Here is a 72,089-nt window from a genome sequence, read left to right as displayed (position 1 = left end):
TGTCAGAAAAGTGATATCCGAAGAAGGCAATGTGATGCTGTAAGAACGCACACTTTTCTCTATGCAGCGTTAAGCCATGCTCTTGGAGTCGCTTGAATGTGGCCCGAAGTCTTTCCAGGTGTCCCTCGACGGTAGGGGTATGTACCAATATGTCATAACTCATGTTGATGACACCTTCCAGCCCAGCTAGTACCCCTTGTATCATGTCCTGAAATACCTCTGCGGCACTGGAGATTCCAAAGCTGAGGCGAGTATGCCTCTGGAGCCCTATGTGGGTGGAGAAAGTAGTGATGGCTCTTGATTCAGGACCGAGCATGAGTTGGTGGTAGCCTGACCTGAGGTCCATTTTTGAGAACCACCTCGACCCACTCACTTCAGCCACTATATTTACAATGGTTGGGGTTAGGTGGTGCTCACGACGAATAGCAGCATTGGGCAACCTCATATCTGCACAAATCCGCACCTCACCAGGTTGTTGAGGCTTCCGCTTGACTGCAATTGGCGAGACCCAAGGAGTGGGCCCCTCCACTCTCTCAATAATGCCAGCTGCTTCTAGTTTTCCCCATTCCTCTTCTACCTTGGGGCACAGTTGGAATGCGACCCTGTGATGTTTTAAGGCCACTGGCTGTATGGATTAGTTGCTATGAAGGTGTACCAGTCTGTCTTTCAAACATCCAAATCCCTGGAACAGTTGGGAGTGTTCTGCTATTAGCCCCTCAACACTTTCTTGGTGTACACTGAACACAAAGGACACCAGACCCAGCATCTTGGCGGTCCAGCAACCCAGTAACATGCCTGCGCCAGTTTTGGTGACATAGACATTAGTGCTAATGGTCTGATCCTCATGGGTAATGTTCGTCTTGAACACTCCCACCAGTGGAAGTGGAGCAGATGACCCAAATGCAAACACTCTTGTGGTGGTGGTACGAAGCATCAGTTTCAGTTGTAGTGTCTTCATTACTTGGAGAGTCATGATGTTGATGGAGGCTCCTGTGTCTATGGGAGCAAAAACAGGCTTGCCTCCAACATGAATATTGCATTTGGTGATGCATTTCCTGAGGCTGCCACTCGGTTGCATAGCATGAATTACGTGTACGGTGTCTTCTGACTCATCGTCATCCATATCTCCTTCACAATCCTCCGATGTGTGGATCTGTGCAGCCTGCACGGTCTTGGGTTGATTTGACTTCTTGGAGGAGGTGGACCTTCAGACCTTATCAAAATGGTTTGGTTTATTGCAGTTCGTGCACCGTTTCCCCTGGGTATTGTCCTTGGTGGGGATAGGATCCTCCACACATGTAGCATGTCTGGTTTGCTGTGTTTGTCGTCTGTCATGACTTACTTCTGTCCACTTGTGCAGTAGTAATCGTGTTCACTGGTTCAGTCTTTACCGGTTTTTGCAGGGCTGCCTCCATAGGAGCTGCACGCACCTTCAATAGCTCCTTGGATCTCCCCAGTGTGAGCATATTTGCCATAGACATTCCCAGTACTTGTAGAATATTCTCCCTCAGCTTTACCGAGTGACACCCTTGGATACTCCACATCCGGCAGGATTCAGGTGCTTGCCAGTCCCCGGAGTCTTGTGTAAAAGGTGTCCACCGACTCCTCAGGGAGCTGTCAAGCCTGACGCAGGAGGAATCTTTCGTAGTCCGGGTTGGCTAATGGTTCAAAATAAGCAGTAAGGGCCCTCTTTAAGGACTGGTATGTGGAAGGTGGTCCTTCCTCAGTGATGGACTTATTGATTTTATGAATGGCCCCCCCTCCCAGATCTCAGAGCATGGGTCAGCGGAGATCATTGTCCAAGGCGATGGCCCCAAAGTATGTCTCTAATCTGTCGACCCATTCTTTCCACCTAGCCGCCTGGGCTGATGGTGGTCCGTCAATTAAGAAAGGTTCCTGTGCCGGTATGGCCGACATTGCGCTACGCAAGCAATCTTAGCGTCCGTCCCCTAGATCTGTCCAATAATATGCACGCGCCGGGCACTGTACAGAGGCCTCCGTACTTTGATTGTGATGCACAAGCTCTGTAGAGGTTGGACTACCTCCAGGTAACTTGCAGGTGGAATTGGCTGAGGGAGTGCTCCGAGCCGATGGATGGGCCTCACGCCGTCCTCCAGGGTTGTCACCACCCTTTTTCCAGGGCAATTCTTCAGGCTGCCCAGGACCTAGAGTGCTTCATGCCCTAACTGGGAGAATCAGGGGCAGCAGTAGCCTGGGAGATATCTGGCTGTCAGCAGGCCCAAAGAGCAGAGAGAGCACATTCCCCTCAGTCTTGCCAGCAGGACCACTGGGGTGGGGAAGGGGTGGGGCCACTGATCCGCTCCGCTGTTGGGATAGTCACCACCACGGCCCAGGCCACCAGCCACCACGTTGAGGTACACGCGTGCATTGCGTGACCGACCTGCAGGTACCAAACTCAACCAGCGCATCGGCGATCGTGCAAATGCACGCCCACTCTGAAAGGATGCCTTGCGACGCAGCTGGGAGCACCCATCTCATCGCCAATTTGTTGCATTGCCGAGCGCTGCATTGAAATAATGACCGGACACTTAGTTAGTGGTTTCAACTGCAAAACCCACACGGCCTCCTTTTATTATCTCACCCCTTACGTCAGGGGCGCACTATATTGCTCTTGAAGGGAGGGGGGATACCCCTCCATAGTGGAGCGTCCCACTTCCAAACATAACATTCCTCCTCTACCCCAAAGAAAGAGATGAATAACACAAAACTAACAAAACAATAAACAAGAACCCACATGTTGGTACCAATACATCTCAGCATTGTGCTACATTACGTCAATAAGACGTCTTTCAGCTTACTGGACGGCACTGGCCAAGGTCTGAGGTGGTACCTCTCAGTTCCAAAGGAGGAGGAGGAACATTCATCATTGAGTGGATACCCCTCCATAGTGGAGCGTCCCACATCACAGACACGTTCCAGTCGGGTTTCAAAGCAGGTGACAGCACTGAAACAACAGTTCAATACATTACGGATGATGCACTCAAAATACTGGAGCAGAAAGATTCATGCCTACTGATCTCCTCGACTTGTCTTCAGCTTTCAACACAGACAGTCACAACAGTCTCTTGCAGGTACTAGAACACAGAATGGGAAATATTGTGAATGAAGCTAAATTGGTTTGCCTCTTTTCTCCATTATTGATTGGAGCAAATCAAAACGTGAGGTACACTTTCTAATCTATCCTGAGTTGCACTTAGGTTGCCACCATATTCACACTCTGTTCAACCTCTATATAAATAGAAACAAAATCCTCCATCAACATTTTCCTTACTTTATTCCAAATTTGAACTCTCACATACAGACACCAGTGTACGACCCAGAGGGTTATAATTTTTTTCCATTTATCATTTTAATATATCTACAAATTAATCAACTACTTTTCAGAACCGTCTCATCAGTTTCACATGAACATTATAACCCTCTGGGCCATACATTGGTGTCTGTATGTGAGACTTAAGAGCTGGAAAAAAGGGAAGGAAAATGTTGTTGAAGGATTTTGTTTCTATTTATAGTTTTGCCCTGCCCTAGGAACCTTATTGAAGCAGGGGTTCCTATGTTTCTGAATTATATACCAACCTCTATATGAAGCCACTAACATATGTACTCAAGCATGCAAAACGTTTGTACTTCATGAATGCTCGTGATACTCAGATTTACCTAAAGATCTTCCCCCCGGAGGATATCATTAGACTCAATAACACACATATGAAAACCCAATTCTGGCTGTCACTAAAGCATCTCAAACTGAGTGCCATGATACCAAACTCCGTACTCTTATCCCCATTCCACAGCTTATCATCAGTTGAAGAATGGAATAAACACTGAGGTGCCCTCAATTGCAAACCAGTCACCATCGAGTCAGCAAAATCCCTTGGCTAAAAACAAGCATGCACACCTCTGTGCCACCACACGAAGGGCCTTTATCCAAATGAACCTCCTCAAGAAGGTGAAACCATACATATCCCCTCCAGACTACAAGATAGTATTACAGTCCTTAGCCAGCTCTAGACTGGATTAAGAGAGTGTGACTTTAATATGTCTGCCCAAAGTCAGAATGGTTTGAAGCAAGGTGACCATCAACACTGCAGCAAGACTGATTACGGGAACAAGATGTTTTGAGCATATCATCCCTGCTCACAAATTTCACCCCTGGCTAGCACTTGAAGCAAAGATTCAGATAAAGATAGCCGGCATAAATCTCTTCAAAGCATATCACCCTTGTACATTGCACAGAAGGTCAAGATCTCAGGATGCAGCTGCTCACTTCAGAGTGCTATTTCCCTTCAGCTAGAATATCCAAGGTAAAGAAAAGAAAAGTCCAATGGCCGCACCTTCTCTGGGTTAGCCAAAGGAATTTGGAACTCTCCCCCATCAGCAATATGGGCAAACCCTTCAACCTTCACCTTCAATAAAGAAATCAAACTGATCTTACTGAACCTCCTGCCCTTGTTTGCCATAATATAAATAATAATAGTTGTCAACTCCTTGCATAGAGCAGCCATGGACAGTATACCCATATGTTTCTTTTAATTAATTATGTCATCCATTGTGATACATGTGGATTCTCTTGGGTCATGCTTGCACTCTATAAAACTATGTAAAAAAATAAAATAATGTCGTGGTCAGTTCATTATTTGTGTGTATATAGATGCATACTATTAGTAAATGAGGCTTGTTATACTCACTATAAAGAAAATGTGCACCCTAAACGAGGTAAAGATCGAATTCAACAAGATTTAAATTAGCGTATGAAATGTAATCTTAAGATTGGCTTACTCCTTCAACTAGGTCATAATGCAGGATTTAACTGCTATTTGTCTACAATATTATTTCTTATGTGAACCAGAATTAATACAGTGACCTGCTAAGAGCAAAGGGGGCACCAAAGAGTGAGAGAGAAAGAGCAGGATAAACAACATAGTAGAGGTGTAGAGAGTTAGTGAGGCATCTCCCAAAAGCTGGTGGATGTCAAAGATGAGTGGGAGAAGTTGGAAGAGCTTGGAAGATGGAGCATTGTTGGGAATAAATCCAGATGGCACAGTGGAGGAAGAAAGCAAGATGGATAATGGTCTGAACGGAAAAGAAGCCCCTGTGAACAAAGATAGATGGTGAAACGAAATACAGAAGAATGAGAAATAATAAATGACAGTAGAAATAAACGAGAGGCGTGGAAAGAGAACGATAGCCAAATAGCTGGTGTGACAATATCAAATAAAGAAAAGTCATCAGGAATGTCAGATAAGTAGTCACAAAGGTAAAGTGGCTTGGGAAAGAGCACCTTAGAGGAAAATTGAGAATGGAGTGGTCTGGCTGTTGTTAGTAGTTTAAAACCTTACTGGCCACATGGAATGAACTTTCATGTTTGTTGACTATCTGTACAAACAACCTCAAACCTTGTTTATGGCAATACAATTGGACAATAACAGTTAATAAAATCTCTCCAAAATGAAATGTGCATGTTTAATTACATTGACTAATTTGAACCAATCAATCAATCAATCAGTGTATTTGTAGAGAGCACTACCACCCGTGAGGATCTCAAGGCACTGAGGGGGGGAGGGTGCTGCCACTGCTCAAATAGCCAGGTTTTGAGCCACTTCATGAAAGTCAGCAGGTCTTCGGTCTATTGTAGGGGCAAGGGAAGGGAGTTCCAGGTCTTGGCGGTGAGGTGGGAGAAGGATCTGCCTCCCGTAGTCTCTCTTCGGATGCAGGGGACGGTGGCGAGGTCGACTGAGCGGAGTTGGCGGGACGGGGTGTAGAAGGTAAGTCGTCTGTTGAGGTAGGCTGGACCAGTGTTGTGGAACGCCTTGTGTGTGTGGGTGAGAAGCTTGAAGGTTATCCTTTTGTTGACGGGGAGCCAGTGTTGGTCTCTCAGAAGGGGGGAGATGTGGCTGTGGCGGTGGGCATCAAGGATCAGGAGGTGTTCTGTATGCGTTGCAGTCGTTTGAGGAGTTTGTCCTGGGCTCCTGCGTAGAGGGTGTTTCCGTAGTCAAGTTTGCTGCTGACGAGGGCTTGGGTGACTGTTCTTCTTGCATCTGTGGGGATCCATCTTTGGATCTTGCAGAGCATGCGGAGAGTGTTGAAGCAGGTTGAGGAGACAACGCTGACTTGCTTGGTCAGGGAGAGTGTTGAGTCGAGGACGATGCCCAGGTTGCGTGTGTGGTTGGTGGGTGTTGGGGCTGCTCCCAGAGCGGTCGGCCACCAGGAGTCGCCCCAGGCTGAGTAGTTGGTGCCGAAGATGAGGACCTCCGTCTCATCTGAGTTCAAGTTCAGTTTGCTGTTCCTCACCCATTCGGCGACTGCCTTCATTCGTTCGTGGAGGTTGGATTTGGCGGTGAGGGGGTCCTTGGTGAGGAAGAGGATCAGTTGGGTGTCGTCAGCATAGGAGATGATGTTGAGGTTGTGCAGCCGGGAGACGCGGGTGAGCGGAACCATGTAGATGTTGTAGATGTTGAAAAGTGTAGGGCTGAGGGACGAACCTTGGGGAACGCCGCAGATAATCTTGGAGGCTTCAAAGCGGAAAGGGGGGAGGCGGACTCTCTGGGTTCTGCCGGAGAGGAAGGAGGTGGTCCACTTCAGAGCCTTGTCCCGGATCTCTGCGTTGTGAAGGCGTGTGCGTAGGATGCGGTGGCAGACGGTGTCGAAGGCGGCCGAGAGGTCCAGGAGGATGAGGGCCGCGGTTTCGCCGTTGTCAAGCAAGGCCCTGATGTCGTCGGTGGTGGCGATGAGGGTGGTTTCCATACTGTGGTTGCTGCGGAACCCTGACTGGGATAGGTCCAGGATGTTGTTTTCTTCGAGGTAGTGGGTCAGTTGTCTGTTGACGATCTTCTCGATGACCTTGGCCGGGAATGGAAGCAGGGAGATGGGGCGGAAGTTCTTGAGGTCTCTTGGGTCCACCTTGGGTTTCTTGAGTAGGGGTTTGATCTCATCATGCTTCCAGCTTTCGGGGTAGGTCATCGTCTCGAAGGAGATGTTGATGACATTGCAGAGGTGGGGTGCGATGGTGGCGCTTGCTTTGTTAAATATGTGGTGCGGGCATGGGTCTGACGGAGATCCAGAGTGGATGGAGCCCATCGTTTTGATTGTGTCGTCTTCATTCACGTTGGCCTAGATGAGCAGGGGGTCGTAGTTGAAAGTAGGAGGAGAGTCTGAGGAGTCAGTGATTGGCGGGGTGGTCTGGCTGTTGAAGCTGTCATGGATGTCTGTGATCTTGTGGTGGACGAAGGAGGCGAGGGAGTTGCACAGGTCTTGTGAAGGTGGGATGTCGTTTGTGCTGGAGCTGGGGTTGGGGAGTTCATTCATGATGTCGAAGAGCTCCCTGCTGTTGTGTGCGTTGTTGTCCAGGCGGTCTTTGAAGGAGGTTTTCTTGGCAGATCTGATGAGGTGATGGTGATTGCGGATGGCGTTCTTGAAGGCGGCATGGTTGTCCGGAGTCTGTTCGAGGAACCACTTTCTCTCCAGTTTCCAACATGTTTGCTTGGAGACTTGAAGGTCCGAGGTGCACCAGCTGGCTCTCTTGTTGGCACCTCTGTTGGAAGGTTTATTGAGCGGGGCGAGGGTGTTGGCACAGTCGTCGATCCAGTGCCAGAGGTTGCAGGCTGCGAGGTCGGCGTTGGTGGGTTCCGTGGGTGGTTTTCAGGTGAGGCTGGTGTTCGACTGGTCTTGACTGATTTTGCTCCAGTTGCGGCGGGGGATCTGTTGGGTGCGGTGGTGCATGGTGGGTTTCTGGAAGGTGAAATGGATGCAGCGGTGGTCGGTCCATGGGAGTTGGGTGGTGTGGCTGAAGGTGACGTGGGGGCTAGCGGAGCAGACGTGGTCCAGCGTGTGGCCAGTGGAGTGTGTTGGGGTAGTGACAAGTTGTCTGAGTTCGAGGGTGGCGAGGTTGTCGATTAGGGTGGTGGTGTTGGGATAGTTGTTATTCTCCAGGTAAAAGTTCAGGTCGCCGAGGAGGACGTAGTTGGCGGAGCCTAGGGCGTGCCTGCTGACAAGGTCGGCGATGGCGTCGCAGAACTGAGGCCGAGGTCCGGGGGGTCTGTAGATGAGGGTTCCTCTGAGGGCGGTGTTGGAGTTGGTGTGGATCTGGAAGTGCAGGTGTTCGGCGGCGCTGAGGGTGTCGTCGGTATAGGTCGTGACCCTGATGGTGTTCTTGTGGACGATGGCAATTCCGCCTCCGACTCCGTTGGTGCGATCCCTGCTGGTGATCTTGTAGCCATCCGGAATGGCTATGGCGATGTCTGGGGCCGAGGAGGCGTTCATCCAGGTCTCCGTCAGGAAGGCGACGTCTGGGGTGGAGGTGTGATCAGGTCCCAGAGTTCGACGGTGTGTTTGCATGCAGAGCGGGTGTTAAGTAGGATGCATCGGAGGTAGTTGCGTTCAGGCTCGGCAGGAGGTTTGGTGAATTGGAGGCTGGTGAGGCTGCAGTTCCAGCAGGTGAAGGGTCCCAGGGTGTGCTTAGGGGAGGCCAGGAAGCAGGCGTGTGCTCGTCCGGTGTTGAGTGCGCGGAGGGTGCTGGCGGTGTAACGGTGTTGCTTGCCGCGCTGGTCTTGGGGACCAGGGGTCCTGGCGCTGGGTGCGGTCTGGGCATGGACGGGCGCAGACGGGCTTGCCTTAGGCGCGCCACCAGCGGCGCGTACGTGCAGTGGCTGCCATATGAGGGGACGTGGAAGGGAGTGGCAGCAGGGAGGATGGAGGGGAACAACGAATGGGAGAGCAGGGGGCGGGGCCGTGGGGACGCAGTGGTGGGAAAAGGGAAACTGAAGTGGAGGGAGGGGGGTGGGGCCGCCAGGATGCAGCGGCAGGGGTCGAGGGGAAAGGAAAAACAATAAACAAAGCACGGGCACCTGGAACAGAGGCAGCACCGGCACGCAGTGCAGGGGAGTGACCTGCCTGAAGCAGGGTCAAGGACCAGATACATATTCACATATATAAAAAAGAACATGTTATCTGCCCAATAGGTAACGTCACCAAATAAGAACCATACTGTGACAGTTTGGACTGACCTTGGTTGTTGGGAGTAAATTTAAATGAAATATGAGTCTGGGGTTTTGCTACTCTCCATCCACAAGTGGGGGTTCATTGCTGCATCCTAAAGTGCCTCACAGTTTATGTGTGAGACCTGGTTTATGACAACAGTGTATATATATGAAAAGCTTCAAGCGAAGCAGGGAGAATTTTCATGAACAGCCAAAACACATCAATCCTAGTTTCAAATTCTATGTAACTCTGGCACTTAACAGGTGACACTGAATCAGAGTACATTCAATACTCTGACCATATTGGACTGGAGATGAATGGGCATGTGTATTTAAGAAAACTACAAGAGAACATGTTGCCGTTGCCATCTCCTCCACATCCTTCATTCTCAAACCCACTGATACTTGCTGAGAGGACAGTGGTGCAACCTGCCTTCGCATATTTGTAAACACATATTTGCTCTCATTAGTTATCTTGCATTTGAGTCCTTTGATATGTTGATTTGTATAGTGCACAAATCACCCAGGATGGTTTCCAGGCTTTTGGGCTGGTGTGCAGATGTGTGGTTCACAAGGTGCTTATATGAAGAGCCAGGTCTTCAGCTTCTTGCGAAACTCAAGAAGTGAGGAAGAGGTTTTGATGTGTTGAGAGAGGTGGTTCCATCTCTTCGGTGTGATGTAGGAGAATGATCGACCTCCAGTTTTGCTTTTGCAGATTTGGCGAGTTTATGCCAGTGAGAGTGAGGCTGGGGATAGGTGTCTGGTGGGTTGATGAAGGGGTATGCAGCTGCTCAGGTATTCTGGTCCTTTGTTGTGAAGGACTTTATATGTATGCATGAGAAGTTTGAATTGGCTGTGCTTCGGAATAGGGAGCTAGTGAAGCTTCTTGAGTTATTGTGTGATTTGGATGTAGTGTGGGAGGTCAAGTATGTGTCTTTCAATAGTATTTTGGATGGTCTGGAGTGTGTAGCTGTATTCCAGCCTACTGATGATCAGTACTTGTGTGACGGTTTGTCTTATGCTCTGAAGCAACCATTTGAAGATCTTTCGCTCCATGCCTACTATGTAGAAGCAGAAGGTGCTCACTGCATTGGCTTGAGCCATCATGATTAGCCTGTAGTCTAGGATGATCCCTATTTCTTGTGTGGTCTGTGGGCGGTGGTCCTAGCTCTTCGCCCACCAGGAGAAATCCCAAGAGGGGGTCTTGTTGCAGAAGATAAGTAACTCCGTCTTTTCGGAGTTGAGCTTCAGGCTGATGATTTGCATCCAGTCTGCCTCCATGGTCATGCAGTTGGTGAAGTTAGTTCTGGTGGTGGTTGTCTTGCCTGCCAGGGAGAGAATGTGTTGGGTGTCATCTGTGTAGGAGGTGACAGTGATGTCTTGTGATTGGTTGATGTTGGTGAGCGCTCTCAAGTATATAATGAAAAGGGTTTAGCTGAGTTATGATCTCTGTGGGACACTGTGTAGCTGTTTCTAGGTCTCTGTTGTGAAGGGTGGCAGCCTGACCCTTTGGGTTCTTCCCGTGAGGAAGGTTCAGATCCATTTGGATTTGGATGTGCATTCCAGAGAGAAGGAGCCAGGCACAAAAGGACCGGCCCCCTGCTCTGGGTCTGCTCACTTAGGGTACTATAGCCAAGCTTAGGTTGACAGAACCTGGGGAACGAGCAGGGCAGAATGGTGGAATGAGATGACTCAAAATGGGTACTACCTGAGAGTTAAGAATCTCATGAGCAATGAAGAGAGTTTTAAACTGGATGCACGTCTCCACCAGAAGCCAGGGTGGCCTGCGCAAAAGACCAGATGCAGAGCATGATTTGGGGAGGGAAAAGAGCAGCCTTGCAGACACATTTTGAGCGAGGTGTAATTTTGTTCTGACAATTTTATTGCCCCCCAAGTAAAGAATATTACAATAGTCCAGACGCTACCGTGTGACAGCCTGGATGTAATCCAGTCAAGGATACCCTCCCTCTCTAGGGGCACTATGGCTACAGGTTTGGAGGTGACCTCCCCTGTGGCTATCCTGACTTTCTTTGTCTTCCTGGGACATACATGTCTGGGGTCACTAACCGGTCACTCACTATAGTGTGACTGGCACAGGTGTCTCTCAGGCCAGTGGTAGGGATCCCATTCACTTGAATGTGGTGGAAGTGCCTACTCCCACCCTCAGGGATCACCAGCTTACCATCTGGTCCTGTCTCCCAGCTCAATGCTAGGAGGACTTCATCATCTGAGGAATCCTCCTCTATGGCTACACTGGACAGCCCAGTGCTAACCACCTTCTTTGGACAGGCTGCATCTCCTCTGAAGTGACCTGTCTGCTGACAGTCAAAGCAAGCCCTACTGTCCAAGAGCTTTTTTAACCCTGGGTCTAACTGTCTCTGCTGGTCAGAGTGGGATTTACTCTCCTCCTTCTTAGGGTTCTGGGGTACAGAGGGAGTCTCTGTGGAGGGCTTACCACCTCCCTCCTTAGGTTTTTGGGGACCTGTCCCCCCCTTCTTGGAGTCTCCCCCCTGGGACTTGACAACCACCCTGGTTCTCAACCACTCATCAGCTACCTCCCCTAGCTCTCTAGGGTTGGTCTGCTTAGAGTCCACTAGATGCTGGCGTAACCTTTCTTGGGTACAATTGGTCAAGATGTGCTCTCTCATGATCAGATTGTATAACCCCTCATAAGTATCTACTTTGTTACCAATAATCCAGCCCTCTAGTGCCTTTAGTGAAATGTCCACAAAGTCAACTCAAGACTGGGTACTGACCTTCTGGGTGTCACTGAACTTCATTCTATATTGCTCTGGGGTCAGACCAAACTTCTTGGCTAAGCACCTCTTCATACTAGGGTATGAATCTGCCTCCTCCCCCCTTTAGGTCAGAAGCCTATCCCTCCCTGAGTTGGGGACCAACTCCCACAAAAGGGAACCCCAGTATTGAGGCCTAACCCTTCTCATTTGGAGTGCGCTCTCAAAGGCCCCCAGCCACTTATCTATGTCATCCCCCTCTACATAAGCAGGAACTACCCCCTTGGGTAATCTGGGGCAAACTCCCCCACCCATGGACACCTCAGCTTCTTTATCGCTGCTTCCATCTCTTTTCTCTTTGTATGCCCACTTTTTCTTTTCTAGGGCCAGCTTCTCTGCTTCCAAAGCTATGTATGCTAGCTGGGCCTCCAGCTCTCTTTCTCTGATGGATGGGTTATCTCCTCCTGAAAGGACCCCCTTCCCACCACTAGCTTTGGATCTGCCCCTAGTGACTGTATTTACTGAGGACCGCTCTTCCTCATCCTCACTTGGGCTCAGATGCCTTCCCTTCCCTGAGTGTCTAGAGCTTGCATCCTCCCTTCTTTCTCCCTCCTCTGAAGCTTCTTCTGACTCTACCTCTTGGGCCTCAGCCCATGCTGTCAGGGATGTGATCAGGATTTGCTTCCTGAGATCAGTGGTTGCAGGCAACCCTCTTTCAATACACAACCCCCTAAGCTGGACTACTGTCAGTGTGGGTAGGCTAGCCAGATCAAGCTCCATGGTTCCCTAGTTTTGTGTCAACAAAAACTTTTTGCAAAAATTGGAAACAAGAATTTAGAAAAATTACAAAAATTCAATAATTGAAATTAATCCAAATTAAAAATTAAAAACAATTTTTGCACTAGGACAATTTAAAGGATTTTTAATTTGTTTTACCTAAAACTGTAACGTGATATTGAACACAAGTACAGGATCCCGTCGCTGCTTCCAATTATGTTGGAAAATGGGTTATTGGTAAGGCAGGTAGGTACCTACACCTAGCAACAAGCCACTAACCTCCACATAGGTACAGTTAGGTCTCAGTAAATTAATCCCAGCTCAACCCTTGGTAGCTTGGCAACGAGCGTCAAGGCTTAACTTAGGAGACAAAGTGTAAAGCATTCAAATATCACAAAACAGTAATTAAATAAAACACAGGAAACAGTTTAAAAATCCAAAACCAATTTATAAAAATAGTTTATATTTTTATCTTTAAAATGACACAAAAACGATTAAAATCGGTTCAGGGGAACCGGAGATATGAATTTTTAAAGAATTATTACTTTTCTAGCGCTTAGAAACAAAAAGCGCCAATGGGTCATCTGGTTGCACCTCGACCGGGGCAAAGTCAAACTTTCAGGCCGACCGCGATGGAGCCCTGCTCGGCTACAGGTCGCGGGAGGCCTCGGTTAAAAAGTTACCTTCTGACTTAGTCTTTATTTTGAAGTTTTTCTTCACCGGGACGAACCTGCCAGTTGAATCCGACCTCCTGGAGCCCTTGTCCGGATACGCGATGTGGGTTTCCTCGGTGGAGACTTTTACCTTCGGACTTAGTCGTTTTTTCGAGATGAAAATCCTTCGACCGGGGTAAACCTGGATCTTGATCCGACGTCCATGGAGCCCTTCTCGGATACGATGGCTGGGAGGTCCCGGTCAACTTTTTACGTTCGGACTTAGTCTCTTTTTTGGATGTTTTTCTTTACCGGGACGAACCACGAAGTCAGGCCGGGTCGCGGTTGAGGCAAGCCGGCTAGAATTTCCGCGGCGGGTCGGTCCCTCTCTGGAGCTTTTTTCCAAAAATTCTCAAATCTTTTCCAAACTTCTGGGGCTTCACCCAGATGTTCTTTTAAGGTTCTTTTGGGGTCCACAGCTCACCCCAAGGGTCCAGAAGTTCTGTGATGGTCCTTGGGGGGTGCGGACTTCAACTCCCAGAATGCACCTGGCGCAAACTCCTTTTTGGCCACTGGACAGTGGTCAGCTGGTCGCTTTCTTCAGGAGTTGGTGCAGGGGACTCTGGTTTAGCAATTTTTCACCTGTAGCAAACAGGGAGTCCCTCTTTGAACCAGTTGAAGCCAGGCAAAGTCCTTCTTGTGGTGAAGCCCAAGTGTGCAGCTGGTGCAGTCCTTCTGAGTGCAGGGTCCAGGTGCAGGCCAGGGGTCCAGCAGGGCAGTCCTTCTTCTTCTTTAGTTCCTTTCTTGTTGAATTCTGGAGGGGATCTGAGGTGTGGGTGCAGGTCTGCCAGTTTTATCCTTGCTCCTGGGTGAAAAGCAGGGGGTTCCTGGTCCTCCAATCAGGTACAGGGTCGTCCCCCTGTGATGACCACTTCCTGGGAAGTGTGGCAAAAATCCATCCCAAAAGGCAACAGTCTCCAAAAATCCAACATGGCTGAATCTGATTTTTGGAGGTTACATCTGGCTGAGCCCACCCACTGGTGTGGCTAAAAATCATAAACACACCCCTCTCCTGCCCTCTCCTAATCTAATCAAGGGGGCACCTAGTTGTCTGGGGTTGCAGGATGTGGGGGTGTTGCTGGGTGCTCCAGATGTCCTTCTCTGCCTTTGAAGACCAGTTTGGCAGCCCTCCCCCTTCCTGCCTCACCATCTGCTGAGGGGAGATTCTCTCCCCCAAGCACATTCCTTTGTGTGAAGCCAGGCCACTTCACACCTAATCAAGGCAGCCTGGCAGAAGCAGCTGCAGGCTGGCCAATCAGAGCACAGCAGCAAAAACAATGCAGAGCTGAAATTGGCAACTTTTTAGGTAAAGTCTAAACTTTTTACCTGAACAAGTTATATTAAATCCAACAACTGGAAGTTGTGTGATTTATTACAACAATTAATTTGATACCAAATTCTTGGTATGTAACATTTAAGGAGACTTTAAAATTTAAAATAAAGTCTGCCCATTCTAGCCTATGAAGGCCATTTACTTCAATGAGGGAAAAACAAATTTGGCTGTTTTTACCTCACCAGGGCTTATAAATCTATTTTTATAAAGTCCCTGCTTATAGTTACATGGCACCCAGCCCTAGGGGCACATAGGGCACACCTTAGGGGTGACTTATATGTAAAAATAAGGTAGTTTAAGACTTTGGAAGTACCTTTAATTCCAAAGTCGAATTTGCATATAACTTTAATTTAAAGGCAGCCAGCAAGGCAGGCCTGCCTTTAAAATGACACTGGGCACCTCAGCAGTGCACCTAGGTGTGCACCACCTATGCTGTGGTCCCTAAACCTACATGCCCTACCATATACTAGGGACTTATAGGTAGGTTGACTTAGCCAATTATAATTAGCCTAATTTGCATATCCATTTTACACAGAGCACAGGCCCTGGGACTGGTTAGCAGTACCCAGGGCACCATCAGAGTCAGGAAAACACCAGCATAAAGTGGAAAATGGGGGCAAAAAGTTAGGGGGCCTCTGCAATCAGCCCTGTTTCCCCACATTGTGTAATATGGCACAAGTGAGTATGATCTTACAGACCATCTCTGGGGAGTATAGTAGGCTTCCGCCAGTGATGTCAAGGCAGCGGAACCTTGACTTTAGGATCCCAAAGGTCCGCTCCACAATGCTGCGTGTCCTCTTGTGGGAGTCATTGTATGCCCGCTCAGCAGCAGTATTTGGGTTCCCATATGGTGTCATTATCCAAGGCTGGATGCCATACCCCTGATCAGCTGAAAGAGAAACACAGAATGGTATCAATTAGATGTAGGAGGCACTGTTGTACGTATCTTTGATGGAAGTAGTTGTGTTGTGTTGTCTGTGACTATTTTGTGTACTAATGTGACAACCTATGGTTGTTGGTGGAAACTTTGGCATTGTTTTTTTTCCTTGGCTGAGCAAGTGTTTGTTTGCTAACTGTTTGTCAGCAGGATGTATCGGTTTCTCAAGTACAGTGTGCCCTCCCTTGCATTGTGACTTGTGACACAGGTGTCCGTGTGTCCTCACTGGGGGTGTGATGATAGTTCCATGCAGAGTTGAAACATGAAAGTGTATTAGAAACGTTCAATTGAACATACCCAGGCAATCCCATCCCTTAAAACTTATGCATTGTATTAGTGTACAGGTTATTCTGAGACTTCCAATTTGCAAGGTGACATTTAGGCAACCACAGTCATGAATGTCTTCACACTAAGCTGTAGAGTAAATTCCAATGTGTGAGAGGTTCCATGGTGACTTGTGAAACATGGCTAGTGATGTGAGTACCTCAGTGTGTTCCTGTCTAGGTGTTGCTATTGTGGTGTATGGGTTGTTTATCCTAGAGGGTTTCTGTGCAGTGAGTATATGAGTAGATTTTTGTCCTTACCAACAAGAAGTCCATTGCCATACCGTCCATCCTGGAAGTGTTGGTTGATGGTGCTGTGACGGAAGATGAATGCGTCATGTACACTCCCAGGATATTTAGCCACAATGTTGCTGATCAGTCCTTGGTGATCGACTATGGCCTGCACGTTGATGGAATGTGTGTGCTTCCTGTTGCGGTAGAGGTGTTCACTCGCAGCAGGTGGCACAAGGCGTACGTGTGTTCAGTCGATTGCACCAAGGACGTGCGGAAAGCCACTGATGGCGTAGAACCCCTGTTTAGTTTCCTGCTGCTTCTGCACTGTGTTAGGGAAGCAGATGTGGTGGGGTGTCAGTCCAATGATGGCATCCAGTACTTTCGGCAGGAATGCGGAGAAAGATGGTTGTGAGATTCCACCAACCAGGGCACCAGTTGTCTGAAAGGAGCCACTTGCCAGCATGTGAAGTACGGCAAGCAGCTTTGTTTCTGTTGGGATAGTGCGTGGAGTCACTAAAGTGGGGGCCAATTGCTGTTCAATATTTGTCAGCAGCTGCTGAATGGCCTGCCAGTTCAACCGGTACCTCTGGATGATGTCTCGTTCCCTGAGGCCATGCAGGGTTGTTCTTGGGCGGAATATCCTCTCCTGCCTTCTACGCTGTCTTTGGGGTCCCTGCTGTTGTTGTTGTGGCTGCTGTTGTTGCTGCAGGGCTCTGCGTCTACGTGCACGCTGAAGAAAAAGCACCTCCATGTCTCCCTGTTGCTGCTCTGCTGCTCTGCTGCTCTGTTGTTTGTTCTGTGTGTTCTGATTAAGTACAGGTGTGTTTGCCCCATTTTAACGCCTGCCCTGACCCAGGCGTTAAAATTTCACGATATTCGTGCTTTGCATGATTTTTTTGCGCCGCCTGCTGCGCGGGAGTGATTTTTGCCCGGAAGCATAAATATGACGCACCGCTATGTACGTCTGTTTTTGGACGGGAACGCCTACCCTGCATGTCATTAACGCAGGGCGGGGTGCCGCTTCCAAAAACTGGCGCACATAGCGCCATTTTCCTGGTGCGCCGGATCGGGCGTCAGGGTTTAAATATGGGGCAACGTTTGCACTGAAAGTGCGTCAAAATGTTTGACGCACATTCGGCGCAAACGGAGTATAAATATGCCCCTCCCTGCTCTTGTCTTCGTGCTCCTCTACGAACACCAGCAACGTAGACGCCGAAGACAACGGTGAGTACTGCACCTACGACATAGGGGAGGGGGAAGGCAAAAGTCACGGACACACACATGCAACACCCCCACCCCCAACCCGACCCTCACCCACTACAACACACACACCAATGCATTTCCAAACTCTACAGTAACAACCCACAACCCCCCCGGATGAATGCAAAGACAAAAGGAAATTAGTTCAAATTTTGTAATGTATCAAAATACAGTAACCAATGATATACAGATATATATCAACATTATAAAAATCATACATCACGATTAGTACTGCAGGTATGCACATATCAATGTCCGTGGACCACTGGGCCCACAATGCATGGGCAAGGCCCACACTAGATACCTGTCCACAAACGGAGAGAACACTGCAGGGGCATCAGATAGAAATACAACAGACACCTCAGGAGGAGGGGGGGGGGCACCTCAGCCGGATGGCTGCACCACGCCAGATCCACGATGGGGCTCCATGCTCATTGATGTATCCTGGGAAGTGCAAAGCCACAGTCTCTCAAGTCTCTACAGTGGGTGGGTTGCCCACTGTACCATCCTGGGGAGTGCAAAGCCACAGTCTCTCAAGTCTTTTCAGTGGGTGGTTTGCCCACTGCTTTATCCTGGGGAGTGCAAAGCCACAGTCTCTCAAGTCTCTACAGTGGGTGGGTTGCCCACTGTACCATCCTGGGGAGTGCAAAGCCACAGTCTCTCAAGTCTTTTCAGTGGGTGGTTTGCCCACTGCTTTATCCTGGGGAGTGCAAAGCCACAGTCTCTCAAGTCTCTACAGTGGGTGGGTTGCCCACTGTACCATCCTGGGGAGTGCAAAGCCACAGTCTCTCAAGTCTTTTCAGTGGGTGGTTTGCCCACTGCTTTATCCTGGGGAGTGCAAAGCCACAGTCTCTCAAGTCTCTACAGTGGGTGGGTTGCCCACTGTACCATCCTGGGGAGTGCAAAGCCACAGTCTCTCAAGTGGATCACAGTCTCCACTGGTTCAGGAGGGTGACTGGTGCCCAGAGTGCTTCATCCTGTGCAGGACAGATGGAGTGGATGCAGGTCTCCACTGGTTCTGGAGGGGGACTGGTGCCCAGAGTGCATCATCCTATGCAGGACAGACGGAGTGGATGCAGGTCTCCACTGGTTCTGGAGGGGGACTGGTGCCCAGAGTGCTTCATCCTGTGCAGGACAGATGGAGTGGATGCAGGTCTCCACTGGTTCTGGAGGGGGACTGGTGCCCAGAGTGCATCATCCTGTGCAGGACAGATGGAGTGGATGCAGGTCTCCACTGGTTCTGGAGAGGGACTGGTGCCCAGAGTGCATCACGCTCCCCGTGACGGTCCCAGTTCCATCACTGTCCCAGCTGCACATGGGCTAACGATGCTTGATTTGGCGGTCATTGCCCTGTTCAGCGGTCTTCACCATGGCAGTCTTTGCCCTGTTCAGCGGTGCTTGCCTTTGATGTCTCTGACCTGTTCAGCGGTGCAGTGCCATGGCGGTCTTTGCCCTGTTCAGCGCTCTTCACCATGGTGGTCTTTGCCCTGTTCAGCGGTATTCACCATGGCGGTCTTTGCCCTGTTCAGCGGTGCTTGCCTTTGCTGTCTGACCTGTTCAGCGGTGCAGTGCCATGGCGGTCTGTGCCCTGTTCAGCAGTCTTCACCATGGCGGTCTTTGCCCTGTTCAGCGGTCTTCACCATGGCGGTCTTTGCCCTGTTCAGCGGTGCTTGCCTTTGCTGTCTCTGACCTGTTCAGCGGTGCATTGGCATGGCAGTCTTTGCCCTGTTCAGCGGTGCTTGACTTAGCTGTCTCTGACCTGTGCAGCGGTGTGTGGCATGACGGTCCCTCAGTGCCCAGTGGGCTGTGGCTGCCGGGGCCCTCCAGGGCACTGACGCTGGCGGTGGTCTCGGGACCAGTGACGATACTGCTGGCGGTGACGTCCCGGCCGGCGGGGAGGATGGCGGCCTTCTCCGCCGTGCTGCTCTTACCAGACCTTAGAGACCTCTTCTGCCCCTTCACCACCTTGGGAGGAGTCACAGCTGACTCGGCACTCCCCCCGGGACCCTTGTGAGCTGTTTTGCCGGCAGGAGTCTTCACCCTCTCCCGTCGGGCACTTTCCAACATAAGGTGCTTTACAGGGGGTGGACTGGCAGTGCTTTGGCTCCGTGTCACACTGGCTGCCCCGGTGGCCGGTGCACTCCACAGACCTTTAACACGCACCACTGGAACCGGACTCTTTTTGGCTGAGGTGCTACTATGGGACCTATGAATTGGAAGGGTGTGGTGGGAAAGAGGTCAACGTTGCTCAGGTAGAGTCTCTGACGAACACTGAGATGGGTAGCTGGAGGGGGTCTGGGAGTGGAGGAAGAGGAGGTGGTTGTAGGAGGTGTAATTTTAGGTGATTTGGGTGCAGGTGCATGTACTGGAGGCTTTCGTGAGGTGGATGGAAGTTGGGTGTGTGGGTGCCCGCGTTTGTGTACTTTGGGAGGGGGCGTCGCAGACACACTGGGAGTGGACACAGGGGACGTGTAAATGGTAGTGGGGGTGGTGAGTGCAGGTGAGCGGGGTGTGGTACTGGGTGTTATGGTGCGAGTCCTAGTGCCTGTAGATGTAGTGCATGCAGGTGAGAGTGTAGACGACACTGGGAGGGAGGAGGGAGACGACGAGGAGGGGGACACAGTGGAGGCAGTGGATGTTGCTGTGTCTGTATGTGGGTGATGCTTGTGTGAGTGCCTGTGGGATGTGTGGTGCCTATGTTTGCCAGAGCCACTTTTGGGTGTTGAGGTGTGTGCATGCTGGTCTGATGGTGTGCTTGGGATAGGCTGGGGTACAGGGGATTGGGTCTGGGTGGAGGAAGTTGGAGGGGGGAGGCTAGACACAGGGACAATGGCTGCCATCAGTGCTGAGGTCAGAGATTGCAGGGTTCGATGAAGGGCAGCCTGACCAGAATGAATGCCCTCCAGGAATGGCATTACTGTGTTGCAACTCCCTTTCTACATCCTGGATGGCATTCACAATGGTAGACTGCCCAACAGTGAGTGACCTGAGGAGGTCAATGGCCTCCTCACTGAGGGCAGCAGGGGTGACTGGGGCAGAGCCTGAGGTGCCTGGGGCGAAGGTGATGCCCACCCTCCTGGGTGAGCGGGCACGGAGCGAAGGCTGAGGGGCTGCTGGGAGGGCGGTGCTGGTAGGGGGGGTGGCGGCTGTACCTGTAGAAGTGGGGGGCACAGATGGTGCCGCCACCACAAGGGAGCTCCCATCGGAGGATGAGTCCGTGTCGCTGTTGCTGATCCGGTGACCGACGTGAAGCTCCCCTCGGCCTCTGTCCCACTGGTGTATTCGGAGTCCGTGGTTTGGCCATCCAACTCAGGGTAGGCCACGGCCAGGATTCGGAACATCAGGGGGGTCATGGTGCGACGGGCACCCCTCCCACGTTGGGAGGCCATCCCCAGCTGAGCCTCCGCCGTCTTCTTGCTCCAGCGGCGAATGTCCTCCCATCTTTTATGGCAGTGGGTGCCCCGTCTCTGGTGGACCCCCAGGGTCCGGACGTCCTTGGCGATGGCATGCCAAATGTCCTTCTTCTGGTGGGCGCTGACCTACATGACATGTACAGGGGAAGAAGAGAAGTCATTACCAACTGCACCGTCAAAGTGACTGGCCCCCATCCCTACCCTTGCCAGGTGGCACATGCATTCACAGTCCTTAATGGTCGCAGTACTCTGCCCCCTTCCTACTGACATCCAGCCCTCTCCACCCAGCATAGCCCATACAACGTGCTCCCTGTGTACTTACCTGTTGGTCTGGAGGACCGTAGAGTAGCGTGTACTGGGGGAGGACCCCGTCCACGAGCTTCTCCAACTCCTGAGCAGTGAAGGCAGGGGCCCTTTCCCCAGACGCAGCAGCCATTGTCTCTTCCAGACCGAGGTCACAGCAGCACTTGCAGTGTAGGTCCTCTCCTGTCGAAGATCAGGTATCGAGTGATTGAACAGATAGAAAATGGCGGTCACGTCCGCGGCGGTGACGTCCGCGGCGGTGCGTATCATCACCGCCGGCGCAATTCATCATTGGCTCCTGGGACCCATAGGGTCCAATGTTAACCAATGCAGCATTGCGCCGCGGTCTAAGACCGCCTACCGCGACAGTGTACAATGCCAGCGCAGTTACCTCACATCCCATTGTCCCAGTTTAGAGGTCAGGCAGCCCCATTTCAGGGGCCCACATGGCTTCATTTTCTGCTGCGTCACACATACCTAGGCCTACACTCAACACACATACAGGAGGAGTTTAGTATTTGGTGTCGTGTTCTGTGTAGCTGTGGGTACATACCTGAGAATTTGTTGACTCTGTGGTCGTTGTTGTCCTTCTTTGGCACCGTCAGCTGGGACATTTGAGGAGATGGCGGAATCCTCCGGTGTACCGACCGCTGGTGGACCTGTTAACAATGGAGGCACGACATTTGATCATCACCTACAGGTTTGACCGTGCCACAATCCAGGAACTATGTACCCAGTTAGAGCCAGACCTGATCTCACCAATCCGCCATCCCACAGGAATACCCCCTGAAGTGCAGGTGCTATCAGTGCTCCATTTCCTTGCAAGTGGCTCATTTCAAACAACTGTGGCCATGGCATCAGGGATGTCCCAGCCTATATTTTCCAACGTGTTGTCCAGAGTGTTGTCTGCCCTGCTGAAACACGTAAGGAGCTACATCGTTTTCCCTCAGGTGGAGTATTTGGCTACCCTGAAAGGAGACTTCTATGCCCTGGGACATATCCCCAACATCATAGGTGCTATTGATGGCACACATGTAGCTCTGGTCCCCCCACGCAGGAGTGAACAGGTGTACAGGAACCGGAAGAGTTATCATTCCATGAATGTACAGATGGTATGTTTGGCAGACCAGTACATCTCGCAGGTAAATGCTATGTTCCCTGGCTCAGTGCATGATGCCTACATCCTGCGGAATAGCAGCATCCTGTATGTGATGGGTCAACTCCAGAGGCACCGTGTGTGGCTATTAGGGGACTCTGGTTACCCCAACATGTCATGGCTATTGACCCCAGTGAGGAATCCCAGGACCAGGGCAGAGGAACGCTACAATAAGGCCCATGGGCGGACTAGGAGAGTGATCGAACGCACCTTCGGCCTCCTGAAGGCCAGGTTCAGGTGCCTCCATATGACAGGTGGTTCCCTATTCCACTCACCAAGGAAGGTGTGCCAGATCATCATCGCCTGCTCGATGCTTCACAATCTTGCTTTGCGACTCCAGGTGCCTTTTTTTGCAGGAGGATGGTCCAGATGACGGTGTCGTGGCAGCTGTGGAGCCTGTGGACAGTGATGAGGAGGAAGCTGAGGAAGAAGACATAGAGAACAGGGAGTCAGTCATACAGCAATATTTCCAGTGACACACAGGTGAGAACAATTTTTCACTATTACATTCACTTTCACACTTCTACCTCTATCCTGTCTGTCGATTTGAACCAGTATATGGTAACTGAGTTGTACATTTCCATTACGGTTTCACAGGTGTGGTTACCAAAGTGTGTCATCTGCTTGCATCCTTCATGGACTTGTGATGTGTGACATAGGTATGTTGGCATTACATTTGAAAACGCATTTTGTCACTGTCATTGCTAATACACATTTTCAAAATCACAGACTGACTCCAGATTGTTTTGTGGTTCAAGGGTGTTTATTGAGGTGCTAATTATTGGAGGGGGTGGCAAAATGGTGATGGGTGATGGTGGAGGAATGTCCATGGCAGAGTCCAGTCTATTAGTCACACAGGTGCACTGCTCATAGGAAGTGGAGCTGGGGCAGTTCCAATCTGGACAGGGTAACAAAGTGAGACAGTGGGAGGACAATCAGGGTGGTCTCATTTCCTGGCGGGGGTCTTGCCATCTTGCTCTGTCCTGTTCCTGGATCTCAGGGACCGCTTGCGGAGTGGTTGTCCGTCTGCAGGGGGTGGGGTGCTGGTGTGGTGGTCCTGTGGCGGGGCGTCCTGTCCACTAGCGCCGGCAGTGGTGGTGGGCAGTTCATCGTCCATGCTAGTGTCAGGGGCCCCTTGGAGCGCCACGCTGTCCCTCATGGTCTTTTGTATGTCCTTCAGCACCCCTACGATGGTGTCCAGGGCGGAGCTGATGGTTATGAGCTCCTCCGTGAACCCCAAATACTGTTCGTCCTGCAGGCGCTGGGACTCCTGAAACTTAGCCAGGACCATAGCCATCGTCTCCTGGGAGTGGTGGTATGCTCCCATGATGGAGGAGAGGGCCTCGTGGAGAGTGGGTTCCCTTGGCCTGTCCGCCCCCTGTCGCACAGCAGCCCTCCCAGTTCCCCTGTGTTCCTGTGCCTCCGTCCACCAGACCGTGTGCCCACTACCACTGCCCCCAGGTCCCTGTTGTTGTTGGGGTGGTGGGTTACCCTGGGTTCCCTCTAGTGGTGGACACACCGCTGATTCACGTGTCCTGGGTACGGAGGTATGGGCCCGCTGGGTGGGTGCTGTGCTGGTGTTACCAGAGGGTGGAAGGTCAGTGTTGGGCTGTGCCTGTGCAAGGGGAACCGACTGTCCCGAGGCCCACGATGGTCCGGGCTGGTCATCTGGATCCAGTTGGCCAGAGCTGCTGTCGTCACTGTGGGCCTCTTCTGTTAGTGGGGTGGAGATGTCTGGACCCTCCTGTGTGGTGACGTTACGTAGTGGTCCCGCAGGGGTATAAGTGCATGATTATTGCATGTGTGTGTGTCATGGTGTGCAATGGGTGGGTGTGTTGTACCCCAGTGCAAGCATTCCTGTGTGGGGGCTTGTATGATGATGGTTGGGGGTTGTTATGGGTATGTGCAGTGAGCATGCTTTAGTGCTGGGTGTCCATGCTTAGTTGTGTCATGCAGGGCTTGGTGTTGGGATGTGTGGTTTGTGTTGTTAGTACATTAGTGAGGAGTTGGAGTGATAGGGGAGGGGGTGAAGGTGGGGGTGTGTGATAGCATGCAGGTAGGGTGGGGGATATGATAGTTAAGATTTGACTTACCAGTGTGCATTCCTCCACCGACTCCTCCGAGGCCCTCTGGACGCAGGATGGTCAAGACCTGCTCCTCCCATGTTGTTAGTTGTGGGGGAGGAGGTGGGGGTCCGTCGCCAGTCCGCTGAATCGCGATGTTGTGCCTGGAGACCACTGAACGCACCTTCCCCCGTAGGTCGTTCCACCTCTTCCTGATATCCTCCCGATTTCTTGGGTGCTGTCCCACAGCGTTGACCCTGTCGACGATTCTTCGCCATAGCTCCATCTTTCTGGCTATGGAGGTGTGCTGCACCTGTGCTCCAAATAGCTGTGGCTCTACCCGTAGGATTTCCTCCACCATGACCCTGAGCTCCTCCTCGGAAAACCTGGGGTGTCTTTGGCATGACATTGGGTGGTGTAGGTGATGTGTGGGGTGGTGTATGTGTTGATGAGTGTGGTGATGTGGGGTGTTTTGTGCGTGGATGTTGTATGGGTGATGGTGTTGTGTGCCTCTGTGTGGTGGGGTTGTCTATTGCTGTGCTATCTCTCTGTCGCCTTCGTCTCAAATTTTTGGTCGTAGTGGTTTGTGGGTGATGTGGGTGTGTGTTTTATATTGTATTGGGTGTGTGGGAGTGGTGTTTGTATGTGTCTCAGGTTTGTGTAATTCGAATTGTCCAATGTGGCGGTGTTTTGGAGATGTGTGTGTATTATGGCTATCGTTCGTGATTTGTGGTCGTAAGGGTTTGTGGGTGATGTGGGTGTGTGTTTTATAGTGTATTGAGTGTGTGGGAGTGGTGTGTGTATTTGTATCAGGTGTGTGTATTTGTAATTGTCCAATGTGGCTGTGTTTTGTATGTGTGTGTGTATTTTGAGTGCGGCGGTGTGTACCGCCAATGGAATACCGCGGTTGAAAGACCGCCGCGTGGATTCGTGGGTCGTGATAGCATGGGCGTGTTTCTGTTGGTGTGACGGTGGAGGTTTTGTTTTTGCCAGTTTATCACTGACCTTTGGTGTGGCGGACTTGTGTGAGTGTCTGAATTTCGGCGGATTCCGAGCTGTGGGTCATAATAGCTGTGGTGGAATTCCGCGGCTGCGGCGGTGTATTGGCGGTCTTCTGCACGGCGGTAAGCGGCTTTTACCGCCAATGTTGTAATGACCCCCTATATTTGATAAATATGGCACATTCTTGCCCTTTTCCTGTGATGCAGAGCAGCACAGCAAGGTGACTTGCTGCGCTGCTCTGTGCCACAAAAAACATAAATCGGGGTCCAGGTTCATAAAGCAGCATGACAACATTTGCTGGCAGCAACGCCATGACCTCCGCTATAACAGGAAGGCAATTATCACCATTACAGAAATTATTAAAAAATAACTGTAAAAATTCCCTTCCCAGTACTGGCCAATAGGAATCATAGAAATTTTGAACAATTATTAAAAATAGTGTTAAATTGTACTAAAATGTTGTTGAAACTCTGTCAGAGATAAGGGAAGAGTGTACTCTAGCCCAGATTTACAACAAAGTGATGCAGCACAGTGCCTCGCCAAAAATAGCAGCACCGTGCTGCGCCACTGTTGAAACGTAGAGATGCACCATATTTACAGGAATACGGTGCACCCCTGCATTTCCCCCTGCACCAGTGCTGAATTAGGCTGACTGCGCCAAGGCAGGCATTCTTGCACTATAGTGCAGGGTGTCTGCGTTGAGGGGATAGATTGATTATGTGCAGGAAGGTGTCCCTTCCTGCACATAAACAATCTACAATGGCAATTTGGCACTTCTATATGTGCTGCAAATGCAGCAAGCATAGAAGTACCAAAGCGTCATTTTGTAATGATTAATTATGTGCAGGAAGGGACACCTTCCCGCACATGCACAATCATTCATGGCCTTTTGCTTTTTCTCTGTGGTTGAGCACAGTGGCATCTCCAGCTGACCACAAACGTAACCGCAGCATCATTCTCAGCTCATCACTGTCCATGGCCAACCAATCAACGCTGACTCATCCAAATGATTCCACACTCTTTGCCTGCTCTGAAAGATCTTCAAGTAGATCCCCATCGATGCACAGTCACTCAGGTACTCGTCAGCAGTAAGATCGACTACAGAAAAGCCCTCTATGCCAGAATCAAAAGACACTCCAATCAAGACTCCAGAGAATACAGAACACTTTAGCCAGATTGATCCTGGACATCCCCAGCTATAGCCACACCTCCGCCACCTGAGAGACCTACACTGGCTCACAGTCAACAAACGCACCACTTTCAAATTCCTGACCCACACGTATAAGGCCCTCCAAACATCAGACCTACCTACCTTAACCACCGCATCTCCTTCTACACTTCCTCAGGCAGTCCCCATCGCTGGCTCAGTTCAAGAAGGACATCAAGACCTGGTTTTTCAACTGATTTGTTGCGCCCAGCTAGCGCCTTGAAACCCCCGGGTGATAAGCTGTGCTATAGAAATTATGATTGATTGATTGATTGTATTTAATCAGAAACCCACATAACTGTTTAAATCAGGTTGGCTTGTAGCAAAGATTTTGTGACAGTGGAAAAGAATCATTCTTCCTTGCCATTTCCTTAAAGGCAAAATGCCTAATCTTTCTCTGTCATATATTCAACGTTTTCTACAATTGGGGTGCAGCCAAAGAGGTGTAATCTTTGTGTGCCCTAGTCCAAGGTATTCCATGAAGCAACAAAAATCATCTCCTGAGAATGGGGCCCATTGCTGCTTTCAGTATTGCTGAAATTCCACAAGCTGGCAAGAAGTCATATAGTACAGGCAGTGGAGTACAAAAGCAGCAGAGATGAATAAGACTTTGAGCACAGGAATCATGAGTATTCATCCACTAGTCTCAAGAGGTACGGACCAGAGTACAACTGTCCATACTAGGAGGTAGGAGCCCCAGGATTGGTTGATGCAGAGAGACAGGTTATAATGCCAACCCCCACTGTGTAAGGATAAAGGTGTGTACAACATGAGTTGTCCACTGCAGGGGTGTTAGTCACTGTGTGGGAGGTTCCGTATGATCCCCTGGAAGTTACGACATTCCAGCTGTTGGGTTGAATATCTCTTTCCAATAGTTTTTTAGAGGTGAAATGTGTTGACATTCTCATCTACTAGGGTGTCCATCCAAGGGAATCAGACCTTCTCTCAGAGTAGTTTTTTGTTGAGCATAATGCCACAGGGACTGTGATGTGCCAGGTTCACCACTTTCTATCAGAGCTACCCGAGAATGACTATCCTGATTCTCTGCCACAGGACCCCATTCATTGACTAATACAACTCTTCTTGTGCATTTTTGAAGGCCATAAAATGTCCTTCTTGAACTCCATCTGGGTGTAAACTGTTGTAGATGGTCTGTTTCCATCTGGGTCCCTGCAATTAGCTTAACCTTGCTTAGTGTTGCATGTTCTGTGGACTCTGTCACACATTCCTCCTTGGAAACCTGTTCAGGAGTGCAAAGAAGTGTCAAAGTGGGGAGGAGAGTTTTCTTATTGACCCGATGCCTAAAGAACATTTTGAGGAGGAATTAGGTGGTCGTGTTTGCCTTTTTCTAGGATGGGCTGTGACTGTGGTAGGGGTGCTGGTGGTTGCTGCAGGTTTTTGGGGTCCTTCAAAAGATGGAATTAGATGGTAATATTCCATGACTCAGAAAAGTTTAAATAGAGGTGTTCTACACTTCCTTTGTGCCAGTCTCCACATGAACATCTTCCTCACTGCCAAGACTTTCCAGAACCTTCCTTTTTGGCTGGTCTTGATCCATGTAATGATCATCAGAGGGCTGGGGGCTTGGAGAAGGTTGGAGATTGGAGAGTGCTCTTTATTTTTCTTACAGGAGATTGCGAAGATGATGGATTAAATGCAAGCATAGTCACAAACTTTTGCTTGTCCGTAATCTTAATTTCGTGTTCTTTTCCTACCCCTGAAAGATCAGGGGCAGTAGATTGTGTTTGTTAGTGAGTTTTTTGTGGCCAAGATTAATTTTGGTGCAGAAATAAATCAATTCCAGGCTACTATTCACAGTGATTTCAGTCACTATAGCACTTGTCTGCTTTTGTATTGGTAATGGCAGAGCCATTGTTAATTCAGCGGTGATCCTCCTCCCAACCTCTTCTTGCCCAGAGGAGAAAAGGAATAAGGGCTGGATGCAGGTGGTGGCAACAACCTTCTTCTTCTCTTAACTATCCACTTTCTAGGCAGGCACCTCCTTCTTTGAAGCCATCTGTTTTACTTCTAATATGGTTTAGCAGCATGAAGCAGCATAAGCAGAAACACTTAGCAGAGAGTTCTCTTGACTCCGATGTTAGCTATTTCACAAGCTTCTTTCTCTCTCAATCAGCATATTCTTGTGCATTTGAGGGCAAAAAATAATAAAATAATAAAAATGCATAGGACTAAGCAATTCGTGTCAGTGCAATACATATCTTAATCATGGTGTAATCACATTCATCATCTTAATAATATTATAAAAAATACTAATAACTTAATATAAAAATACCTGGTCCCTCCAGGGTCCATGGGAAGCAGGGGAGGCAGAAAAAAATAAAATAAATTAATAAGAACATTAATAGGAATCCCTTCAGGGTCCATGGGCATCAATAGGATACAGGGAAAAGCAAAAAGTTAAATAAACAAATACAAATTAACTGGTGTACCACAGGGCCTACGGGGGCTCCTATAGGTGGAAGGGGACAAACAAGCAGAAAAATAAAATACTTTAATATGAAAATACCTTGTGTCCCTCTAGGGCTCATGATGCTAAGATAGGAAACAGAGAGCGGTGGGGAAAAAAACAAATACATTAATTGCAAATAACAACTGTATACTACATACCACTAAAATTAGCCACATCCACCAATAAATATTTCAGGAAGATATGTTTGAAAAAACAAAACAAATGGCATTGGTATCTTAAAATATCAATGCTCCTAGATTAATAATTAATAATCAGAAACTTGCACTGGCTTCACAAAATGGTGGTCAATCAATACATGGCCAGTGAGGAAGGAAGCATGGAGAACAGAGACAGAAGGACCACCAGACACAGGTTCCACACAATTCTGGTTTGGAAAGGATAGCCGAAATAACCACCTACGGTATGTTCACTGGTGCCACAAAATGGCCTTTGCCACATGGTCAATAAAGAAGGAGGCATAAAAAACAAAGTGAAGAAGACTGCCTTACCCTTTTTGGAGCCTCCTTCTCCTTCCACAAACAAAATCTTGCCAAATTGCAGGGATAAGATTGCACAAGTATACAGTCAAAATATGACTGGGCCTATCTATGGACCTTAGTACCAGGGGTCAATAGCTTGTGCCATTTCATGTAGTATTATCATAAAAAATATGCATAATTACACAAAATTCATTTACCTGAACAGACCATTCTTTGAAAAATGTAACTCACAAATGTAATTCTGAGTTGATTTTTGGTTGCTCACTTTAGAAACTTTGCTGCTCGCGTTCAGATTTGAAGTTTTGCACTCAAAAATGATCCAAGCAGTCAGCTTGGGTAAAATAATCTAACTGAATGTTTTTGACTGCCCATGTTTAAGGAACTGCTCCTTAAGTTCAAAATACAGCTGTTCCTGTTCAGATATGTAGTTTCACACTGGAAATTACCCAAACGGTCTGCCAGGGTAAAAAATCTACCTAAAATGCTGACTGTGTTCAACAATTATTCAACCAGTGCATTCTGCTTTGAAACCTCTCCCTGAAACTAGGCAGTGTGGCATAATGGCATAATCTCAGTAACATTGCGTGAATTTCATTACACAAAAGTACCAATTTTGCCCAGGTCTAGGTAGTACATCACCAATAAAGCAGCTACAATAATGTATAAGACCGTTTAACAGCAAAGTAAAATGGTGAGAAAAGATTCAAATGAACTTTTACAATGGCCAAACATAATCATCCCTTCAGAATATTTTTAAAAGTTGAAAATCAACAATTAATTAACCATTCCAAAATAACATGCAAAAGCAAAATAACGGTGGGCATGAAAAAGGGAAGAACTTTGGAAAATGTCTTGCTACATGGGCCTGGACTCATAGAGACACCAAATGCAGAGAAAGATAGCCTAAATTGGATATGAATACAAGGCTATCCATAAACCTCTCCAGTAATAAAAAATGATCTCACTGAAGCAATGAAAATGTGAAAAATACATTAGAAAAATATTCCATGGGGTACAACAAACTAGGCCTCAGAAGGTAAAAGACACCACAGTAAAAATGCAAAACTGGACAAAATTCACAAGAAAACAAGGAAAGAAGGAAATATATTGACACCAGGCCTTCACCATTCATCTAATGTCCATTATTCATTAACATCAAATGGGCTGCTTTGCTCCCTCCCAAAAATCAGTAGCAATCAAAATAAAAAAATATAAAAAAATGTTTTGTAAACAAGTGCAATGAATTTACTTGATTTAAAAAAATAAAGATTTCAAATCATAAAAGTGGATGATGCAGCACAGAAGATTATGGACAAACAAAGAGTGACACTTACCTGCCAAAATCGAAACACAAACTGACCAAGGGCTTGATACAGCGCAGGGAGGAGTCTTCAAAACAGGAAGAGGAAGTGGACACTCTATGTACACTTGCTTCACTCTCTATGGTACTTCCTCTGTGTAAATCAAAAAAGGTAAAACAAATAGCATTCATTTCCCACTCAGAGTTTATGTGAAGAAGTTAAAATGATTAAAGCAAAACAACTTTTTTTGGGTTATTTTATTATTGCCCACCTTAAGGAAATGCCATTCACATTTATGTGAGATGGTATAATGGCATAATATTGTGTGGTACATCTAACTTTAGCAGGTCTACATTCCTGAGTTTATGCCAAATTACACCAGCATAATGAAAAATTTGCCTAGGCCCATCCTTGACACATAGTCAGCTTGTTTTCTTCTGAGCCTGTGGACTATCTTGAAGTCACATTTTGTCAGCCGTATAATTCATCTTTCCAAACTTGGCAGTATTATGGCTCTCGGGTTACCATAGATGGTCAAATGCAAAAAGAACAGTTGATGGATGGAATGTAGACCAAATCAAACATTCACCTCCAGTCACAGATCTTGGTTTAATCAATCAGTTTTTTTGCTCACCATGCCATTACAGTTTTGACCCGGCCATATGCAAATCAGTCTTGACCCTGTTCCCCATGGGAACAGTCCAGCCCGAACTGCCAGGCCAGGTCCTCCCTGGACCAGAAACAAGCATCCTGGGACCGGTTTCGGGGTATCACCCCTCTTCAGCCAGGCTCGCTTGAATCTGGTGGCATAGTGAGCACGGGACCCACATCTGGGTATACCCTTCCCACTTGGGGTGACAAATGCAAAAAAGAACAGTTGATGGACGGAATGTAGACTAAATTAAACATTCACCCCCAGTCACAGATCTGGGTGTAATCCATCAGTTTTTTTGTTTTTGTTTACCATAGATGGTCAGCAATGCCTGGTGATCAGTTGTGATGGCGAACAGGGTGATGTTCACAAGCCCATACCACTGCCAAACTCTTCTTCTGTAGTTGAGAGTGGGCTTTCTCTGTTTCATTAAGATTCCTGCTGGCCTCAACACAACTGTACTCAGTCTGTCTTATGCTGGACGAGGATGACACTCAAATCCACTGGACTATCATCAACATTCAGTTTGGTACTTCAGTCAGGTCAAAATAGGCAACATGATCAGTTTACACCACTTCCTCGTTTATGTTGCTGAAGTCTTTGTCACATTCTCTCAACCATGTGAATGATTTGTCTTCTTTTGTGATTTCATGAAGTGGTGCGCTTACCATAGCAAAGTTCTTGGGGGCAATGTGGGAGCAGAATCTAACAAGGACTAAAAATGATCTCAGGTCTGCCACGTCACTTGGAGTTAGTGGTAGCTTTTGTTGAGACTTGCTAAATCATTTTGCTGGAGAAGATGTGACTCAAGAAGATGAGCTCCACCTTTTCTAGCTCACACCTTTCTGGGTTTACAGTCAGTTCAGCCATGGTTGGTCTGAGACCTACTTCATTCAAATCAAGCCATGTTTCTCTTTAGTGTGCCCAAGCTCTAGTATTTCATCAGTGTAGTTGAATCAGTTCCAGACTTGGACAATTGCTCTCCTTACTGTTTCCTGAAATATTTCTGATAACAGTGACACTCTAAATCTAAGGTGTTTATATCATAAGTCCCCACTCGGGTTAAGAAAGGGAGATATTACAGGATTGTAGATGTAATTCAATGTGATGATATCTTCTTTGTAAATCATTCTTTGAGATATGTTCTATTATAATCGCTGGCCATGTCCATGAGATGTGGGTTTGGGTGCCGCTGTCACTCAAGGGTGGTATTCAGTATTGCATTGTGTTGGAAAATGGGTTATTGTCAAGGGCAGGTAGGTACCTACACTTAGCAATAGGCCACTAACCTCCACTAAGGTCGAGTTAGGTCTCAGTAAATTAAACCCAGCTCAACCCTTGGTAGCTTGGCAATGAGCGTCAAGGCTTAACTTAGGAGACAGAGTGTAGCATTCAAATATCACAAAACTGTAATTAAATAAAACACAGGAAACAGTTTAAAAATCCAAAACCAATTTATAAAAATAGATTATATTTTTATCTTTAAAATGACACACAAACGAATAAAATCGGATAAGGGGAACCGGAGATCTGAATTTTTAAAGAATTTTTTTTTTTTAGCGCCTAGAAAAAAAAAGCGCCAATCGGTCATCTGGTTGCACCTCGACCGGGGCAAAGTCAAAGGTTAAGGCTGACCTGCTCGGCTACAGGCCGCGGGAGGCCTCGGTTAAAAGTTTACCTTCACACTTAGGCGGTCATTACAACATTGTTGGTAAAAGCCGCTTACCGCCGTGCAGAAGACCGCCAACACACCGCCGCGGCCGCGGAATTCCGCCACAGCTATTATGACCCACAGTTCGGAATCCGCCAAAATTCAGACACCCACACAAGTCCGCCACACCAAAGGTCAGTGATAAACTGGCGAAAACAAAACCTCCACCGTCACGCCAACAGAAATACGCCCACACTATCACGACCCACGAATCCACGCGGCGGTCTTTCAACCGCGGTATTCCATTGGCGGTACACACCGCCGCACTCAAAATACACACACACATACAAAACACAGCCACATTGGACAATTACAAATACACACACCTGATACACATACACACACCACTCCCACACACTTAATAGACTATAAAACACACACCCACATCACCCACAAACCCTTACGACCACAAATCACGAACGAAAACCAGAGAGAGACACCACCATCAACAACACTAGCATCCACAGGCACACAACACCATCACCCACATAACTTCCACGTACCTCACACAACACCCCACTACATATCAGCACACTTATCACCCCACACATCACCTACACCACCCCATGGCACAGCAAAGACACCCCAGGTTCTCGGAGGAGGAGCTCAGCGTCATGGTGGAGGAAATCGTCCGGGTAGAACCACAGCTATTCGGATCACAGGTGCAGCACACCTCCATTGCAAGGAAGATGGAGCTATGGTGAAGAATAGTGGACAGGGTCAACGCAGTGGGACAAGAAATCGGGAGGACATCAGGAACAGGTGGAACGACCTACGGGGGGAAGGTGCGTTCTGTGGTCTCCAGACACCACCTGGCGGTTCAGCGGACTGGCGGCGGACCCCTACCTCCTCCCCCACAACTAACAACATGGGAGGAGCAGGTCTTGGCGATTCTGCATCCTGAGGGCCTCGCAGGAGTAGGTGGAGGAATGGACTCTGGTAAGTCAAAGCTTTACTATTACATCCCCCACCCTACCTGCATGCCAGCACATACCCCCACCCTCACAATCACCCCCATCACTCCTACTCCTCACAAATGTCCCAACATCACAAACCACACATCCCAACACCAAGCCATGCATGCAACAACAAAGCATGGACACCCATCACTAAAGCATGCCCACTGCACATACCCATACACCCCCCTAAACCATCATCACACAAGGTCCCACAAAGGAATGCTAGCACTGGAGTACACAGTCACCCACCCATTGCACACCTTGACACACACAGATGCAATAATCATGCCTTTATACCCCTGCAGGACCCCTACCCAACATCACCCGACAGGAGGGTCCACACATGTCCACACCACCAACAGAAGAGGCCCACAGTGATGACAGCACCTCTGTCCAACTGGATCTAGATGACCAGCCCGGCCCATCGGAGACCTCGGGACAGTCGGTTCCCCACACCCAGTCACAGGCCACTACAGAGCTTCCCCCCTCTGGAAACACCAGCACAGCACCCACCCAGCGGGCCCATACCTCCATCCCCAGGACACGTGAATCAGCGGTGTGTCCACCACTACAGGGAACCCAGGGTAACCCACCACCCCAACAACAACAGGGACCTGGGGGCAGTGGTAGTGGGCACACGGTCCAGGGGACGGAGGCCTAGGAACACAGGGGAACTGGGAGGGCTGCTGTGCGACAGGGGGCGAACAGGCCCAGGGAACCCACTCTCCACGAGGCCCTCTCCTCCATCATGGGAGCCTACCACCACTCCCAGGAGACGATGGCAACTGTACTGGCCAAGTTTCAGGAGACCCAGCGCCTGCAGGAGGAACAGTATATGGGCTTCAGGGAGGAACTCAGAACCATCAATTCCACCCTGGGCACCATCGTAGGGGTGCTGAAGGAAGTACTCAACACCAGGAGGGACACTGTGGCACTACAAGGGGCCCCTGACACTAGCCTGGATGATGAACTGCCCACCACCTCTGCTGGTGCTAGTGGACAGGAGGCTCCGCCACAGGGCCACCACATCAGCACCCCACCCCCTGCAGAGGGAGAGCCACCTCGCAAATAGAGAACGATGCCAAGAGCCCCGCCAAGAAATGAGACCACCCTGATTGTCATCCTACTCTCCCACTTTGTCACCCTGTCCATCCTTAAACTGCCCCAGCTCCACTTCCTAGGCCCATTTGGGCAATGCACCTGTGAGACTAATAGACTGGACTCTGCCATGGACATTCCTCTGCCATCACCTCTCACCATTTTGCTACCCCCTCCAATTTTGAGCACTAAAATAAACACCTTAAAGCACAAAACAATCTGGAGTCTGTCTGTGATTTCGGAATACTGTATTAGCAATAACTGTGGCAAAAAGCTGTTTCATTTGTAATGTCAACATACCTATGAGGAATCAAAGCAGATGTCACACTGTGGGACCCAGATCTGTGAAATCGTAAGGGAAAGTGACAACTCAGTGACCATACACTGGGTGAAAAAGACAGACAGTAGAGAGGCAGTAGTGCATAAGTACATGTAGTAGGCAGGTTTGTATTCTTACCTGTGTTTCACTGGAAATATTGCTGGATCACTGAGTCCCTGTTGTCCATGTCTTCTTCGACACAGTACGCACCGCCACAGACGTTTTCTATCTGTTCAATCACTCGATACCTGATCTTCGACAGGAGAGGACCTACACTGCAAGTGCTGCTGTGACCTCGGTATGGAAGAGACAGTGGCTCGAGTGTCTGGGGAAAGGGCCCCTGCCTTCACATCGGAGGAGTTGGAGAAACTCATGGATGGGGTCCTCCCCCAGTACACGCTACTCTACGGTCCTCCAGACAAACAGGTAAGTACACTGGGAGCATGATGTATGGGCTATGCCTGTGTGGAGAGTGGTGGATGTAAGGAGGAAGGGGGAGAGTGCGGCATGCATGAAACGACGGTGAGTGCATGTGCCACATGGCAAAGGTAGGGATGGGGGCCAATCACTTTGACGGTGCAGTTGGAATAACTTTCTCTTCCCCCTGTACAAATCATGTAGGTCTGCGCCCACCAGAAAAAACATATTTTGCGTGCCATCGCCAAGGACGTCCGGACCCAGGGGGTCTACCACAGACAGAGCACTCACTGCCGGAAAAGATGGGAGGACATTCGCCGCTGGAGCAAGAAGACGGCGGAGGCTCAGCTGGGGATGGCCTCCCAACGTGGGAGGGGTGCCAGTCGCACCATGACCCCCCTGATGTTCAGAATCCTGGCGGTGGCGTGCCCGGAGTTGGATGGGCGCTTGAGGGCATCACAGCAGCCACAAGGGGGTGAGTACACTCGCATTCTGCTGACTTTGCGCGCAGTGAAGGGGTCTTGGTGGGGGAGGTGGGCTGTGGGTTTCCCTAGGCCAGGGCGAGTTCCGTAGGCAAGGTCCCTCCGTAAGGCAGGCCATGTGTCACCCCACCCCACCTCTGTAGAGTGACAACTACACCTAGTCATGCCCCTGTGTCATCTATGTGTGCAGATGTCGTCCATAGCCTTGTAGGCCATTTTCCAGGAATTGAACAGTGGAGCCCAAGAGCGCGGCGTAGTGCAGGGGGCTTCTGTGTCTGTCGTTTCCGCCAACGGTAGAGGTAATACATGCACTCAACATGTCTTTCTTCTGTCGTCCCCCCCTTTTTGTGATCTCCCTGTTCTTATGTGCATTAGCATCATCAGGCGGAGGAGCAGTGGCACCGGAGCAGGAGGGAGCTGCATCCCACATGGCCATGGAGGGCCACACTACGGACTCGGAGTTCACCAGTGGGACAGAGGGCGAGGGGAGCTCCACGGCGGGGACAGGAGCTGAGACCAGTGACATGGACTCGTCCTCTGATGGGAGCTCCCTTGTGGTGGCGGCAACATCTGTGCCACCCCCATCTACAGGTACAGCCGCCACCCCCCCTTCCAGCACCGCCCTCCCAGCAGCCCCTCAGCCTTCGCCCCGTGCCCGCTCACCCGGGAGGGTGGGCATCACCTTCGCCCCAGGCACCTCAGGCCCTGCCCCAGTCACCCCTGCTGCCCTCAGTGAGGAGGCCATTGACCTCCTCAGGTCCCTCACTGTTGGGCAGTCTACCATTTTGAATGCCATCCAGGGTGTAGAAAGGCAGTTGCAACAAACAAATGAATTCCTGGAGGGCATTCATTCTGGTCAGGCGGCCCTTCAGCGAGCTTTTCAGACTCTGGCCTCAGCACTGATGGCAGCCATTGTCCCTGTGTCTAGCCTCCCCCGACCAACTTCCTCCACCCCGACCCATTCCCCTGTACCTCAGCCTATCCCAAGCACACCTACAGACCAGCATGCACACACGTCAACACACAAGGGAAACTCAGGCAAACATAAGCACCATACATCCCACAGGCAATCATGCAACCATCACACATGTGCAGACACACCAACATCCACTGCCACCACTATGTCCCCATCCTCCTCATCTCCCTCCTCCCTCCCTGTATCGTCTACACTCACACCTGCATGCACTACCTCTACAGCCACTACGTCCTTCTCCAGCACACCCACCACCACACCCCACTCACGTGCAGTCACCACTTCCATTCACACGTCCCTTGTGTCCTCTCCCAGTGTGTCTGTGACCTCCCCTCCGAAGATACACAAACGCAGGCACACAGCCACCCAACAGCCATCCACCTCACGACAGCCTCCAGCACATGCACCTTCACCCAAAGTCAGCAAACGAACACCTCCTACAACCACAACCTCTTCCTCCACTCCCAAACCCCCCCCAGCTACCCATCCCAGTGTGTCCAAAAAACTTTTCCTGTCCAACCTTGACCTCTTTCCCACACCTCCCCCACCCCGTCCGTCTCATAGGTCCCGAACTAGCACCTCAGCCACAACATCTTCGGGACCAGTGGTGCCTGTAGTCACCGGAATCTGGAGTGCACCGGCCACCAGGGCAGCCAGTGTGTCACGGAGCCATAGCACAGACAGTCCCCCACCTGTGAAGCATCAGAAGTTGGCCAGTGCCCGGCGGGAGAGGGGGAAGACTCCAGCCACCAAAGCCGCTCCCAGGGGTCCCAGTGGGAGTGTGGAGTCAGCTGTGACACCTTCCAAGGTGGGGAAGGGCCACAAGAAACCCGGCAAGTCTGGGAAGAACAGCACAGCGGAGAAGACCACCATCGTCCCTGCTGCCCAGGAGGCCACCGCCAGCACCAGCCCAGCTGCCCAGGACTGGACCGCCAGCACCAGCCCAGCTGCCCAGGACAGGACCGCAAGCACCAGCCCAGCTGCCCAGGAGGCCACCGCCAGCACAAGCCCAGCTGCCCAGGAGGCCACCGCCAGCACAAGCCCAGCTGCCCAGTAGGCCAGCACCAGCCCAGCTGCTCAGGAGGCCCACGCCAGCACAAACCCAGCTGCACAGGAGGCCAGCGCCAGCACAATCCCAGCTGCCCAGGAGGCCACCGCCAGCACAAGCCCCGCTGGGCCATGAGGGGCCGCCAGCAAAAGTCGCGCTGGGCCATGAAGGACCGCCAGCACAAGCCCCGCTGGGCCCTGAAGGACCGCCAGCAAAAGCCCCGCTGGGCCATGAAGGACCGCAGCAAAAGCCCCGCTGGGCCATGAAGGACTGCCAGCAGCTGAGTCCCTGCATTGGAGACCGCCGTCTCAAGCACTGCTGAACAGGGCACCGCCGTCTCAAGCACCAATGAACAGGGCACCGCCGTCTCAAGCACCGCTGAACAGGGCACCGCCGCCTCAAGCACCGCTGGCCCATGAGCACCAAGGGCACTGATGCTACTGAGTCCGTCACGGGGAGAATGAAGCACTCTGGGCACCATGCCCCCTCCAGAACCTGTGGAGAATCACATCCACTACCTCTGTCCTTGGCAGGATGAAGCACTCTGGGCACAATGCCCCCTCCAGAACCAGTGGAGAGATACATCCACTACCTCTGTCCTTGGCAGGATGAAGCACTCTGGGCACCATGCCCCCTCCACAACCTGTGGAAAATCACATCCACTACCTCTGTCCTTGGCAGAATGAAGCACTCTGGGCACAAGGCCCCCTCCGGAACCAGTGGAGAGATACATCCACTACCTCTGTCCTTAGCAGGATGAAGCACTCTGAGCACCAATCCCCCTCCAGAACCAGTGGAGAGATACATCCACTACCTCTGTCCTTAGCAGGATGAAGCACTCTGGGCACCATGCCCCCTCCAGAATCTGTGGAGACTGTTATCCACTTGAGAGACTGTGGCTTTGCACTCCCCAGGATGGAACAGTGGGCAAGCCACCCACTGTAGAGACTTGAGAGACTGTGGCTTCGCACTCCCCAGGATGGAACAGTGGGCAACCCACCCACTGTATAGACTTGAGAGACTGTGGCTTCGCACTCCCCAGGATGGAACAGTGGGTAACCCACCCACTGTATAGACTTGAGAGACTGTGGCTTCGCACTCTCCAGGATGGAACAGTGGGCAACCCACCCACTGTATAGACTTGAGAGACTGTGGCTTTGCACTCCCCAGGATGGAACAGTGGGCAAGCCACCCACTGTATAGACTTGAGAGACTGTGGCTCTGCACTCCCCAGGATTGAACAGTGGGCATGTGGCCCTTTCGTGGATTTGGCGTCGTGCACTCAACCGGCAGAGGTGCCACCCCTTTCCCTCCCCCTGAGGTGCCTGTTTGCTTGCTCTCTGATGCCCCTGCAGTGTTCTCTCCGTCATGGTCGGGGATCTTGTCTGGGCCTCGCCCATACCGTGTGGGCCCAGTGTTCCACGGACTTAATTGGAGCACTACCTGGACTACTATGCTTGGTATATATTTTGTAAATGGTGTATATATATATATATTTTTGTCTACTTGATTTTAATATATTACAGTGGTTACACTCATTTTCTATTGTCTTTGCATTTTTCCAGGGGGGTGGGGGGTGTAACTGTGATTGTAGTGGGTGAGGGTGGGGGTGCGGATGTTGCGTGTGTGTGTCCCTGTTTATGTTTTTTCCCTCCCCCCTCCCCTGTGTCGTAGGTGCAGTACTCACCGTGGTCTTCGCTGCCGGCTTTCTTGCTCCTGGTAGAGGAGCAGGAAGACTATAGCAGGTAGAATTTGGAGTTCCGGGTCCATGGTGTCCTCGTTCCTCGTGGGGTGTGTAGATGTGAGCGTTTTCCCTTTGGAATTCCTGTTTCCGCCGTGTTTTTATCCGCGGTGAATCCGCCCCGGAAAAGGTGGTGGATTGGCCTGTCATAATAGTGTGGGCGATACATTGTCTCCCGCCTGTCTGGTGGCGGTGACCGCCGCGCTGTTTGTTTGTACCGCCGTGGCGGTCGGAGTGTTAAAGTGGCTGTCTTTGTTGGCGGTTTCCGCCACGGTCGTAATTGCTAATTTCTTACCGCCGGCCTGTTGGCAGTCTTACTGCCACTTTAACACCGTCCGCCAGGGTTGTAATGACCACCTTAGTCTCTTTTTCGAAGATTTGCTTCAGCGGGACGAACCTGCCAGTCCAATCCGACCTCCTGGAGCCCTTCTCCGGATACGCGTCGCGGGAATCCTCAGTGGAGATTTTTACCTTCAGACTTAGTCGTTTTTTCGAGGTGAAAATCCTTCGACCGGGGAAACCTGGATGTTGATCCGACGTCCCTGGAGCCCTTCTCGTATATGCTGGCTGGGAGGTCCCGGTCAACTTTTTACCTTCGGACTTGGTCTCTTTTTCTGAGATTTTCTTTACCGGGACAAACCAGCAAATCAGGCCGGGTCGCGGTTCAGGCAAGCCGGCTAGAGTTGCCGCGGCGGGTCGGTCCCTCTATGGAGCTTTTTTACAAAAGTTCTCCAAACGTCTCCAAACTTCTGGGGCTTCTCCCAGATGTCCTTTTAAGGTTCTTTTGAGGTCCACAGCTCACCCCAAGGGTCCAGAAGTTCTGAGATGGTCCTTGGGGGTGCGGACAACAACTCCCAGAATGCACCTGGTGCAAACTCCTTTTTGGCCACTGGGCAGTGGTCAGCTGGTTGATTTCTTCAGGAGTTGGTGCAGGGGACTCTGGTAAGCAATTTTTCACCTGTAGCAAACCGGGAGTCCCTCCTTGAACCAGTTGAAGCCAGGCAAAGTCCTTCTTGTGGTGACCCCCAAGTGTGCAGCTGGTGCAGTCCTTCTGAGTGCAGGTTCCAGGTGCAGGCCAGGGGTCCAGCAGGGGAGTCCTTCTTCTCCTTTGGTTCTTCCTTGTTGGAATCTGATGGGGATCTGAGGTGTGGGTGCAGGTCTGCCAGTGTTATCCTTGATCCTGGGTGAAAAGCAAGGGGCCCTGGTTCTCCAATCAGGTGCAGGGTTTTTCCCCCTGTGATGACCACTTCCTGGGAAGTGTGGCAAAAATCAATCCCAGGAGGAAACATTCTCCAAAAATCCATCATGGCTGAATCTGATTTTTGGAGGTTACATCTGGCTGAGCCCACCCACTGGTGTGGCTAAAAATCATAAGCACACCCCTCTCCTGCCCTTTCCTAATCTAATCAAGGGGGCACCTATTTGTCTGGGGTTGCAGGATGTGGGGGTGTTGCCGGTTGCTCCAAATGTCCTTCTCTGCGTTTGAAGACCAGTTTGGCAGCCCTCCCCCTTCCTGCCTCACCATCTGCTGAGGGGAGATTCCCTCCCACAGGCACATTCCTTTGTGTGAAGCCGGGCTAGAGGCTGGCCAATCAGAGCACAGCAGCAAAAACAATGCAGGGCTGAAATTGGCAACTTTTCAGGTAAAGTGTAAAACTCTTTACCTGAACAAGTTATATTAAATCCAACAACTGGAAGTTGTGGGATATATTATAACAATTAATTTGATACCAAACTCCTGGTATCCACCATTTAAGGGGACTTTAAAAATTACAATAAAGTCTCCCCATTCTAGCCTATGAAGGCCATTTACTACAAAGAGGGAAAAACGAATTTGGCTGTTTTTACCTCACCAGGGCTTATAAAACTATTTTTATAAGGTCCCTGCTTATGGTTACATGGCACCCATCCCTAGGGGCACATAGGGCACACCTTAGGGGTGACTTATATGTAAAAAAAAGGTAGTTTAAGACTTTGGAACTACTTTTAATTCCAAAGTCCAATTTGCATCTAACTTTAATTTAAAAGCAGCCAACAAGGCAGGCCTGCCTTTAAAATGACACTGGGCACCGCAGCAGTGCACTATGCTGTGGTCCCTAAACCTACATGCCCTACCATATACTAGGGACTTATAGGTAGGTTAACTTAGCCAATTATAATTAGCCTAATTTGCATATCCATTTTACACAGAGCACTGGCCCTGGTACTGGTAAGCAGTACCCAGGGCACAGCCAAGAGTCAGTAACCACCAGTACCTGTCCAAAAAGTGTGGGGATGACCAGGGCAAAAAGGAGGACTTTCCTACACATTGTTCATACAAATGTATATCCTTTTAGTTTCACACTTATGTACTGCCACAAGGGAGACCCCCAGGGAGTAGGGCAAATAACCCTCTAAATGACACCTGGTTCATACTCATCATGAGCCCGACAGCTATGTCTCAGGGTATCAAATAGTTTTAGGGTCGTTTTTCGTTTTGCTCTGAACAGATGCAGTAACCTGAAGTATTTTAAGAGGGTACGCTTTAAGATTGCCTGAGACACTTTTCGAATCGGGGGTGAAATTTCTGCCCAATATTCCTGGCAGGCTTTCCATTCTTTTACACTGATCTAGGGAAATCCTATTTTTCCATCAGTTTTTCATGATTCTGTGTTTTATAATTGGGCTAGCTGGTGTATGAAGACTGCTGGTCAGATTTTTGACTCAGATGGGCTCTGTTTAAATTTTTCCCTTTCAACATTTGCCAACCACAGTGAGTCACACTAGTAGCCAAACCTTAGGCACATGTTGATGTTGAGGAATTCATCAGTACACTGTGTACTGTACCTGCCCAGCCTAATTCTCTCGACCTTACCCTGCAGTTGAGTAAGTTAAGAAGATTCCTTTCCTTACTGCAAAGAAAATGTATTTTTTTAGTAAAAAAGTAACTATTACAAAGTGTGGTGGAAGAGGGTGATGAGGACAGCGAGTAAAGTGGTATTAAGTAAGTGACTTGATTTTCATGGATGGGATAGTCTGTGAAGAATGTGCCAAATACAGCCTATATATATATATATATATATCCCATTCCTTAATCCTTTCCTTGTACTGCAGTACATTGCTTTTACCACCATCTACTTGTGGCAGACAGAATGATTGATTTTACTATACTATGTGGCATGTTTCATTCTTAGCATTCATCGGCCTTGTAGTCATTTATTTGGGAGAAGAACAGGTTAATGGAATAAGATAATTTTTTAGTACAGCTGCCCCAGCTGCAGACAGTAACAAGTACGACTATGGCGCTAGCTGAGCTAGCAATGCCCCCAATAATTTAGCACAACAGGAGAGAGAAGAATACTTGTACTCCATAGTGCATAATGGCTGTGACTCTAATCACCTTAAAATTGAATAACCTGAGGTGACCAGCAGTAGTTTTGCTCAGAGCATAATTTACAGTCTGTTTTCTTTTTCTTTATTGATATGCTGCTTCACTTAAATAAGACGCAGCCCTGCATTTCTAAAGTGATGCAGCGCGGCGCTGCCAATTTTGGTGCAGAACCGGCTGCACCACTTTTCAATAAATCTGGCCCTAAGATGACAATGAGCTTCAAATAGCAAGTCAGTGACGTGACATATCAAATGCCACAACACAGATAGACTGATTTAACACCATCTAGTTCCACAGATGGCAGCTGCCGGGAATTGGGAGTCCACATTTCCAACCACTGAAGTGTGTGTGGCCCCATCTACCTCCCCACTACCACCATCAAGGGCAGAGGAGACACCACACACACCAGAGGATGAAGGTGTGAAACAGATCATCTTCAGCCATAGGAGTTCCCGGTAGCACCAGCCCATGCCACATGGGCAGTGTTTTCCTTTGTCCTGTGCTTGACATCATGCCAGTGTTAGCACAGTTAGAGATATGCTGTCTTCACCAACACACTGCTGACCTTTCTGCTATGGACTTCAATTGTCTCTCACTTTTCAATTGGCAATTTATGTTCCCCTGCACTGAAAGACATTTCACCTAAGCATGTCCCATGACATGTCCCTCAAACCTGGACTTGTATTATGTCACAATTGTATGGGGTCCACTAATGGGGTCCCAGACTTGGACATTGTAAATATTGCACTGTGACACTTGTAAAGAAACACCACCTACACAACCAGCATGTCTTTGTGTACTGTGACACATCTACTACGCTTAAGAATTGTGATGTGTGCAACATGTCTTTAATCAGCACAAGAGTGTAGGAATATGGGGGCACATATCTACGCAAAAGGTACCTACATATTGAACAACGATGCTGGTCTCATCCCCTACAAGCACTTCACTGAGCATGTAAAAAATGTTGAACATTTATGCTTCACCCACTACATATGACAGGAATGGCTTTGAAACAGTTCTCGGGCAATTTCGTTAGCTGGGAGTACCAGTAGAACACATTGGTGTGAAACAAAGGTACTTAACCTCATCTTTAATTGCCACTGGTCAGTTCAGAAGTATAGATATGCCATGCAGGCTGTTGTCAGATGTCCCACAGTGCCCAACATTCTGACACAGGACCCAAACAATGACAGCTGAATTACCACACCTACCTGTTAAATACATGGTTAACATAGTCACCTTGAGTGGTGGGTACACTGGATGGCAGATGCATAGGCAAGTAGATGTGTTGTACCTGTCAATCTGACAGCTCTGTTGTAAGAAAGTGATAAACATGTCAAAAGAATCCCTAGGCCAACACACAATTGTCACTGTACACCCATGGGAAGACCCTGAGACCCAAGCATATGACACATGAGGTAAGGGAGTACCCAAAGATTTATAATTAGAATTAAACTAAACTTAAAAGAATGAAGAACACCTATCCTAACCTAACCTAACCTATCCTAACTATACAAACTGACCCTAACCAACCTATGCTGAACTTACCTAACACATTTAACAAAACCCTCCAAACATTGCCCCCCACCCCCTTATATCACGAGACACATGCGGGACAACATATACTAAACTACAGATATACTACCTATATCTAAACAAATATATATTTTTGGGTATTTTTTAAATTTTTTATATTTGTTTGGTACAACACATAAATTCCCCAACATTACCCCCACCCATCCACCCACAAAGTAAAATGTAAAAAGAAGAAAACCCACCCCTCAAACCTACTTATCCTAACTAAACTACTTACCTAATCTAACCTGACACTAACCCCCTAAAACCCACTATAAATCATTATAACAAATGAGGAGGGAGGGGACTGAACTGGAGTGACAGTCATTAAACCAATTACAGATTGGCCCTCTTGAGTTTCCTTTTGATGAACTTCACTATCTTGGTGTTCTTCTCCACCTCCTTCTCAAGACTATCCCACTTTTTGAGGACCAGTGTCACATCCCTCTGTAGGTCCTTTATTGCATTCATGTCCATGGCAGGAGGTGGGGTGGGCTGTGGCACATATGTTGAGGGTGTAGCAGCTGGGGCTGTTGTGATGGTGCCAGCTGTGCCCTCCTGCACAGCTGTGGTGCTTGGTCCTCCCTGTGTGGCCAACGTAGGTCCCCCTTGGGTGAATGCCCGCCATTCTCCGGTGGATCTCTCCCTGCGATAGCAGTGTGCCATCCTCCAGAACCCAGATTCCACTGACAATGAGACATTTGATACCATCAGACAACTTTGCCACATCAGTCATGGATTACTCAATGCATGATCATTGAGTATGGCAGCTATGCCATCTTTGCTAACATAATGGCAGGGATCCTGTTCGTGAAATGATGACAATGTAGCGCTATACATGGATTGCCCTACTTTATTGTCACAATCCAGTTAAATATGGTATGCTTGAAGTGTCTTGGCTTTTCATACAAGACACAATGCTGTGGCACAGGTGTTGCTATGGCCCCTGAAATGTGCGACTTAGTGATGGTTGTGCATGATTCACCAAACATCTGACCTGCATTGGTAAAATGGTCTGGCGCAGTTACACTTCATTCTGGTTGCATGTAACCTGTCCACAAGCATTGCACACAGCACACCAACACATTTGCTGCTGTCATTCAAGGGCAGTGAACAGTAAATAGTATGCCAATGAGAGATTCACCAACAGGGTCACCGATCACCACACCAAGATTGTCAAGCAGATCCTTCTCCCTGGCCAGTAGATGTGCCCAGCGATGCTTCAGCTGGTGCTTGTTGCGGCTGCTGTGGAACACCCTCCTCAGAGAGCACTTTGCCACACTGCAGCCGCCTCGCCTCAGTCCGGTAGCCCTGGATCACACACCCCCCCCATCTCCAACATTAATGGCAGGTAGTAGGCTACCAGGCACACAAAGTCTCCCAGCACCTCCTCCCCCATCCTTGTCAACCTCCCCCTACCAGACATATCTCTCAGGTACAGGTTGCCAACAATAATGAATATAAACAAAATGAAAACAAAGGAAACTTAAAGGCCCCAAAAAAAATCCAAACTAACCCAACTTAACAACTATCCTAGACAGATACCCCACAGTACAAATACATTATAAGATACAAAAAACACACACATTTACAAACACTGGGACAAAGTACTGTCAAAAATACAAAAAAACACAACAGGAGGTACACTACAAGATACAATACAGTGCAAGAACACACTACCAACTCCAGGACACAATTACACAGTCAAAAGAGGCACAGACTGTAAAAAGTATGTGAAACTACACCCACTGTACCATGCGTGTAACCATTATCCTATTATATCACTTCCTTTCCCCATGCAGCATGTTTTCTGTTATGCATTCATGTGATATTTGCGTGAGTATTTCAGACGCATGACCTACGTGCGTCTTTTATTTTGACGCATTAACTTTATGCGTTAAATTAACAGAAAATCAGTATTGAGATGAGTGCGAAGGTGGAATTCACGCTGAGGGCCCATGGGTCATATACTTTCCGTTTGTGGATTTTTTCGAAGTTTGCGTTTAATTTTTTGACTCAATTCCTGATTGTGTGATTTTGTTCCATTGTCTATGGATGCACCCTGTATCAACATACAAATGGAATGGGCTGGGCTGCATTGTGCCATTTTGTGTATGGACACATGTGGTAGTCCATGCAACAATGTGATTTGGGTGTGATTGGTCTGTTACACCGATGTGTGTTTTACAGAATCAACAGCATGCAAATATTTGCACGTCATGCATATATATGCATGTGACAACAGTGTATCCACATATGTATGGCAGTCAGTACTATACAACATTTATGGTATGTGATTGTGAATTGTGTTTACTTATGTGATGTGTATAGTTTTCTTACAGATCATAACATGTTAGATGACATACACAGCTCGGGCATTGTTGATCATGGCTGATGAATGCTATCTAGGAAATGTTACCCGACAACTCTCTCCATACGTTGATCTTGAGTTTATGGGGACTTGTGTGTGGACTATACATATGTCTGACATGTGCACATATTTGATGCATACTGTGATTGACACACTCTGCCTACATTCCACCCATATCATCTTTTGAACACAAAAGTTAGTTAAACTCATTATATTTAGCAATGGTTGTTGTTTTTGTGTGGTGGACCTGCAGCCCTAGCTGCATATGTTCACATCCATTCTGATGTTCATTCCACAGACGTTTCCATACAAACTGTGAGGTCATGTGTACCCTGTGTCAGGATTGGGCCCCATGGCAGTGGCAGGACTGATTTCCATGGATGTACTGCGCAGGCCCAACTTCTTTCATTGCTTGTCATACCTGGGCTAATCAGGATGACCATTGTCACCAATGATGACACACATGCTCCATGCAGCCATTGCAACTCTCACACTGAGTTCTGTCAGTGGTCTGTTCAAACATTACAGTCTCACCATATTTTTTTCATCCATTACCTCATGTATGGGGCCCTTGTTTACCTCCTATTTGGACATGTTGTAGTTGTGAGTGATGAGCTATTGTACAAGTTTGCAACGTGGATGTAATTAATATGTTGTAGTCCATAGATTGTGTCCTTCAGTTGTCACATTCAAGTGATGAGGCCATTAGTGATGTGTGTGATGGCAGCAGTTCAATCTTACACATCACATGTGATGTTCCTACAGTACTCTTCAGATTAGTGTTTGAAACATGCTCCCTCAGGTTAGACTCACAATCCCGAGGTACATGAGATTGAAAAGACCAAATCCAGATTGTATGAATAACTGAGGTGTTTATTGACAAAATGTACAAGGTGAGTTAAATGATTATTAAGTGAAGTTCTCAACTATGTGCAGTCTGCAGCGTATCCCAGCAGCTGTGTTGTGCTGTTAACACTCATTTTCTTCTCCAACATCCTCCTCCTCCTCCTCAGTTAGATCATCAACCTTCACATGTAAGGGGACATTCATCTACACACATATGTTGTGCAGGATAGCACATGTCATTATGATCTTGCAGACGATGTGTGGGGCATATAGGTGGCTGCCTCCTGTGATGTCCAGGCACCTGAATCTGGACTTCATGATGCCAAATGTCCTCTCCACAATAGTTTGTGTCCTCCGATGTCCCTCATTATATGCACGCTCTGCTGCTGTGCTTGGGTTGTGAAATGGGGTAATTATCCATGGCTGTATGCCATAACCCTGATCCGCTGCAAAAGATTAAAGGTGTAAGTTGTTGTTAAGGCTTGCAACAGGTTTGTCATGTAGCATGGCAGTTGATATTTTGAGTTGATTGTGCTCATATGTGTCTGTGGTATGCTGTGAGTTCCTATCCTTGTGTAATGTCTCCTCAGCATTGGGTTGCTGGACAATGACAATCCTGTGTTTGGCTCAAGGACCTGGGACATATGATTTGGATTCCAAACTGATGGTCAATATGTATGTACCATTTGTTGTGTAGTGCACCTAGTGCACCTTTGTATCAGTGTGCTATCACTAGAGGGGACATGACACATCATCACAACACAATGGGGTCAGATGTGCGGCAACATGGTAGCACTACAGATCCTGGACATCCCGTCCATTTTTAAATGTATAATTGCAGATCATGTGCAGCACTTAAGGCCTTTGAAATTGGTAAGTAAAAATGCACAACACGTCTTCAAAATTGGCTGCACTGACTGTAACATTTAGACTATGCAAGAATGACCCTTTAGTGACATGTTAGGAGGCAACCCTTTGTTGTCACCTGCGCCAGTTGCTCATATGCATCAGTGCACCTACACTACCTACCTGGTACCAGGTTACTAGGCTAGCTGCCTTGCGGAGGTGGATGTATCTGTGCAGGAAGGGACACCACCCTATACATATGCTGTTTTGATGGCCAGTTGGCTCTTTCTGTGTGTGCAGCAGTATGCAGCGTGCAATGATGGCACAATCATCTGAGTTTAAAGCACAGTCTACTTCCTTATTGCAACCTGCAAACAGCACCCCTAGGGTGGTGTTTGTTGTTGGCACTGCTTCAGGTTTTAGGTTACATCTACATCTGAGTCAGCATCATCATGCTATGTATCTTGAGGTGACAGACCTGCAGCGACTCACATTGCACACCCCTTACACACTACATACAGCATGGGAGGGTGGCTGATTTACAACGTTGCTTCAAGTCATTATGAAATGGTCATCTGCCAAGTTGTACATACAGAGCAGGCGATGACAATGGCGCTGTGGGCATTTACAAAGGTCCTTTGGTGATCCTGAGTGGCTGCTAATGTTTTTGGCAGCCAGGAGGAGTTTAAGGGTGTGTATCCCATTTTTACAGGATGATCAACATAACTACCAGGGTCTCTCATATCTTCCAACACATGAATCAGCAGTTATACTGTCAACACATGCACAGTGCAGGCTATGGGATGGAGCTCAGCTACTTAGCAAATGTGTCCCTTGGCACAGTGCATGTGAGGTCAATGATGTCCTGTTTTCTCCTAAAGGGTTCCCCTATGGCATCAATGATCTGCACTGTCTGACACTGACTCTGCCCCATGGTGGGCCATTCATTGTATCTGGTATAGACATGATGGTGTTGTGAGTCAATAAGTGTTGCATGTGAGGCGGCACTACTGTAGGTGTTATACCACTTATCATACATCTGGCACAGGGTACGTGATGGGCATTGATCTTGTATTTCTATGTGTGTGAGCCAATGCATCAGGCAGATGTTTCTGCACACTGCAGGTAAGTGAGGTATGTGTTAATGAGTTATAGTTGGTATAGGCAACAGTTGTCTGATATCTGATGTTTGTTCTGGCAATGATTGGTACGGTATGACTTGAGGTATCTGTGCCTATATGGAACTTACATGACATGGGCATTGTTTATGCCATTGACATGGCTGTGCTATTCTTTGTTTGGTGTACTGTGTGTGAAGTGTACATAGTAGGGAACCTGTGGGCACCTGTAGTGGTCTGGGTAGTTCTGTTAGGAAAGGGTAAATGTCTGCACCTGTCCTTCATGTGGTGTGTCTGTCAAGCTGTGGGTGTGTTATGTACATGTGGGTGTGTGTATTTGTGGTGTCGATTGATTGTGCTGTACTGCAGCATGTGCATATGTGTTGTTACCTGCTCATCTGTGTTACCCTAGCCATGTGTTAATGTAGTTGTGTATGTCCTGTGTGTCCTACAGGGTTGGTGTGTTGAGTGTATATTGTAGGTTTGTTGACTTGCCCACAAGTAGGCCATTTCCATATTGTCCATCCTGGAATTGTTCATTGATCCTGCTGTGCCGGAATATGAAGGCACCATGGACACTCCCAGGATACTTGGCCAAAATATTTATGAATAGTCCCCGGTGGTCCACTATGGCCTGCACATTAACGGAATGGGTGTGCTTGTGATTCCGGTATAAGTGCTTGGTTGCTGCAGGTGGTACGAGCCGGACATGGGTGCAGTCAATTGCACCGAGCATATGTGGGAAGCCATGGATTTGATAGAACCCCTGTTTCTTCTCCTGCTGCTTTTGCTGAGTGTTGGGGAAGCTGATGTGGCGGGTTGTCAGGGAGATAGTAGCGTCTAACACCTTTGGCAGGAGTGCAGAGAACGACGGCTGTGAGACACCAGCAACCATGGCACCCGTTGTTTGGAAAGAGAGACTTGCATATGCAAGACAGCTAGCAGATTTGTCACAGGGGGTATGTTGTGTGGGTTCTGCAGGCTAGCTGTGATTTATGGCTCAATGTGATGCAGGAGGTGTAGCATGGCTTGCCGGTTCAGTCTGTAGGTCCTAATGATGTCCTGGTCCCTGATGGCAAGGAGGGTTCTCATGGTTCTGAAAAGCCTCTCCTGCCTTCTGCATTGCCTTTGCGGGCCACGTTGTAGTGGTGGTTTTTGCTGTCGTTGTTGCTGTCCTCTGCATCATCTTGCAAGCTGGATTAGTTTCACCTCCATCTTCTCCTGTGGGTTGGCAATGTTGCTTCTGTGTGTTCTCCAAGAGTAGTGAAAGGTTTGCCTCATTATAAGGCCTGCCCTGTACCAGGTGTTATATTTTGATGCAAATCAGTGTTAATGTCACTTTTTGGGTCAGCCTCCCACCCGTGCATCATTTTTGGCCGGTGGATAAATATGACGCTAGGGGGAGAGAGTCATTTTTTGGACGGGAACGTCTACCTTGAATCTCATTGAGGTTTACGCATCTGATAAATTACTTTAACACCAATATTTTGACGGTAGATGGGTCTAGTGTCAAAATATAAATATGGCATTGAGTTTGCGTTGTATAAGCATGGAAAAAAGACACTAATTCAGCACAAACAGTGTATAAATATGCCCCTAACAGTGAAGGCATTGGAAGCGAGGTCCCACTCCACCTAGGTGAACTCAAATGAAGATCCTGCACACTGAGTTGGAGCTGCTTCCACCACATCTGCTCCACCAAGTGTGTGATTAATCAGTGGTGTACATTATTAAATAACACCTCAATATATCACTCAGCCTGGGGGAAGAGGGTTAGGGATTTGATGAATGTATGGGAAAGAGATTTAGGGAAAGGTGTGATAAAAAGACAAACACTACACAAACAAAATATTCATCTGGGAAATGATAAGCAGCCTGTTGTGGGGGAATAGAAAATATGAGTATCTATGACACAGTTAACTTTACATTCCGTCAGCCCCAGTGAGACCCAAGTTGTTATCTAAAAATATTTGGTCACCTATGTTTGCAAAATAGTAAATATAATTAATGTTGGTGTGAAGCTAACACACACAGTTCTAAAATAAGGATTATTGACAGAAAAATGATACTAGTCTTTATTGCCAAATTGGGTGCTGCATCTGCATTCTTCTTGGATTGCCCCGACAATCTTCTTGGGTGCCTGCCTGAAAGCTGTCTGATAAGGTAAGCATGAGTGTTATGGTACAGGAGAAGAGAAAGCCTGTGAATTGTAAAACAGAAATTATTATCCTGATATTGTAGAATCAAGAAGGATAGCATGGAAGGTAAGCTTCATGAGGAGTAGTGTACCAAGAAGACTCAAAGGTGGCAGAGAAAGAGCAAAGTCCTTTGCAATTATTCATTTTATTACTGTGTGCTATCAACTAAGTGAGATCAATAACAACCAACAATCACAGACAAGTCACTGCATGTAAGGGAAGATCAAACTTGCAACTTTCATGATCATCATAACATTTAGCATAGAACACATGCACGTTCTATCTATCACATGTATGTCTCCTCCAGTTACCTACAACATCAGACCCCCACCAGCAGAACTGCATTTCCCAAATCAAGTAATCGATGCATCTCTCACCACCAGTCCACAGATTGGAGTAGGCCTCTTTGACTCTTCCTCATCCTTGATGATTTCCATAAAGCTGATAACTTCCTTCTTCTGGCTGTTGTTTAAGTTATCAATTCATGAAATGAGTCCTTTCATCATTCTACAGACTCTGATTAAAGATTATGTCCAACTTCATACCAATTGCTCCCGAGAGTCACAGTCTCCCGACCCAATTGAGATAGAGCAACCTGTAGAGCAAAGCTGTGTTTAACAACAAGAGAAACATTGAGTAGTTTTTTTTGTCTAGACTAGATATTTGTTTGTTAGCTAAATGGACTGGTCAAGTCTTCTTTGACAAATGTTTACCAGAAAACAAAGCACGAGAAAAAAAAAGCAGTGTGAAACCGCTGACAAACAAATCTCGCTATGTGTCAAAGGGGAAGGAAAGAAAATCACCTTCAGGAAACAAATGATCACCCATTATTAGGCCACCAACATTGTAAATCAAGCATCGCACAAACACAAGCAAGCGTAATGATATAGTTAAACAATAAACATCCACTCTCACTATCTGTTACCACTAGAAATGAGTCACATGAACCATCTCAACATTGAAACAAGAATCCCTCAAATCACTTGTTAGGACAAATATAGCATTACTTGCCTGTTCCAATTAAGCATAGTGGTACATTGCTGATCCTCTTTGATTCATGAAATGAAACACAAATTGGTGAGTACATTGTAAGTCAAATATTTGGGGCCGTCCTGTTAGGGTACAAAAAGAAAGGACAGGCACAGACTGGAGGCAGGCATTGTCTAAAATCTTGTTAAAATGATTTTGGGGTGGGGAGGGACTTCTTCACTGCTCACTGGTCCAACTCCAATGTGGCCATACATATGTCTAAAGCGGTTGTGGTTCATTAGTCATTTAGACAGAAACAAACAATATAAAATAATAATGTTCCCCCCAATAGCTATATCTTTTTTTCCTCAAAGCATTTCATCAATTGAAGAAAGTAGAAAGTTCTATGCTGCCCCAAGTCTAGTCAGGGAAGAAGAGTTTGTCCTCAAAATCAGGTAGTTAACCCAGAAGTTTGTCAGCTAACACACTACCATGATCTGAGTCTGACCAATCACCCTCATTAAACCTCCTGCTGTACTTCAGGTATGCTGTATTTTGGGGTTATAAAGGGCTGATTCATTTCGATCATGGTCAATCTCTCTACTTTTTGGGGCAAGAGATTGGTCCTTATCACTGTGGCAACCGCACCAGCTGCACTGAAAACACGCTCAGCAGACACACTAGCTCCAGGGCAAGCCAGACTGCTGAGCACTGGCCATTGGCGCCTCTTCCAATTCCGAATCACCAATGTGTTTTGATCCAGATAGACCTCTGTTGGGTCTTCCAGTAGGCCTGGACTATCCTCTCAGTAGTCAGTGGTGCTCCACCTTGCTCAACCTCTTTTGCTTTTGCCTCTGCAGTGGACTTAATCACTGCCTCTAGAAAACAATCAAATGCATATTTTTGGGCTGCTGCTCCTGTTCCTGTTATTGCTGTTGGTGCCGGTCTTGGCTGATATGAGCCAACAGCACTGTATGCAGGCTCTCTGGAAGGTATAGGCTGCACCCCAGAACCTCTGCCCAGGAGTGGGCCTCTAATTCCCAGCCGTTCTTTTTTCTAGGCTTTTGGCTTGCTCCTCAATCCACGTCTTATAGGTTGAAACATCCCTGGCTAAAAAAGGAATTCAAGTTGGCAGTAATTGTTTGTACCGTGTATTAAGAATTGTGGCACAGATGTAATGTTTGGATGACACAATTTCTCTTTGCAGCCTTGTATTGGCAGATAAGTGAAGGATTAAGCTCTCTGCCAACTCTTTTGCATCTGTTTTTCTCATCCACACCTGCGTACTTTTCAGACACCTCCTTTAGCTGTTTCTGCAGCATATGTACCAATGGGATAGCTTGGTCTATGGTACAGTCCTCCTTGCTGACTTCCCATGTGAAATTTTTACAAAGTAATCAGCACCTCTGTCAGGCATTTGAACAGGCCCCATTGGTCCATCTCAATGATCATGCTTTTCACAGCTGCATCCCCTCTTTGCGCGACATGTTCATTGATCAGTCTGTACTGCTCAGACAGACATTTCAACATGTTATAAGTTAAATTCCAATGCGTTGGCACCTCCCGGATGAGGAATTTAACTGGCAATCTACTATCATGCTGGATAATCCTCAACAGCTTTCGGGATTTAAATGAATGGCTAAAATGAGTGCTTATTCTTCTGCATGTGGACAATAAGTTGCTGACTCAGGTTATTTTTTGAGAAAGTCTTGTGCAACGATGTTTATGCAGTGCGCCAAACACAGGACCCTGAAATAGCCACCTTCTGACATGGCCTTAACTATATTACTGCCATCGCCCGTGGCAAGAAATCCAATGTTAAACCCTCTGCGGCGCCGCCATTCAAAGACCTTGTTGTTAAAATCATCCAAGATATTTGCAGCTGTATGAGATTTCTCCATGGTGAACATAGCTACAGTTGCGTGCTTCTGAGCACCATTAAAAATGTCAGCAGTGTCAACACCTGCAGATATCATTTCTCTAACCCCTACAAAAGAGATCCAGTTTGCAGTGATGCACATGTAATCAATGGCTTGGCACTAGTCAACATGTTTGTCGTCAGGTGGATTATGCTCTGCACTGTACTCTGCTGCAAAGCTTGTCTAACCAATTCTAGCACACTGTGATGTAGCGCTGGAACAGCAAATCTGCCATTTCGGGCAGATGGCTGCCACAAATTCCAGAAAACCCACTCCTTCCATAAAAGATGACATCGGCGGTACAATGCTAACATTTTAGCCAACTCCCTGTTTTACAAACGTGTTGTCCGGTGATTGTGCTCATAGAGTCCCCTCTTGCCTAAACATGGCAGTAATAGTAGCCTGGATTTTTTTCTTTACTGGTGCCACTGATGCAGACGACTTCAAAGCAGAAGGTGGTGGTGTACTCAATGTGCGTCTCAGGGGGTTAGCCACCATATGTTCTCGCATTTGTGTTTCAACCTGACTCTGAGTTTTCCTGTGCCATTGCAATGTTGCTGATGTGGGCGATGATACTACTGCACTACTAGTGACAGGTCTGATTTGTGTAACAAAAATGTTGCCCTCTTCTTCACATTCACCTTCCACCATGATCGGATCAGATTTCCTGCTTTCAACACCTTCACCAACACCACATGCAGGCTTTTGGCCACTAAGGTGCGCCTCCCAGCAGATTGTGTGATGTTTTCTCAAATGGGTAGTTTGGCCTCCGGTTCTATAGTTTATACCTAGCTTATCCTGACTAACACTTGCTCGGCACATAGAGCATATGGCAATGTTTGACTCCTTTTCACTAACTGTAAAGAAGCCCCGAACTGGGGAGGTCACCATTTAACACTGGTGCCGATGCCAATGTCTGAAGAAGTGGCAGTAGGTGGGTGTTGTTTTGATTACATTTGCCTCTCTGAAGTGCCTACTTGTACTGAGGTGGCTGTGGATGTAGGTCACAGCCAGGGCCTTATAAATATGGAAGCTGGTGGAGGTGGAAGTGGTGGTATCTGTGCCACATCCCTTGGGCAGGTTGAAAAGATGAGGTAATGTCAGTCTGCACTGGGGCTGGACTAACATCTAGGATGACTAGCTCGTTGTCCGATTTGTCATCCTCCTCTTCTTCATCCATAGCTCTAAGGCTTTCAGGAACCCTCCTTTTCCCTCCTTGCCTCTCCTGCATGTATCAGACTGAGGTGGCATCCAAGTGGAGTCTAATCATCAGAGGGGGGGCTTGAAGAAGAAGATGGCGAAGATCTGAAAGAAGAGGGGATCTTTTGATAAAGGGGCTCTTTCCACTTCCTCAGCATGAAGCTCAACACCCTGATGTGATCCTACTTCAGGGGGAACTGATATTGCTGGCTGTGGCTGTTGTGGTTCCCAGGCCTGAGTTTCCGGCAACAATTGGGTACTACCTTTGAAAAAGAGATAAGTCCAATTCAACGTCACTGCTCATCAGGTTGCTCTGATTAGAGAGGCTGCCTTTGTGCCAGGCATGGGCTTGGGCCTGGTTTACAGTGGGGCAGCTGATGCAGGAGTGCAGCTCCTAGCTTGCTCCCCAGAGGCCAGTGCTTTAGGCAAATGTTTTTGCCTGAAAAGGTCTGGGGCGACATACCAGTGGTGAGAAGCAACTTGTTATCAATGGCTGCTTCCTTGGTAGCACCTTTCTTTGGGGCCATCTTGAAGCTGTCCGTTGGCAGTATCACTTAGCTTCAAAAGCTGAAGAGATGTCTGTGTGGTTGTGAGTGTGGTCACACATTATGTCGTGCAAAGGCCTTCTGTCTGGCAGGACTGTGGGTGATGTCTTTTTCTCTTTGTGCTCCTAAAAGCAAACATCCAAGAGGGATATCAGTAAAATGTGGAATTGTTGCCACTGCATAAGTAGTAGAAACAATACAATTTAGTAGTTACTTAAATTATAAGTAATTATGAAATAATACAGTGTATCCATTCATAAAACCACACCACCATTAACTTTCCTTATCATGTACACTCAGGAAGGATACGAAAGGGCAACAATTACAACATACTGAATGTAACTGTTAGCTTTATGTGCATCAAGTTCGCATGTGGCACTAAGGTAGGTGCTGGTGACAAATGGAATAATCTTTGAATAATGTAATGTTGTACAGCTGTACACCCGTGGCACACATTAGACTAATGGGGAAAATGGAAAAAAATAAAAAAATAAAATCATTTAAAAAGACATAAAAAATTGTAATGTATTTAAAAAAATAATTCTAAACTCAAGATATAATAATAATAATAATTGGTATTATTATTATTATTATTATTATTGTTGTTGTTGTTGTTGTTGTTATTATTATAATGAATACAATAAAGTTTGTGAAACAAATTATTTTAAAAAAGTGTAACATTTTTAAAAAATACAATTCAATTGTTAATGTATTCGGGCAAGGGGACTACCATGAAAAACCACAGGGATTTGGGAGGCAAGGAGTGGTGCAGGTGAAAAATGTAAAAAAAAGTATATAATAAAATCTAAAACACTGCTCATACTGTACATTTAGTAATAAGCATTGACCTACTACGCCTCAAACATAACACACAAAATGTCCGTCACCCATATGGTCAACCAATAACGATCAAGGAGGCATGGTCACCAGAACAAAAAAAAAACACATGCAGGCCTAAAAGAACTCTGGCTGCCTACACAAAAGGGCCACCAGCCAGCTGGCCAAACAACAACCAGCAAGGAGACATGGCCGCCACAACAAAGAAGAACGCATGCAGACCTAAAAGCACACTGGCTGCCTACACAAAATGGTGCCAGCCACATGGTCCAACAGCAACAACCAGCAAAGAGGCATGGCCACAACAAAGAAAACATGCTGATCTAAAAGCACAATGGCTACCTACACAATATAACTGCCAGCAACATGGTCAAACAGCAACAACCAGCAGGGAGGCAATGCCACAGCAACAAAGAACAATACATGGAGGCCTACTGGCTTCCTACACACCATAGCCACCATCCACATGGTCAAACAACAATCAGGATGAGTAGAAATCAAAAAACACATATAGGTATGGGACTATAATTGAGTACACAAAAAGGGCCCCCGGTCACATGGCATGGGGAACAAAGACAAATGGTGGCGTATGACAAACGCTCTGACGCTCTGGCCAGACAAAGAAGGCATTGGTGCAGGAGTAAAAAACAGCATTAAGTCAGTGATTCCAAAAACTAAACATTTTACAACAACACACGTCATACAAAGGCAACAAGTGTTACCCCACCATACACTACAGAAAAAAAGTGAAATAATACAAAACAACATTTTGTTATATTTAATAAAATGCCATCCATTATGTTTCAGTTCAACAGTTGTTTCATTGTGCACCCATGACTAGTACTGGGTCTACAGCTGGAAGGCCTTTTCCATTAGCAGACTATGCCGCTTAAACTTAACATAGTGAATTAAATGAATATTGCAAATTTCCAAAACAAAACATGGAGATAAAAGTAGTGAACTGTAAAACATTTTTCCTTTACAGAAGAAAAAGTACGAGTAAAATTCTAACTAGGCCCCAAATGCAGGCCACCCACGACAATAAATAAAAAAAATCGAAGAAAAGTACAGATACATCCTGGTGTATGCCCTCTTTCAAATAAACAAGTTGTACAGCACCCTTATACAAGTGTTCTTGAACCTACTTGTGAAATCTCAAATACAACAAAGGCCCTCATTATGAACACGGCGGTCCAAACCGCGCCACCGGCGGTGGCGGTAAAACAGAGGAGCGGTCCGGACTGCCAAATAAAGAACCAACTGAAACACAGGCATCCTGAAAACCACCCAACGTCAGAAGAGGAATGCCGACGACGACGGCAGAGTCCGCCCGCAGGCCGACGGAAAGGCCTAACCTGCCCATCAAATAATGAACCACTAGACCGCTGTCAGTTCCGGGGCGGAAACCACCGCCATGTAAAGCCAGTCGGAAACTAACCAAATATAAGGAAACACTCACCGGAGGCCTACACAACCCTTCAAAGCAGGCATGGATAGAGTGCTGCAGATCATGCCAGCCCTGCTCCTTGCCATATACCTCCACGACCCAGACCGCCAGCAAAGACGACGACGGTAAGTACCGCAACCTATGAAACAAGGGAGTTAAGAGCACAGTTACATACCCACCCACTCCACCCACCCTGCAACGCTCCCACAACCCTTCACAGCAGCACAACCCATACACCACACAGCAAGAGGTACTTACCCGACACAAGGCAAATCCAACCTGGCCATAGTATATACAAATGCCCCACACCCACAAACAATGAAACAACAGACGAGGGTACAGGAGTGTGCCGCCAAAACACAGGGCACACATAAATATTTATTTAAGCTCACAGAGCCAACTGTACACAACAAGGACGATGGCCAGTCTATAGTGCCAGATGTGTATGGGCCACAATGGCCCCAACCTGACTCCCAAAAGTGCACAATACTCTACCTAATGGGGCAACAATGGGTCATCCAAGCACCTCAGGGAAACAGGGGCAGGGGGTGTTGGGGGTGGAGATTTGCAACGGGGGTGGGGCTTGGACTTGCACTCGGAAGGTGGAGGGGGCTTGGGTTTGGCTTTGGAAGCTGGGGGGGTGTGCTTCGACCAGGTGGAGCCAGAAGGAATTGGCTTAGCACGGGGCTTCTTCCTCTCTAGGGAAGGGGAACGGGAATGTGAAGGGTGAACAGGGGCGGGCTGTGAAGTGGAAGGAGTGGAAAGGGCAAGGAGGTGTGCACGCTTAGGGACAAGACAGGGTGGACCAGTGGGTTGGAAGAGGTCAGCACAGGAGAGGAAAAGTTTCTTGCATGCAATTGGGTTGGGCCTGGAGGAGGGTGTGGGAGTGGAGGTAGTGTGTGTGGTCGTAAGTGGTGAAGGTGTGCGTGTTGTGGGTGCAGGTAACTGGGCAGTATGCTGAGGTGGGGTGGATGTGTGATGGGTGGGTGTCTTGGTGCATTTGTGTGTTTTTGGAGGAGGGGGTGGACCCAGTGGGAGAAGACAGGCTGCCAGTGTGGATGTATGTTGTGTGGGTGTCTGCAAGTCTGGTGAGTGTGCTGCATGTGTCAACTATAGTAGTTGTGGTGAGTGCAGGTGTGGTTTCTGGGGTGCATGTCTGTATGTCTGCTGTTGTGGTGAGTGCAGGAAGAGGCTCAGCAACAGTGACAGGCACGGGCAACTCGGTGGGGAGCAAAAGGGAGGGCGTTGATGACATTGGGGTGGCAGAAGTTGACACAGTAGCTGTGGGCCCACTAGTGTCTGCCACCACCAGGGAGCCCCCATCGGAGGAGGTGTCTGAGTCACTACCTCCAGTGGTAGTTGCCTTCCCGTGGTACTCCCCTCGCCCTCCAACCCACTGGCCCCTTGGCATCAGATGACTCTGCCTCCAAGGATCCGTGGGCCGCTGCATCCCATCTTGCCGGTGCCTCTGCTCCCTCACCAGATGATGCTGATGTACACAGACAACACAAGAGAACAGGGATGGGGAAACAAAACAGGAGAGACACTTGTAAATATCTAAAAGGAGTGAACATAGTGGCCAGACAAACACCCACCCAGAAGGCCCCCCAACAGGCAGCCCCTTCCACTATGTCCATGGCCATGCTCTTGATTAGTGACCAGAACCCTGCTCTACACCCATCCCCTGAATTACTTAAGGACCCGATGTGTAGGAGACCTGACCAAAACACCCCTACATCCCACGGGGGCCATCATGTAGATGGACCACAGTCAGAGTCCCTGCAACTAAGCAGCAAAAACCCTAATCTCACACAGACATCCATCAAGGGTTAAGATTGTGACATGAGTACTCACCCCCTTGTGACTGCTGTGCAGCCTTCAAGCGCCCATCCAGGTCTGGGTATGCCACCGCCAGGATGCGTAGCATGAGGGGGGTCAGTGTCTGACGGGCACCCCTTCCACATTGGGAGGACTTCCCAAGCTGGGCCTCACAGATTTTTCACACCCAGCGCCGCAGGTCCTCCCAACTCTTCCTGCAGTGGGTGCTCCACCGGTTGTAGACCCCCAGGGTCTGCACCACCTTGGCGATGGCATGCCAAAGTGCCCTCTTCTGGTGGGCGCTGACCTAAAAGGGAGACACAGAAATGTAACACAGAGGTCAGGCACATGGAAAAAATGTACAGCTGGCTATACGTCCACTATGGGGCAGTCAGTACTGACAGACTTACAGGACATACGCACGCAGCATGGCATGAACCATGGGCCATGCAGGCTCAGAGGTGCTCACATATGTACTTACGCCATCCATTACACCCAAACAGTGCCCCCAAAAACCCATCTCACCTGTACCTCTGGCCGTCCGTAGAGCTTGCCGTACGGGGGCAGGACCCATCCCCTACCCTTTCCCCTGCAACACGAGCCACTCTCATGACCAGAGGCAGGACACAGCAGTACACTCAGTGGAGTACCTGCTCGCACGAGATCAGGGAGTCAAGTGAAGTTGGGGTGAAGAATTTGCGTATGTACCACAGCGGTGTGCACAGTCACCGCCGGCAGCGATCATGATATGCCAGGATTCCCCATTGCCATTCATGTTAACCAATGACGGTGCGACCGGTGGTAAGCACCGCCTTACGCTGTTACGTCAAACCCTAGCGGAATGAGGTCACTTCCACAACAACAGTTCTGGATTACAGGGGGCAGACATTTTGGCCAAAACTACGCCTTAATAAAACTGATATGTGCACAATGCAGGCCCTATTGTTCACCTAACCCACCTATGCATGTGACCATTACAATACCACACATATCAAACCCTTGTTAGACCTGACAGCCTTAGGGTGGTCACCCCTAACTTTTTGCCTGCCTCCCTCCACTTTTTGGACACTGTTTTTGCTGGCTTTTAGACTCTGCGCACTTTATCACTGCTAACCAGTGCTAAAGTGCATATGCTCTCTCCCTTTAAACATGGTCTATTCACTCAGACACACCCCAAACACAGGGTACTCTGCCTCACTTGCATACATCTGCATTTTGAATGGGTCTTCCTGGGCTGGGAGGGTGGAGGGCCTGCTCTCACACAAAGGACTGCCACACCCCCTACTGGGACCCTGGCAGACAGGATTGAACTGAAGGGGGACCTGGTGCACTTCTTAGCCACTCTTTGAAGTCTCCCCCCACTTCAAAGGCACATTTGGGTATAAAACAGGGCCTCTTCCCTACCTCATCAGACACTTGCTGGAGAAGAAACCTGAACCAGAACCTGCATCCTGCCAAGAAGAACTGCCTGGCTGCCTAAAGGATTCACCTGACTGCTTTCTACAAAGGACTGCTGCTTTGCTGTTGCCCTGCTGCCTTGCTGAACTCTTGTCTGGCTGTAAAAGTGCTCTCCAAGGGCTTGGATAGAGCTTGCCTCCTGTTCCCTGAAGTCTCAGGACCAAAAAGACTTCTCTTTTTCATTTGGATTCTTCGCGCGCCGAAAATTTCGACGCACAGCTTGCTCCGCGGCGAGAAAATCATGCACACTGACGCTGATCGATGCAACGCCTTCGGGACGACCGGAACTTCGACGCACGGGCTCGCAAGGACAACGCCGCCCGACTTCCAGAGGGGAAATCGTCGCGACGCCTGCCGTGAGAGCAAAACTTCGGCGCACAGCCCCGCGGAACGACGCGCAGCCGGAAAACAAGCAGGAAAATCCACGCACAGACCCCGGGACATCTGGTAATCCCACGACCCACAGAAAGAGACTGTCTGCGCACCGGAAAACGACGCACGACTTCCCCGCATGAAAAATAACGATGCAAGTCCGTGTGTTCTGGAGAGAAATCGACGCACACACCATTTTTCCACGTATCTCTTCTTCTGCGGCCCTTTGCGGAGATTTTCCAATCCAAATCAGGTACTTTGTGCTTGAAAGAGACTTTGTTTGCTTTTTAAAGACTTAAGACACTTTATATCACTTTTTAGTGATATCTCTACAGTTTCACATTGCATCTTTATTCGTTTTGACCTGCAATTATCCAGATAAACATTATATATTTTTCTAAACACTGTGTGGTGCATTTTTGTGGTATTATATGGTGGTATTGTATGATTTATTGCACAAATACTTTACACATTGCCTTCTAAGTTAAGCCTGACTGCTTGTGCCAAGCTGCCAGAGGGTGGGCACAGGATAATTTTGGATTGTGTATGACTTACCCTGACTAGAGTGAGGGTTCTTGCTTGGACAGAGGGTAACCTGACTGCCAACCAAAAACCCAATTTCTAACAACCCTGTTCACTCATTGAGGTCTACAAGAAAATCTGTCAAGAACATTTAACTTTTGAGTCCCTACAATCAAGGAAGCAGTGCACAATGAATGACAATGTGTGCCTATGTCTATGTGTTCCTCACACATGTTTCAAATCCCTCCTAGGTACCGACCCTGGTGGTGAAGAAGGGCCCCATCGGTGTACAGACCACTTGTTCATTTGCGAACCATGGTGGAGCGTCACATCATAATCAATTACAGACTCACCCGTGCAATTATTCTCGAACTTTGTGCATTACTGGATTCAGCACTGAGACCGGCAAATCGTAATCAGCATGCCATCCCGACTGAAGGGCAGGTGCTCTCTGCACTCCATTTCCTGGCCACTGGGTCATTTCAAGTGACAGTGGGAATGGGTGCAGGATTGTCACTTCCATTGTTTAGCGTGATACTGACAAGATTTCTAAATGCTTTTGTACGACACCTGCAGTCCTATGTGAGGTTTCAACAAAGTACTGAACTCCCTGTCCTCAAATCTGACTTCTATGCGTTTGAAAACATACCCCATGTGACCGGTGCCATCGATGGCACCCACATACCTATAATACCCCCAAGAGTCAGTGAACAGGTGTACAGAAACAGAAAGAACTTTCACTCCATGAATATCTAATTGGTATGTACTGCAGACCAGTACACCTTACGCGTGAATGCCATGTCCCCCGGTTCAGTCCATGATTCCTTTGTGCTGAGGAACAGTAATGTGCCACAGAAGATGGAACAACTACAAGAGGACAGAGTGTAGATCATAGGTAGGCGTTTCAGTCAGTAATTTCCACCTAGCAGACAGCCAGGCTGTCTGACTCAGAGGCTTGACTCAGAGGCTTGACTCTGACTGCTCTGTTTTGCACATTTGTCTAGGTGATTCAGGCTATCCCAATTTGCGTTGGCTCCTGACACCAGTGAGGAATCCTGGGACAGATGCAGAGAGGAATTACAATGAGGCCCATGGACGTACTAGGAGGGTGATAGAGCGCACAATAGGTCTCCTGAAGGCTAGATTTCGTTGTCTACATATCTCTGGGGGTTCCCTGGCCTATGGGCCTGAAAATGTGTGTAGAATAGTGGTGGCCTGCTGCATGCTGCACAACGTGGCAGTGAGAAATTCTTTCCCCCCTCTTAGATGTGGATGGTGCTGTGAATCCTGACCAGCTTCCTCAGAGAGGGGAGGAGAGTGATGGTCATGATGAGGAAGGGGAAGATGTCAATTCCAGGACCCAACTGATACAACTCTACTTCCAGTAACTATGTGGGACTAAGGGCTGACATTGGTGTTTGTGACACATACTGTCAGTGTGCTTTGTCATCTAGGGGGGGTTTGAATCTACTATTTGAAACTGGGTCCAGATCTGCATGGTAACAAATACAATTTAGCTTATTCCTTTTTTTCCACAACATTTGTGACCTCAGAGATCACGTCCTGGGCTGCAGCATCCATCCTGTGGCCTCCCCCCTGGGCCACAGAGGCCCTACCACTGGGCCTAGCCCCCTGTGCCTGTGTCCCCTGCACAGGTCTGGTGGTACCACTTGTACTGGAGCCATTGCCTTCCTGCCTGTTGGTAGGGGGTGACTGTGGCCTCTGTACCTGTGTTCCACCAGTCTGTGGCCTGGATACAGAGGTGTGGGGATGGTTGCCCTGGGCTGATATTGTTGGCTGGGTGGTAGGGGTGTCAGTGGTATCCTGGGTGGGGCCGCAGGATGGTGACAGTCCAGGACTGTGTGAGGGGCCAGTCTGCTCATCAGTGTCCAGGGATCCATCCCCAGTGTCCTGTGAGGTGCCTCTGTCTCCCTGGGGGGCACTGCCAGTCCTTGTCCTATCCGTCAGGGTGGCATGGGTGGTGGTGCCTGTTGGGGGAAATGGACATGTCTGTTACAAATGCATGATCGGATGGGGTGCACGGGGCTGCGCTGTTTTGTGCAGGTGTAAGTTTTTGGGGCCATGCAGGGTGCCTTTGTGAGGTTTGCACTGCATTTTGTTTCGGATGTGGAGTAGCATTGTGGGTGGTGTAGTGCCATTGTGAATCCTAATGGGGCAACAATGGGTCATCCAAGCACCTCAGGGAAACAGGGGCAGGGGGTGTTGGGGGTGGAGATTTGCAACGGGGGTGGGGCTTGGACTTGCACTCGGAAGGTGGAGGGGGCTTGGGTTTGGCTTTGGAAGCTGGGGGGGTGTGCTTCGACCGGGTGGAGCCAGAAGGAATTGGCTTAGCACGGGGCTTCTTCCTCTCTAGGGAAGGGGAACGGGAATGTGAAGGGTGAAGAGGGGCAGGCTGTGAAGTGGAAGGAGTGGAAAGGGCAAGGAGGTGTGCACGCTTAGGGACAAGACAGGGTGGACCAGTGGGTTGGAAGAGGTCAGCACAGGAGAGGAAAAGTTTCTTGCGTGCAATTGGGTTGGGCCTGGAGGAGGGTGTGGGAGTGGAGGTAGTGTGTGTGGTCGTAAGTGGTGAAGGTGTGCGTGTTGTGGGTGCAGGTAACTGGGCAGTATGCTGAGGTGGGGTGGATGTGTGATGGGTGGGTGTCTTGGTGCATTTGTGTGTTTTTGGAGGAGGGGGTGGACCCAGTGGGAGAAGACAGGCTGCCAGTGTGGATGTATGTTGTGTGGGTGTCTGCAAGTCTGGTGAGTGTGCTGCATGTGTCAACTATAGTAGTTGTGGTGAGTGCAGGTGTGGTTTCTGGGGTGCATGTCTGTATGTCTGCTGTTGTGGTGAGTGCAGGAAGAGGCTCAGCAACAGTGACAGGCACGGGCAACTCGGTGGGGAGCAAAAGGGAGGGCGTTGATGACATTGGGGTGGCAGAAGTTGACACAGTAGCTGTGGGCCCACTAGTGTCTGCCACCACCAGGGAGCCCCCATCGGAGGAGGTGTCTGAGTCACTACCTCCAGTGGTAGTTGCCTTCCCGTGGTACTCCCCTCGCCCTCCAACCCACTGGCCCCTTGGCATCAGATGACTCTGCCTCCAAGGATCCGTGGGCCGCTGCATCCCCACTTGCCGGTGCCTCTGCTCCCTCACCAGATGATGCTGATGTACACAGACAACACAAGAGAACAGGGATGGGGAAACAAAACAGGAGAGACACTTGTAAATATCTAAAAGGAGTGAACATAGTGGACAGACAAACACCCACCCAGAAGGCCCCCCAACAGGCAGCCCCTTCCACTATGTCCATGGGCATGCTCTTGATTAGTGACCAGAACCCTGCTCTACACCCATCCCCTGAATTACTTAAGGACCCGATGTGTAGGAGACCTGACCAAAACACCCCTACATCCCACGGGGGCCATCATGTAGATGGACCACAGTCAGAGTCCCTGCAACTAAGCAGCAAAAACCCTAATCTCACACAGACATCCATCAAGGGTTAAGATTGTGACATGAGTACTCACCCCCTTGTGACTGCTGTGCAGCCTTCAAGCGCCCATCCAGGTCTGGGTATGCCACCGCCAGGATGCGTAGCATGAGGGGGGTCAGTGTCTGACGGGCACCCCTTCCACATTGGGAGGACTTCCCAAGCTGGGCCTCACAGATTTTTCACACCCAGCGCCGCAGGTCCTCCCAACTCTTCCTGCAGTGGGTGCTCCACCGGTTGTAGACCCCCAGGGTCTGCACCACCTTGGCGATGGCATGCCAAAGTGCCCTCTTCTGGTGGGCGCTGACCTAAAAGGGAGACACAGAAATGTAACACAGAGGTCAGGCACATGGAAAAAATGTACAGCTGGCTATACGTCCACTATGGGGCAGTCAGTACTGACAGACTTACAGGACATACGCACGCAGCATGGCATGAACCATGGGCCATGCAGGCTCAGAGGTGCACACATATGTACTTACGCCATCCATTACACCCAAACAGTGCCCCCAAAAACCCAACTCACCTGTACCTCTGGCCGTCCGTAGAGCTTGCCGTACGGGGGCAGGACCCATCCCCTACCCTTTCCCCTGCAACACGAGCCACTCTCATGACCAGAGGCAGGACACAGCAGTACACTCAGTGGAGTACCTGCTCGCACGAGATCAGGGAGTCAAGTGAAGTTGGGGTGAAGAATTTGCGTATGTACCACAGCGGTGTGCACAGTCACCGCCGGCAGCGATCATGATATGCCAGGATTCCCCATTGCCATTCATGTTAACCAATGACGGTGCGACCGGTGGTAAGCACCGCCTTACGCTGTTACGTCAAACCCTAGCGGAATGAGGTCACTTCCACAACAACAGTTCTGGATTACAGGGGGCAGACATTTTGGCCAAAACTACGCCTTAATAAAACTGATATGTGCACAATGCAGGCCCTATTGTTCACCTAACCCACCTATGCATGTGACCATTACAATACCACACATATCAAACCCTTGTTAGACCTGACAGCCTTAGGGTGGTCACCCCTAACTTTTTGCCTGCCTCCCTCCACTTTTTGGACACTGTTTTTGCTGGCTTTTAGACTCTGCGCACTTTATCACTGCTAACCAGTGCTAAAGTGCATATGCTCTCTCCCTTTAAACATGGTCTATTCACTCAGACACACCCCAAACACAGGGTACTCTGCCTCACTTGCATACATCCGCATTTTGAATGGGTCTTCCTGGGCTGGGAGGGTGGAGGGCCTGCTCTCACACAAAGGACTGCCACAAAGGACTGTCTGCCAGGGTACTGGGACCCTGGCAGACAGGATTGAACTGAAGGGGGACCTGGTGCACTTCTTAGCCACTCTTTGAAGTCTCCCCCCACTTCAAAGGCACATTTGGGTATAAAACAGGGCCTCTGCCCTACCTCATCAGACACTTGCTGGAGAAGAAACCTGAACCAGAACCTGCATCCTGCCAAGAAGAACTGCCTGGCTGCCTAAAGGATTCACCTGACTGCTTTCTACAAAGGACTGCTGCTTTGCTGTTGCCCTGCTGCCTTGCTGAACTCTTGTCTGGCTGTAAAAGTGCTCTCCAAGGGCTTGGATAGAGCTTGCCTCCTGTTCCCTGAAGTCTCAGGACCAAAAAGACTTCTCTTTTTCATTTGGATTCTTCGCGCGCCGAAAATTTCGACGCACAGCTTGCTCCGCTGCGAGAAAATCATGCACACTGACGCTGATCGATGCAACGCCTTCGGGACGACCGGAACTTCGACGCACGGGCTCGCAAGGACAACGCCGCCCGACTTCCAGAGGGGAAATCGTCGCGACGCCTGCCGTGAGAGCAAAACTTCGGCGCACAGCCCCGCGGAACGACGCGCAGCCGGAAAACAAGCAGGAAAATCCACGCACAGTCCCCGGGACATCTGGTAATCCCACGACCCACAGAAAGAGACTGTCTGCGCACCGGAAAACGACGCACGACTTTCCCGCATGAAAAATAACGATGCAAGTCCGTGTGTGCTGGAGAGAAATCGACGCACACACCATTTTTCCACGTATCTCTTCTTCTGCGGCCCTTTGCGGAGATTTTCCAATCCAAATCAGGTACTTTGTGCTTGAAAGAGACTTTGTTTGCTTTTTAAAGACTTAAGACACTTTATATCACTTTTTAGTGATATCTCTACAGTTTCACATTGCATCTTTATTCGTTTTGACCTGCAATTATCCAGATAAACATTATATATTTTTCTAAACACTGTGTGGTGCATTTTTGTGGTATTATATGGTGGTATTGTATGATTTATTGCACAAATACTTTACACATTGCCTTCTAAGTTAAGCCTGACTGCTTGTGCCAAGCTGCCAGAGGGTGGGCACAGGATAATTTTGGATTGTGTATGACTTACCCTGACTAGAGTGAGGGTTCTTGCTTGGACAGAGGGTAACCTGACTGCCAACCAAAAACCCAATTTCTAACAACCCTGTTCACTCATTGAGGTCTACAAGAAAATCTGTCAAGAACATTTAACTTTTGAGTCCCTACAATCAAGGAAGCAGTGCACAATGAATGACAATGTGTGCCTATGTCTATGTGTTCCTCACACATGTTTCAAATCCCTCCTAGGTACCGACCCTGGTGGTGAAGAAGGGCCCCATCGGTGTACAGACCACTTGTTCATTTGCGAACCATGGTGGAGCGTCACATCATAATCAATTACAGACTCACCCGTGCAATTATTCTCGAACTTTGTGCATTACTGGATTCAGCACTGAGACCGGCAAATCGTAATCAGCATGCCATCCCGACTGAAGGGCAGGTGCTCTCTGCACTCCATTTCCTGGCCACGGGGTCATTTCAAGTGACAGTGGGAATGGGTGCAGGATTGTCACATCCATTGTTTAGCGTGATACTGACAAGATTTCTAAATGCTTTTGTACGACACCTGCAGTCCTATGTGAGGTTTCAACAAAGTACTGAACTCCCTGTCCTCAAATCTGACTTCTATGCGTTTGAAAACATACCCCATGTGACCGGTGCCATCGATGGCACCCACATACCTATAATACCCCCAAGAGTCAGTGAACAGGTGTACAGAAACAGAAAGAACTTTCACTCCATGAATATCTAATTGGTATGTACTGCAGACCAGTACACCTTACGCGTGAATGCCATGTCCCCCGGTTCAGTCCATGATTCCTTTGTGCTGAGGAACAGTAATGTGCCACAGAAGATGGAACAACTACAAGAGGACAGAGTGTAGATCATAGGTAGGCGTTTCAGTCAGTAATTTCCACCTAGCAGACAGCCAGGCTGTCTGACTCAGAGGCTTGACTCTGACTGCTCTGTTTTGCACATTTGTCTAGGTGATTCAGGCTATCCCAATTTGTGTTGGCTCCTGACACCAGTGAGGAATCCTGGGACAGATGCAGAGAGGAATTACAATGAGGCCCATGGACGTACTAGGAGGGTGATAGAGCGCACAATAGGTCTCCTGAAGGCTAGATTTCGTTGTCTACATATCTCTGGGGGTTCCCTGGCCTATGGGCCTGAAAATGTGTGTAGAATAGTGGTGGCCTGCTGCATGCTGCACAACGTGGCAGTGAGAAATTCTTTCCCACCTCTTAGATGTGGATGGTGCTGTGAATCCTGACCAGCTTCCTCAGAGAGGGGAGGAGAGTGATGGTCATGATGAGGAAGGGGAAGATGTCAATTCCAGGACCCAACTGATACAACTCTACTTCCAGTAACTATGTGGGACTAAGGGCTGACATTGGTGTTTGTGACACATACTGTCAGTGTGCTTTGTCATCTAGGGGGGGTTTGAATCTACTATTTGAAACTGGGTCCAGATCTGCATGGTAACAAATACAATTTAGCTTATTCCTTTTTTTCCACAACATTTAGGCACACAGGTGTACTTTCATGCTATGCATTACCAATAAAATAGTTATCATCCACTTGCTTCCACACTTCACTTTGTTCTCCCATTTTGACAGGGGACAGTGTTACAGGTGTGATATGTGTTTTATTTGTGGCAGGGATTGAATAGTGCAATTTACAGCGATGGCAGTTGGTCATGGGTGGTTGTCCTCAATGGCAACATGGTGGCAGCCTTGTCGTTGGTATTGATGGGTTCATCAATGCTTACATGAGTTCTTATTGCTTGTTAGCACTGTTTGGTGGTTGATTGTGTGGGATGGTTGGTGGGCAGATTGTAGCAGAGTTTCTTTTTGGAGGGGGCTTGTTTTTGGCACGGGTTCCAGTCCCATATCTTGGCCTGAGGGTCCGTTTGGGTGCATGCTGTTGACCTTGAGTGGATGACATGGTTGTACCTTGTGTTTCCTCTGAGGGTAGTTCGTGGAATATTACTGCTGTTGCTGTCATTGTCTGGTCTGTCTCCTGTGCTGTAGTGGGGGGGCTCCTGTCCTGTGTGGGTCTCAGACTGGGTTTGTACCAGCTGCAGCAGTGCTCCGGCTACGCTGGCCATTGTGGCGTTGTGCTGTTTCCACTGCTCCATGGCCTGTTGGTCGTGTTCCTGCTGCATCCTCTGACTTTGCTCCAGGGTGGATACTATCTGTGCCAACCTGTCTTGGGTATGCTGGTAGGCCCCCAGGACCTCAGAGATCACGTCCTGGGCTGCAGCATCCATCCTGTGGCCTCCCCCCTGGGCCACGGAGGCCCTACCACTGGGCCTAGCCCCCTGTGCCTGTGTCCCCTGCACAGGTCTGGTGGTACCACTTGTACTGGAGCCATTGCCTTCCTGCCTGTTGGTAGGGGGTGACTGTGGCCTCTGTACCTGTGTTCCACCAGTCTGTAGCCTGGATACAGAGGTGTGGGGATGGTTGCCCTGGGCTGATATTGTTGGCTGGGTGGTAGGGGTGTCAGTGGTATCCTGGGTGGGGCCGCAGGATGGTGACAGTCCAGGACTGTGTGAGGGGCCAGTCTGCTCATCAGTGTCCAGGGATCCATCCACAGTGTCCTGTGAGGTGCCTCTGTCTCCCTGGGGGGCACTGCCAGTCCTTGTCCTATCCGTCAGGGTGGCATGGGTGGTGGTGCCTGTTGGGGGAAATGG

Source organism: Pleurodeles waltl, chromosome 2_2 (assembly GCF_031143425.1).
Source record: "Pleurodeles waltl isolate 20211129_DDA chromosome 2_2, aPleWal1.hap1.20221129, whole genome shotgun sequence".
Taxonomy (NCBI): domain Eukaryota; kingdom Metazoa; phylum Chordata; class Amphibia; order Caudata; family Salamandridae; genus Pleurodeles; species Pleurodeles waltl.
The sequence above is the reverse complement of the archived record's forward strand: the minus strand, read 5'-3'. Positions refer to the sequence as shown.